The 72,089-nt window shown below is 31.0% G+C and overlaps 7 protein-coding genes and 1 non-coding gene across 8 annotated transcripts; 6 read left to right on the top strand and 2 right to left on the bottom strand.

The window, feature by feature from the left end:
* Positions 1–4,765: 4,765 nt before the first annotated feature.
* Positions 4,766–7,029, top strand: LOC105785813 (uncharacterized). Its single transcript, XM_012611982.2, has 2 exons — positions 4,766–5,787; positions 6,849–7,029. The coding sequence occupies exon 1, from the start codon at positions 4,923–4,925 to the stop codon at positions 5,745–5,747; it is 825 nt and encodes a 274-aa protein (XP_012467436.1). The 5' UTR covers positions 4,766–4,922; the 3' UTR covers positions 5,748–5,787; positions 6,849–7,029.
* Positions 7,030–10,792: 3,763 nt separating this feature from the next.
* On the top strand, positions 10,793–12,270 carry LOC105785824 (uncharacterized). Its single transcript, XM_012611991.2, has 3 exons — positions 10,793–11,334; positions 11,416–11,489; positions 11,847–12,270. The coding sequence occupies exons 1-3, from the start codon at positions 11,053–11,055 to the stop codon at positions 11,932–11,934; spliced, it is 444 nt and encodes a 147-aa protein (XP_012467445.1). The 5' UTR covers positions 10,793–11,052; the 3' UTR covers positions 11,935–12,270.
* Positions 12,271–18,863: 6,593 nt separating this feature from the next.
* Positions 18,864–20,942, top strand: LOC105785831 (uncharacterized). The gene has a single exon (XM_012612000.2). It carries the CDS (start codon positions 19,065–19,067, stop codon positions 20,718–20,720), a length of 1,656 nt encoding a protein of 551 aa, XP_012467454.1. The 5' UTR covers positions 18,864–19,064; the 3' UTR covers positions 20,721–20,942.
* A 22,967-nt stretch (positions 20,943–43,909) lies between these two features.
* LOC105785841 (probable serine/threonine-protein kinase At1g54610) lies at positions 43,910–48,081 on the top strand. The gene is made up of 7 exons (XM_012612008.2): positions 43,910–44,490; positions 44,584–44,868; positions 45,937–46,254; positions 46,478–46,705; positions 46,854–46,954; positions 47,045–47,168; positions 47,480–48,081. The coding sequence occupies exons 1-7, from the start codon at positions 44,119–44,121 to the stop codon at positions 47,819–47,821; spliced, it is 1,770 nt and encodes a 589-aa protein (XP_012467462.1). The 5' UTR covers positions 43,910–44,118; the 3' UTR covers positions 47,822–48,081.
* A 1,071-nt stretch (positions 48,082–49,152) lies between these two features.
* Positions 49,153–50,066, bottom strand: LOC105785865 (hypothetical protein). The gene is made up of 3 exons (XM_012612061.2): positions 49,711–50,066; positions 49,566–49,639; positions 49,153–49,418 (listed from the first exon to the last, which is right to left on the bottom strand). Exons 1-3 carry the CDS (start codon positions 50,012–50,014, stop codon positions 49,311–49,313), a joined length of 486 nt encoding a protein of 161 aa, XP_012467515.1. The 5' UTR covers positions 50,015–50,066; the 3' UTR covers positions 49,153–49,310.
* A 969-nt stretch (positions 50,067–51,035) lies between these two features.
* Positions 51,036–51,107, bottom strand: TRNAQ-UUG (transfer RNA glutamine (anticodon UUG)). The gene has a single exon. It is a non-coding gene; the product is annotated as a tRNA-Gln (tRNA).
* Positions 51,108–54,586: 3,479 nt separating this feature from the next.
* Positions 54,587–56,968, top strand: LOC105785857 (bidirectional sugar transporter SWEET14). Its single transcript, XM_012612049.2, has 4 exons — positions 54,587–54,781; positions 54,860–55,018; positions 55,109–55,228; positions 56,503–56,968. The coding sequence occupies exons 1-4, from the start codon at positions 54,653–54,655 to the stop codon at positions 56,755–56,757; spliced, it is 663 nt and encodes a 220-aa protein (XP_012467503.2). The 5' UTR covers positions 54,587–54,652; the 3' UTR covers positions 56,758–56,968.
* Positions 56,969–60,804: 3,836 nt separating this feature from the next.
* On the top strand, positions 60,805–62,626 carry LOC105785850 (bidirectional sugar transporter SWEET10). The gene is made up of 6 exons (XM_012612036.2): positions 60,805–60,978; positions 61,061–61,097; positions 61,188–61,398; positions 61,492–61,653; positions 61,746–61,865; positions 62,048–62,626. Exons 1-6 carry the CDS (start codon positions 60,936–60,938, stop codon positions 62,315–62,317), a joined length of 843 nt encoding a protein of 280 aa, XP_012467490.1. The 5' UTR covers positions 60,805–60,935; the 3' UTR covers positions 62,318–62,626.
* Positions 62,627–72,089: the final 9,463 nt, after the last annotated feature.

Below are 72,089 nucleotides of genomic sequence, written 5' to 3'. Positions count from 1 at the left end.
TGCAAATTATACCATCTCCTTATATTGTATTGGACTTACAGGAATACTACTGAGTGATATACTCATCATACGGTTTATTTTTTGTGTGGAGGATAAGTTCAAATCCACATGTCCGGTGTCCACTTCAGCATCACATCAAGTTTTCCCAAATCCTCAAAGTTTATGGCTCTTGTTCTAGTTAGTCTTGGCATGTACCTAATGAGTCTTTTTGTTTTGTAGTGTAATGATATCAACTAATGATGTAGGTATGTAAAGTCATTTTGGATATAACGTGAATATGTTGTGATATGCATGGATACAATGAGGATATTCAAGTTTTAATGTCTATATTTTATTAGTATGTAATGTATGATGCTTTGTCTATTAGTCAAATCTATAGAATAGATGTTTGGAAGGTGTTTTTGGTGTGTTTTGGACATGTTACTGTGCAAGCCCAAAATTGCTTGGGGCCCATTAACCCAAAAACAACGGCCCAATTGGGCCCAAAAATTTAAAAAATCAGGGAACCCTAGGGTTCCCTGCCTTGCCCAGTGCCGTACCCACTCCTCTGCTGCGCCTCCTGCCTCTGCCTAGTCCCAGCGCCGCACCTACCCTCTCCCGTCCCATCTCCTCCTCTGTCACCGCCACTGTTTCACTCACCTGCTCCACCTGCAAAAACAAAAGAGAACACGCAAGGGCAGAAAGCAAAAAAAGAGAGAGCAAAAAAATAGAAACAAAATATTGTGAAAATCGGCTATAAAGAGCCGAATACCAAGACTGTAAGGGGCTTCCTTTTTTTTTGGACAACAGTTTAATAAAAACAAACGCAAATCAAAGATTTAAAATAAAAGGTTGATTCCTGCGTTTCTATTTTTCCTGTTCTTGCATTCTTCTTATTTTATTTTATTTTTATTTATTATTTTTACTCATTTGTAACGAAAATAAAAAATAGACGAGGAGAAGAGGCCTTACCTGCGCCGTGCCGGACGGAGAGGAGACGAACGGTCTCCCTTCGTTTTTCTCGGGTACGGTGCTCATCTCATGGGATTCGGCCTCGAATCCATGTCCGAGAGACGACCGGCTCCAAAGGGGACCAAAAATGGCCCATTTTGTGCCTCCAACCACCGTGTGCGGTGGCCGACGGACGTCGGTCCGATGACCGGAGGCGGTCGGATTTGAGGATTTGAGAGAGAGCTCCAAAGCTCTCTGATTTTTTTTATTTTTTTAAAAGAATGATCTGAATCTGTTTTTTTTAAGGTTTTTTTGTATTTATACTAAATGCTAAACGGCGCCGTTTGAAACCCCGACCAGCGGTGACCCGACCCGAGGGAGGATCCGCTTTTCTAAAGGGGATAATTTCGCGTCTAGCCCTCCGACTCTGCAGCGCGCTTCAATTCGGCCCATCTTCACTATCTTCTTTTATTTTTTATTTTAGCCCCGTAATTTCATTTTTGTTACAATATGATCCATTTCAACGCTGCGTTTTGGGGCTTTTTGTTTATTTTCAGTTTTGGTCCCCCTCTTTCCGCGCGTGTCGCATTTTAGTCCCATTCGTCCTTTTTATTTTATTTCGAATTTGCCCAGCATATTTGTTTTTATTTTGATTTAGTCTCAATTTTTAGCAATTTTATTACCTTGCTCATTATTTTTATTATTTTTAGCATTATATTCATGCTATTATTATTAGTATTATTACCAATATTATTATTACTATACAATTGCTTACATATATACGTATATATATATATATATATATATTTCAACTTATTTGATATAAATACACAAACACTTTTTATATATCCATATATGTATATCTATATACTTTCCATTTTTTTTCTCACGAATACATGTATACACACACTCTTATATTTTAGACATTTCATTTTTTTATACATACACATATACATATATATACATCATTACACATATTTTTATATTTGATAATTTTAAAATATGTATACGTACATATATCTTTTACATTCTCATAATTTTATGTACACACATATATCATTTTACTTTTTATATTCGTATTCATTTAGTTATTTATTTCATTTCATTATTGACTTGAATGAATGCTTTAATTTTATTTGCTTGTATACATTGCTATTTCGTGTGTTATTGATTCATACTTTGTATTTATCTTTTTCGTTGCAATTGTTCGTATTATTTTGCACTATTGTATTCAATATCATCTTGTTATGAGTATTAACATCGTGTTTTATTATTTCATGTTAGATTAATTTATTTCAATGCATAAATTACAATTTTTGAATAAGCAAAATCTCGTGTTTAGATTTGAGAATGTCGTACCCTAACTTACTGGGTTTTGATTTTCACGATAAATCTAAATGCACGAATCTTTTTAAACTCAAATTTTAAATGATCTCGAGATTAAAAGATCGTGTCCTAACTTACTGGTCGCGATCTCTTTTTTAATCCAAGATAGTTAAATATCTTTCAAATAAGCATTTTTCATTCGCGTATCGGGAATTCGAGACATTGTGTCCTAACTTACTGGATATGATTCTCTTTCTCGAATAGCATGAAATATGTCCCATTTTCTCAGAAATTTTCAACATTTTAATATAATGATCGTATTTTTAAAATTCTTCAAAGTTTTCAATTTTTGACATTAAGACATTAAGTAACCAACTAGGTACCAATTCTGGACGTATCGAGGGTGCTAATCCTTCCTTGTGCGTAACCGACTCCCGAACCCGTTTTTCTGAATTTCGTGGACCAAACTCGTTGTTTTAATAAAATTAAACCGTTTATTAAAAACAACCACTTTTACGAGGTGACCCAATCACACATCATCAAAAAGGATTGGTGGCGACTCCCGTTTTTTTCCGTTTTCATCAAAAACCAAGTCGACCCCGTTTTCCATCCAAAAAATGGTGTCAACAGTTACATTTGTAGGAAAACTGTTCATTTGATCATTTTTTAGGTTGTTTTGTTGTTGGTTTTGATTGGCATGAAATGGCAGGATTTGAAATTGATTTTTTTGCAAAAACAGAATGACGTCGCGACGCGCAACATCATAAAGTTGTTGTCGAGACGACGCTAGACAGTTTGTCACATTGTGACAAGGAACCCCATCGTCGCAACATCAGTCCTGCAAGTTAAATTCTTTACATTTTGATCCCTATTCATTTTCGATTTGGTTTTTGAGTTTTCGTTAGCTTATATAAAACTTGATAACTATTAAATGCGTGTCATGCTTGGATTTAATGGTTTATTGCATTATACTGATAGTTTGTGAACATAGTTGCTTGAGCAACATATGTGATGCTTCGTAGCTCAGACTTGACGATCAGGTCGGGATTCGGGCGTTACATTTATCCTTTAGGATTTACTATAATCATCCCAACAAAATATATTGTTTACAATTTAGCCAGGTTCCAAGTAGATGGGCTTTGAGTCTTTTCCAAGTAATGGGTCAATCCTGTCGGGCTGAATGACCCCCAATGAACAAAAGGGAACATCAAAGTGTGCCTTGGTCGCGGGTTTCTTTGCGCAGCCCGTGACACTGGCACAAGCTATTGCTAATATTAGGATTTATGCTATTAATTTCGTCATGATTGCTTATATATTTTTTTTCCAAATTGATTGAATAAATGAAATTAACACACGTTCTTTTGATTAATTTTTATATGATTGTTCGCAATGGTTTTTATATAAAAAGTAAAATGCATAAGAAAATAATAGCTCATTGGTTATCTAAGGTTTAACTAATAGTAAGTTGATTATCTAGACAATTATAATGTGAGAAGATAACTATTATTAGTAAGTAATCTAAATTATCCATGGTATATAGAATCTTATAGAGAAAATGATTTAATTTTAAATAAAATTATTATGTGATCTATAAGTACAATTGGGAAAATGCCCATCTTGGCTATCGAAAGTAATTGGACTCTTAAAAATAAAAATATAGTTGTGATTGTTTGGACTAGATCCAAGATGAATTTATCCTAGGGCTATTTATGGTTTTATTCACTTATGACATTCATTGTGCAAGTTACCTTAATCCAATGTAAGTGAACCGTCATGTGTGTATAAATGATACATTTTGATATATTGAAAGCCTATGCTCTCATGGTAGTGGGTCAAAAGTTGGTATACTGAGCAAATGACTTGTGCATGACATGATCTCACTCATAGTAGTGGAATCATAACTCAAAAAAAAAAGAGTGACATCCTCACTGGTATTGTATGAATTATGAAAATGGAGCGTGACCATAGGTTATTTGTTTACGATGAATGACTAATCATTATTGCTTGTAAGTGATGATCATTTTCATTGCAAAAGATATAATGTTGATCATCAGATAAAATGGATCGGATTAGGTGACAAACTTAACCTAAAAGGGTCAATGATATCTTATGAGGTAACACACATATGACAATGTCATTGGATAAAGGTTTCATATATGTAGTTTTCATAATGGTATATAATTAAATAAATTTAATTATATATGTTTGAAGATCAAATTGATAAAATTTGTAAATGTAGATGTTTAAATTTATTGAATTATTTAGAATTAGGATCAACTTGATAGAATATATAAGTATTGATGAATAAATGTGTTATTATACGGTTAGAAAAGATCACATCATTACTTTCATTAACAATTAAATGAAGAGTGACTAAAATAAAAACAACCAAAAATATAAATAATCAAAAAAAATTATATTTAAGATATTAATAACTAAATTAAAAATTATCATAATTAAATAATAATAAAAATGCGTCCAAAAGGATCGAGGGCAAGGGAGAAGGAAAATAAAAAACAACACGGGGCTGACTCAGAGAGTCGTCTCCCTTTGTAGGAAATGAGAACACGTGCTACTCACCCAAACATCACTTCCACAGTGTCTCCCCACTTCACTTGTATTTCAGTTTCTCTTTCCCACCCATTGCCCCGCCAAACCCCCCACTTATGGCTGATATACAGCAATCCGATGACCAGCTAAACGGCGTCGTACCACCCTCCGTGGCCGTCGTTTCATCCGACACCGTTGGATCCAAACGCCAAAGACGTCCCAGCGTTCGATTAGGCGACATCGGTGGCGACCAATCCTATGATTCTCACACACGAAGACCCACCGCTTCCTCCGCCGTATCTGCCGCTTCTAAGCAATGGAAAAACCAACCCCACCATTCGTTAAACACCTCAGTCGGCGGTTTGAATTCTAAATCGTCAAAAACACGCACTGTTCCCAATCTCGCCGCCGCTGACACCACCAACAACGACACCTTCGATGACGAGAGAGAAGCTAAAGAAAACAATAATAATTTAGACGGCGTCACAATTGGTAGCTGGAGGGTTAAAGATATCAAGAAACGGGGACCCGCTATTAAACGGATCAGATCCAATTGGGTTCCTAAATTCGACAATTCTAGCGGCGGAAACGCTAATATCAACGGCGAAAACAACACGGAAGATAAATACAGTGGTGGTGAAGATAACGATGGTTTCGATATGGAGAATTCAGAGAGTCCCATTAAAGAACAGAGTCCAATTCATTGTTTGGATAATTTGGGTATCCACAGAAGGAGACCAGTGCATGAAGATGGGGTTCGAATATGGCTAAATAATTTGGGTTTAGGAAGGTACGCTCCACTTTTCGAGATCCATGAAGTTGATGATGAGGTTTTGCCATTGTTAACATTGGAAGATTTGAAAGATATGGGAATAAATGCAGTTGGTTCTAGAAGGAAAATGTTTTGTGCTATTCAGAAGCTTAGTAAAGGGTTTTCATAACGTTTTTGCAGTGATGGAGATATTTATCCGCCATTGCAATGTAAGTTTAAGCTTGTATTAGCTCTTTCTCTGTTTACATTAACATTTGGTGTAGTGAAGTAGGAGAATCATTAGGGTTTTTTTTGTAAAAGTATCATTGACGGAGTCTGATTGTATTTTGACGTTTTCACTCATAGCAAATTAATTCCTATACATTATATCAAAGAGTAAATTGTCCAATTCTATGGTAAAAAATTGGTCTTTGTGGCACCAATTTTTAACAATAAATATTGATGAAAATTTTACTAGAAGAGACTAATTTACTCTTTAATCAAATATACAGGAATTAATTTACTCATTTTTAAGAATAGAGCGGGTTTGTATGGTAGCTTTACTGGGTTTTTGGTTAGATTTTTAAGGTGCTCTTTTGTTAAGTTAATGCTAACTATTGTTGAGAATTTCGATAGAAAAAAAGAAAGTGAGATAAGATAATATTAGCTTATATTTTGGTTAAAGAAAAGTGCTTGACTAAAATTAAAGTATTTTCAAATCATATTCCTATTGTTTTCTCATTGAAAGGAATATATGTTTTACAATTAGATGCTATATTGTTAGTTCTTTAAGCTATGAGACTAGTTATTTGTGTTGTGAAGGCTAGACCATTTTAGGGAAGGCGCATTTGATGCACTTAACTAAAAGTATCAGGAGTTTCTTGTATTAAGAATTGAATTGCGTTTTGTGGCAAATTAATCCCTATATATTAGACCAAAGAATAAAATAATTATTTTGGTAAAAAATCCATTCATTTTTACTGTTTAAAGTTGGTCAATATACATCAGCATGTGGTACATGTGGCACGCCACATGCCTGTTGTTGATTATTTTGTCAATCACTTCAGTTTTTAACAGTACAAATGAATAAAAAATTTAACAGAAAAAACTAATTTACTCTTTGATCGTATGTAAAGGGATTAATTTGCCTTTTTTTTAGTAGAAGGAGCAAAATGTAATCTAATTCTTAGACAAGGATTTTCATGATACTTTTACCAAGTTGCTACTAGATAGAAATGCACCTTGTAGCCTTGACAACATGCATTGTGATTATTGTGACGTATTCATGCAGAAGGTTAATAGCTTTGGAATGAAGCAATGGCGCAATAAATGTTTCTTTGCTACGGTTGTTGAAGTTTCTATATTTGTTCCCTCTAGAAACAAATTTGTCAAATATATAGCTAATTTGGTTGACCTTTATTCAAGAGAAATCTATTTAATTGCTATTGAAAACTAGGAAAAGTTTAACACAACATATCATAATATCATGCCAAACACTAGGTGGAGCAGCTTCTTCCACCTAGGGTAGTTCATCTTCAATCCCAAGTCCCTTTGCCAAAGCCAGTTTTAGTGGATTTGTTTTAGGGGCATATGCATGAATGCATTTTTTTGTTTCTTATATGGATAAACTATACCTAAGGTCATTAAACTATTAGTATATTTATATTTTGATTACTCAACTTCAATAAGTTACAAAAATTATCATTGAACTATTCAAAAGTTTTTATTTTAGTTACTGGATTGTTAAGCTTTTTTTTAAATCCGGCTGGCGAACTCCAAGTGACAATTTGACGATCGATATTGTGGATCAGTACTCATTGACAAGTAGAAGAGCATGCCTTAGATCCGAGTCAATCTGACAGATAGAAAAGAAACGAAAGAAGAGCTTTCGATTGGTGTAGAAAGTGCAAACAAAGAAACAAAGAATGCCATATAATAACAATTTTAACAGTTTAATGACTTAAATTAAAACTTTCAAATAGTTTGGTGACCATTTTGTAACTTTTTGAAGCTAAGTGATGAAGACCTAAAGTTGCTAAATACTAATAGATTAGTAACTTTGGGTGTTATATATTACTTTTGGGATCTTTCATATCTTCTTTATAGCCAATTGTTCATACTGAATTGGGATGAGATGCAAAGATAAATGGTGCTAGCATTTTTGAAGAATACTATGTTATACAGATTCAAGGTTAAATGCCCATCATGTATAGTCCCATGATAATGCTGAAATATGTGCAGGACATGTGTATATTAAGAAACTATAAGAGTGTAGGTAGCATAAGTCGAAAACAGAAAACAACAATGAATATGGATTATATGCTGACAGGAAATTTGCCTATAGATTTTACATCTTGGTGAGGACTGTGTTAAAAACTGGTTCCTAGCTTGACTTGGCTTGGCATGACAAAGCAGTATAACTATGTTTTTACCCAATTACCAGTCGGAGCCAATGAGCGGAGTAGGTTTGGATTTCCGACCGAACAAAGGAGAGAGGAGGTTAAAAGGTCAACAATTGGATTGTTAAAATATTAGTCATATAAAAATATGAAAGGATGTAAAACTATTTAGTTTTATGGATTTTTTTTATATTTTTATTATAATTGTTATTTTCGTTTTTTTAGCCGATTTCTTTGATTTACACATTTTCATGGCTTAGTTGAGTTGAATGCGAAATACTGCTAGATATTGACTTGATTTGTTGGGCTATGTTAAGTTGGGAATTGATACATTTTATTAAAATATTGGGATTATATAATCTTATTAAAAATTAGGGTAAGCTAAGATTAATGTAAATTATTCAAAAGTTATCATTAAGTTAATAATGGATGTTAGTCGCTAGACGAGGGATAACTAAATTTACAATTTGGTAACTACTATTAGTAAGTTTACAATCTAGTCACTTAATTTTAAAAAAAAAGTAGTTATAAATTAGTCACCAAACTATTAATAAATTCAAAATTTTACACTTTAGTTATTCAAATTTTTAATTCATTACTCCCTAACTTGATAATCCAAATAGTATCAGTAATGGTTGAAGTCACTTTTAATCTCATGCTTCACCTCTACCCAATCCATTTCTCCTTAGGCTAGAATCATGAGAAAGAAAAATCACAATTAAGCTATTCACACCTTTACCTTGTACCAACAATTAAATATCATAACAACCACAATTAAAGTAAACAAATATATATAGCCAAAAAGAAAAAAAAAATTCCTATTTTTGCAAGCCCCAAAAAGGACCTATAGAAGCAAAAGGGTGAAATAAAATCAGAGAAAAAATAATTAAATATTTTTTTTAAAAAAAAAGAGATTCAAATGTACCAGATTTAGTCAGGAGTTAGTTGGTGAGTTCCAGGCGGCAAAGCTCAACTTAAAAGGTTAAGGAGAAAATCTCACTGAGAAGAGGAACATATAAAAATTAGGCGATCATCTGATGATGGTGGACGGAGATTGAAAAGCTTTCTTTGTTAGGGCTTCATGCCATTTCAAGGAAAATTAAACCATAAAGTTAGAGGAGAGAAAAAAGCTCTTGTTCAACGTGTTTCTTTATCGGGGAAAAAGACTCGACGATGATGAGGTCACTATTTAATAGAATACAAGAATGAAGTAGGTCCCTAAAACTTTAAATCTTTTGAGTAGTTCAATGATAATTTTGTATTTTTTAAAAAATTGAGTGACTAAAGCGTAAACTTACTAATAGTTGAGTGACTCTGGTTGTATGAAGAATAGTGGGTAAACTATCATCAAATATTCATTAATAACATAATAATCTAGTGATTTAAATGATAATTTCGAATAATTTATAAACTTACAAGTTGAATGATATGGAGTATAATTTATTTTAAAGATAACCAACTGATCAAATGCATCGCTATATTATATTTAATATCTAAAGTACTGATGATAGAAGGTAATCTACTTAGTTGCTCATTCCATTTATTTTGGCAATTTCATCACGCGCTTTCAATTTTAGTTATTAAAGCATTAATTAAATCCTTAACGACTAGCTATCTTCACCAAATCATGTTTACACTTTCTTCTTGAAGTCTTGATTTGGATGTCAAGATTAAAGTGAAAATGATAGAAACTAAAATATTTCATTAGAATTTTATCAAATTGTATTTGTTTACCCCATTCTCAAAACATTAAAATCAATTAAATAAGTTGTTGGAATTTTTATCTTTTCATAATATCAACCGATTTATTATTATAACATTAAAAACAATTAATTTAATCTCTTTTTTATAACAATCACATCAACATCTCTAACCAAAAAAGTTAAAAAGAGTGACAAATATTTTTAAATGAAAAAATAAAGACATTAATCGATATATGGAATTAGTTCCCCTTCCTTAATCGGTCTCCTAGGTCAGGGTTTAAGGACAATGCATATCTTATTCTCTCTCCTCTAAAACATAAATAGGGTAACCTACACTATTAGTCAACAGACTATGGTTAAGTTTTCGTTTTCGCCACTTAATTTAAAAAATATAATTTAATCACTTATGTTTTTGAAATAATCTTTTATACTATTAAGTATCTCTTTTTTAGTTTGCATAATAACAATAATAGTCCTCAATTTTTATATTTTCTATCAAATTGACCTTGATTTTGTATAAAATGATTTAAAAACTCAAAATTATTTAGAAAATAGAGAATTCTATTTAAAATTTCTAGAAAAATAAAATCTCAAAATATTGTTACGAACTAATATGTACGAAAAATAAAAAAAATCATTCAATAGAATCAATAACAAACCAAAAATCAAACAAAAAAAGTTAAATCATTAAATGCTTCTTCAGTGTTTTAAAACCAAATTTGTAATATCTTCAAATCAAGTTTTATACATTTGAAGAATATTCAAAACTAATATTAGAGAGGCTTGTGAAATCAACTCGATATTCATTTTTAACAAATAAAATAAAATATATCACAGAATTTTCTCTTAATCACTTTTTAAAAAAATGGACATTAAATATTTTAGTACAAAAATATATTGGGAGAAATTTTGGAAGGTTTAAAAACAATTTCTTCTTATTTTATCTAATTTTGTTAAAATATATATTTTTATTTTATATATAATATTTTTGAATAATATTATTATAGATTCTATTGTGTGTTTTCTTTTACACAATAGATAATACGCTTTAACATACTCGAATCCCTCTATTTATTGGCTACAATTATAATTAACATTAAATTGAGGGAAAATATAAAAATTGAGGATTGCAATTATACCCACTAAAGGAAGTGGAATTAATAACCCTAATTTTTATCATCATCTTCCGCCTACCATCGTCCCTCTTTGCTCTTTCATCTCTGCAAATCAGTTTTTTTTCCTTCTCTTCTCTTATCAGTTCTCACCCACCAACGTGTCCGCTAGTGTTTTCCGGATCTGACCCGTATCTCTTGTCGGATCGTATCGGCACAGGTACTGCACCCAAATTACCGAGTCCGGGGAACGAAGGTCACTGCCACTGTCCAATCCGAAAATGGCGTCGAGACTAGCGATGCTAAAACATTCCGCCGCCACCGACTACGGTTCTTTTTTAGGTCTGAGGAGATGGATTCATGCTTCAGCGCTCCCTCCACCCTTGGGAGCTCCAATCGGTCATCCCCCACCATCACAATCGTTGGTTTTCCCCGAGTCTGATCAAACCCCAGAAAGCAATAATAACAGCAACATTGGGTTTGGGTTTGGGTTCGGGTTCGGTTTCCCTAGTTTTCCCTTGGGAGGAGGATCCATGGAGCTCATGGCTGTCCCAAAGAAAAAGGTAAGGATGTTTTTTAAAATAAAAAGATGGTTTCGAATGGAAATGTTCATATTTTATAGGTTTTTTCCCTATGTTTTGTAGGTGAGTCGGCATAAGAGAGGCATAAGAAACGGACCAAAGGCTTTGAAACCGGTTCCGGTTATTATACGATGCAAGTAAGTGTTTTTTAATATATCAATTTGGAAATTGCTTGAATTAGTAATAAACGTAGTTTAGTTGTTGTACAAATGATTGATTAGCAGTAGATGTTCACCATGTTTATAAAATGTTCAAATAAATCCTTAATAGGAACAGGAATAGGAAAGCAGTGATTATTAGAGCATTGGGATCCAAATCCATAGGTATGCCGTATGCATGCATAATAATAGCTACGACTGGACAAAACTAAATGATAATGTAAGGCTGCACAAAGAGATGATGGAATTGGATATAGAACATGTGCCCTTCATGACCTTCCTTGAAAGCAAATAAAAAAATGGGTAATTACAATCCATTGATTGCCTTAATTGCAGGAGTTGCGGTCGTGTTAAGTTACCACACTTCTTCTGTTGCAGTGGAGATCGTGGGCACAACAATGAACGAGATGATTCATCCGGTTAAGTTGTTGTAGGTGGACTAAAAATAAGAAGCTTTTTCATTTATTATGAGAAAACATTGTTGGGATATCATGACAATGTTGCTGGGCAAGCGTAGACGGATTCAGTCATAGAAATAGGTTAGAAAGTTTTGTTTACAAATGAAGCCATCTAGAATGATGGCAAATAACCGCAAAAATGATGATCTGATCTTGCTAGTACATTTTTATGGAGTTACATAAGTGTGCACTTGTATGGAAAATCTTGGTTGGTTAAGATTGCTTTCGTGGTCTGTGTTTCTTGTATTTCTTAGCTGCAACTGGTTTCTATGCTAAAATGACAAGTTAATTTGCCTTTCTCATCTTTCTTTATCTTCATCTGAATCATTCCATCTGATCTTTCTGCAAATCAGCAACAAAGGGGTATTCCCAAAATTTAACTCACCAGCTTTAATTCTAGTTCAAATCAATGCTTGAGTACTCATTACTTACTGCCACTTGCTCTAGCACCACGGCCAGTGTGGCAGTTGATGCCGCAACATCGGAGGCAAGATGAGTCAAAGTCACTGGACCAACTATCCACTTTGATTCTGAAAGCAATAAGAGCGAGCATCCATCTGCTTGTTCAGGACCTCAGCCTTCTGCGTTACCTCGGCCACCTTATTGAACTCAATCAAGAAGCCTTCTAAAGTAAACCAATTCGTATTATGTGACAGCACATTTAAAAACAAGGGAGGTGGAGGATTTTGAGCTGCCGTTTCTTACAAAAACTCTTTTAAATGCATGTATTTTATAAATGGGTGGATTTGGGCATTCAATCCTGAACCCCATTGCTGCATCATCCACACTATATTAGTCCATGTTCGGATCCATCCGTTTCTCATGCGCTTGCCTTGCGGCTATTTGACAATTGAATCAAAGAACACCTCAACAACAATTTGCATAACAAAAGCTAGTTCTCATATGCACCAAAAAAGTTGTTAATACTGAAACCCGGTGCTTTGATCAGACTTTAAACAAACTTACCAATGCCCAAAGCAAAACATTTACAAGGTTAACATCTCATCATGTATGGAAATGCAGCTCTCAGCGGTGCCAATCTACTGTTCACTGCCATAGATCTCACTAGACGTGTGCATTTGTTGTTTGCGTTTAACAACAGGCAAACTTGTTTTCTAAACCAATTTTTCTTACATGGACATCATTTTGAGGTTAAATTGAATATAAGCTTTTGTGCTAATTTTTATACGCTATTCGTGCAAAAATGGTCTTCTCCACCCACCCGCCCCTCTTCTCTCTTGTTCCTTTTCCCTCCTCGTCTCCTCCAATCTTCTCCCCCTTTCTTTCCATTTTCCTACCCCTTCCTCCTCTTCTCCACCACTCATCTTTTACCTCATCCTTCACCACTCTCATTCTCTTTTTTCGAAAAGTGAACTGCTTAAAATAACAATGTGGCCAAAGGTTTTTTCTTTGGCTCCTCCCTTAATGAACTGTGTTTTATTAGGTTTAAGGTGACTCTTTTTTTCTTTACATTTGATAAAAAGTAATTTAAAACTTTAAGAGTGAGTTTCAAGTCAATAACGGTTACAATGCACCAGTTGGTGTTATCTATCCTTGTGGCTGGCTTCGACGCCCCGCACATGCCTTGTATCTCTGATGGTGGCATTCCGTCCAGTGTTTTATTCTTGACTTGACTTTTTGTCATGGGTTTATACTTTATACCACTTTCTTTCATTTCTTTTGTTTTCTTTGGGTTATATTTCCAATGTATGGAAGCTTTTTGCTCATTTCCTTTATATCAATTAAAATAATTGTAAGTTTATGTTTTAGTCACTAAACTTTAAAAAATTACAACATGGTCATTAAATTATTTGAATGCTTTTATTAAGTTGTTAAAATCAATGTTGTATCAAAATCTCTTCTTCCCCTTCTCTTTTTCGAACCAAAAGTCAAACAATTTTCTTCTCTGATCTTCTACATTAACCGTCAAATTAACTTGGATCTAAGATATGTTCTTCTACTCGTTAATGGGTACTAATCCATCGTTCCAAATGTTGAATCATTACTTAGAACGCTAGCCAGACTTTAAAGAAAAACTTAATAGCCTAGTGACTTAAATAAAAACTTTTGAGTAATTCAGTGATCATTTTATAACTTTTTTTAGTGACTAAAATGTAAAGTTACTAATAGCTTAATAACCTTTGGTGTAGTTTATCCTTTTATTTATAATGTTTACAAATCAATGTGAGTGATGTTGAAAATATATAAAATAGAGATTTTGATTTTAATTTTAGATTTTCTTTTTTATTATTTTGAAATTTTTTGAAAATTATTTATATTCTTTTAAAAAATTAGATGCTTTTAATTTTTAAATATATTTTTAAGTTTTAGAAATTATAATTATAATTATAAAATGAATATCAAATGCATAATATTTTTTAATATAAAATGAATATTCTAAGCAGATAAAAGGTTAGTGACATCATGAAATTAAGTCTCTAACTATAAAATTCAATGCTAAAAACATTACTTTAATTAGCAAAATTCATTCTCGTAACTACAAAACTAAGAAACCAGTAATTAATGAAAAGGTCGATTATTGTTCTTCCATAACTATCCATATCCTTTATCATTAAAGGTTAAATCACCATTTAAGTCCCGAATTTAATATTTTTTTTTCATGTTGGGGCTTCAATTTCTTTTTCCAAGTTAGACATTAAACTTGACAATTATTTCTACATTGGAGTCTAAACTAGGCAATTATTTCCATATTTGAGCTTCAACTTTTTTTTTTGCCTAAGTCTTTAAACTTGGCAGTTGTTCCCGTATTTGGCATCAACTTGACAATTGTTCCAATATCGGGGCCTGAGCTTTAGGATTTTTAAGGACTAACTTGAACAAAAAAAGTTCAATTCATAACGTGAAATAATTGCTAAACTTAGGGTCTAACTTGAACCAAAAAAAAATTTAGACCTCAATATGAGAAAAGTTGTCAAGTTCAACCCAAAAAGTGATTTAACCCATCATTAAACAATAAAAATTGGATTATTCCAATTTGATATTGATAATTATAGTTTTTTTTAAAGAATAAATATTTAATACATTGAAATAAAATATTTTAATTTTACACCAACAAGTGTTGGATGCAACAGTAATGTATATTGCGTTTTCAGTGAGAGACGTAAGTTCGAACCTTAAAGACAACATTGTTGAGAGAGACAAGTAACAACCACAAATTCAGAACATAAACCATAAAATATATCAAAAAAATATTTTTTAAAAATTGAAACATTGACATGTTTTTTTTTTTACTTTGAAAATGTATCTAAACTAATAAATATATACACTCTTTTCCTAAAATTAAAATATATGTACGGAATAATTTTTAAAAAAATCAATAAATCATTTTAAAAGGTTAAATTTTGTTATTAGTCCTTGTACTTTACAAAAGTTGTAGATATAATATTTTACCTTAATTTGGTTTTTAATCTTTATACTTTTCAAAATTTAAATTCCAATCCTCACCAAAGATTAAATCTCAAATTCATTGAATTTTGATATTTTCGAAATTTGATCGACAAACATTATCATCTATGTAATGCCATGTTAGCTTGTTATTTTCGCTTATTACTCACTAAAAATCCAGTTAATTGATTGACGATTATCATTTGCATCAAAATTGAATTTTCAAATTTTGAAAAAAATATAGACTTAGAATGATCCAATTGAAGAATATGGGCTAAATCTACAATTATATGCATAGCATTGGACTAGTAATTGAAATTAAACGAACAAATTTAACTGGTGTTGTTTGGGTTAAGACTAAAATTTCAAAATTCGAAAGTACAAAGACTAAAATTGATTAAATTATAAGAAATAAGACTAAATTCGTAAATTTTGTAAAGTACAGAGACTAATGGAATAATTTAACCTTTAAGAAATGAAGTAATTATTGGAAAGGAGGGATTCGCTGGATCCCACCTCATTCTAAGCTTATAACTTTGTATCACAGCCCTATTTTATTGCTCTGACTCTGACTGTTTTTCTCTGTTTTCGGCTCAGTTTCCGATCATCGCACAATCGTCACCCTTTTATTACCTCCGTTTTATAGCGCGTGTGTCACACTCCAGCTTACGTCCTTGATTTTGCCTATCTATATTAATTAGGGTAAATTGCACTTATGGTCATTTTACTACTTGGTCACTCAACTTCAAAAAGTTACAAAATTTGTCATGAATTGTTCAATTTTTTTCATTTAAATCAATGAGTTGTTAAAATCGTTGTTGTATGACCTTCTTTGTTAGTAACGCTTGCACCAATCGAATGATCTATTTCCCTTTATCTTTTACAATTCAGTTTTTTTAATGGAATAACTTTGAATATCATGAACTTGCAAACCAAAATCTAAACAATTTTCTTATTTGATCTTTAACACTAACTGTCAAATCGACTTGGATATAAAGTATGTTCTTCTATTCGTCAATTGATATTGATCCATTATACCGATTGTCGAATCATCGCTTGTAACTTGCTAGTTAGACTTTTTTAAAAGAAAAACTTAATAGCCCAATGACTTAAATAAAAAGGACTTTCAAATAGTTCAGTGACTTAAATGAAAATTTTTGAACAGTTCAATGATCGTTTTGTAACATTTTGAAGTTAAATGACTAAAACTTAAAGTTACTAATAGTTTAATGACCTTAGCTATAGTTTACCCAAATGGTTAATAAAGTTTATTATAAATTAAATATAAAGTTTGATGCACTTTATTGTTAGGGTAAACTATACAAATGGTAACCTAACTATTCCGCATTCTTATATTTTGGAACTCAACTTTAAAAATTTTCAATTTAGGCATTAATATTTGAATTGTTCTTATTTTGGTCACCCATCGTTAAATTGATAACAAAAGTTTTTTCTAACTATTATAATAACACATTTAGTCCTCAATACTTGCTTGTTCTATCCTTTTGATCTTAATTCTAAATAATTTAATAAATTTAACCCATCACATTTACAAATACTATCAATTTTATTCTCAAACTTTCTAATCAAAGCTTTCAGCTTTTAAAACAGAGGCATTCCACATCTATAAATTTGAACCCTCCAAAAAAAATTCTCTTAACTAATGAGCCATTTTCCGAGCCAATTAGGTACCAATAAGTTTAACTTGAAACTTTATTTCATATTTTTTATTAGTTTTCTTCTAAATAATAATATTTTATAACCCTTTTTGATAGAATGTTGGCTAAAGAAAATGGAAAATAAAACCTTAAAAAAAACACTTTAGGTTTACTCTTATTGTTAAAAGTATGATATTTCCTTTTAAGGTGCGTAGAAATAATTCTCGAAGTTGGTCCTTAAAATTGGAAATTAAATCTAGAGTTAAAAACATGGATTTGAAAATCCAATTTATTCAATCAATAACGTATAAGAAAAAATTATGAACATGTATTTTTCACAAGAAAAAAATGAAAATTAATTGAATTTTCTTTTGTTACATTGATAGTGATTGTTTTAATTTTATAAACCGATTAATAGATTATTATGTGTTCTATTTGTTTTTGTGAAAAACAACTAAACTAAATATGCATAGAAATATTGTAACTATCGTTTTATTCTATGACTTCTCCTAATGACTGTCCTGAATCCTCATTTGGTTCTTTGGTTGGGTCCATCTGTGATTAGTGTTGTACTGTTTTGTCACATATACAATAAGCAATTTGTATCACTAATAATTTGATTTAGTGTTAAATCATTTACCAAATTAATTAAAAACTAAAATTATGATAGTCAAAGTGAAAAAATATTTTTTACAAATATTAAATTATTTATATAATTTTATTATACATACTATATTTTTAAAATTTGTATTTTTATATTATTTTTAATGGTGTTTAGTTAATTTCTAACACTAACTTCTTAAAAATATAAACAAAAGGGTTATGTATCGAATTGGATAATTCCAAGCATAAATAAAACAGAAATAGATGTGGAATGCCTCTATTTTAAAAGATGAAAGCTTTGGTTTGAAAGTTTGAAGATAAAATTGATATAACTTGTAAATGTGAAGGGTCAAATTTATTGAATTATTTAGAATTAGTATCAAGTTGATATAATAAGTAAGTATTGAGAACTAAATGTGTTATTACACCGGTTAGAAAAAGGGTTTTTCGTTATCAAATTAACGGCGAGTGACTAAAACAATAACAAATTCAAACGTTAGTGCCTAAATTGAATATTTTTAAAGTTGGGTGACTAAAATAGGAATACAGACATAGTTAGGTGACCATTTGTATAGTTTACCCTTAATATTATATAATGTTTTACTTATTTTATAATCATTTTCGATCCACGGAATATGCAAAATAAATAAAAAATATTAATATTTATTTGTAAAATAGCTTTATATATAAATTAATATTTTATTCGAGTTGATAGTATGCATTAATTTAATTAATTATTAATATTTTTTGAAATTTCACTATAATATCATGCTAAAATTAAAATTAAAAATATTTAAATTTATCAAGAATGTGGTTGCGGAGTAAATTATGTTTCTCTTTGTGATCGTATCATCAACAAAAAACATAAGATATTTATCTGAAGTAACACATTTAAAAGACTTGAGAGTGTTATCTTTATGTTGGCAGCAAATTTTGTAGAATCACGATCCAAGCATGAGGCTTGCAATTTGAAAATATTTCTCTTTTGATGTATTTAGAGAGAGTTTATCTATTGTTTAAGTGCTTAGTTAATAGCTTTTTTGTAAGAGCAATTATTTGGAGGAACTCGAACAGAAGTTATTATAATTTAATTATAAATTTGGGTTTGTCTTTTATAAATATGAGTTGGTTTAAATAAAATCAACTGGCGGTGAAATTCACGCGCCTGAATTGCGTGTCATACTCAACAACGTTTCACATCTCCCGAACTATATCTCCAGGCCAAGCCAGTTCACTTGCTGGCTACTACTGCTCCATCGTTTCCCAATCACTCTTTTCTCTCTCTAGGCCCCTTTACACTCTAAACCCTAAATTCTCTCTCTTTTCTCCTCGCTTTTCCTTTTTCGTTCTTTTCACTGCACAAACTTTCTATTCTTCCAAACAGGAAAAAGAAAAAAAAGCGAGGGAAGAAAAAACTGGGTTTAGCCGCCATGAAAGAACCAGAAAACGACGACCCAATTTCCGCTTCGAAGCTTCTTTTGGTTTCTCTTTTGGACCAAATTCAAAACATCAGCAATTTCAAAGGCAAATGGGGTTTGATCAAATCAAAGCTTTTGGGTCTCCAGAGTCAACTCGTTGACCTCTCTGATTTCCCTTCTTCGTTATCTAATCCCCTTGCCGTCGACCTCATTCATTCCGTTTTTCTCACCTTGAACGACGCTGTTTCGCTTTCTCGGAAGTGTCAAAACGATGGTTTGACCGAGGGAAAGTTGAAGACCCAGAGTGACCTCGACGCCGTTTTAGCGAAATTAAACCGGCATGTTATGGATAGTGAGATTTTGATTCGGAGTGGAGTGCTTCAAGACGGTGCCGTATCGAGTTCTTCTTCGAAGAAAGAAGCAGTACGAGTTGAGTCGAGGAATTTGATCACTCGGTTACAAATTGGGACAAACGAGTCGAAGAACTCAGCCATGGATTCTCTTCTGGGTTTGCTTCAAGAAGATGATAAAAACGTGATGATAGCTGTAGCACAGGGTGTGGTTCCAGTGCTAGTACGGTTACTTGATTCAAGCTCTTTAGAGATGAAGGAAAAGACGGTGGCCGCCATTTCGAGGGTATCAATGGTGGAATCGAGCAAACATGTGTTAATCGCTGAAGGGTTATTGCTTTTGAATCATCTCCTTCGAGTTCTTGAATCAGGAAGTGGTTTCTCAAAGGAAAAATCCTGTATAGCTTTACAAGCTTTAACTTTCTCTAAAGAAAATGCAAGAGCAATTGGTTCTAGAGGTGGGATTTCATCTCTTTTAGAGATTTGTCAAGTTGGTACACCTGGTTCACAAGCTTTTGCTGCTGGGGTTTTGAAAAACTTGGCTTCTTTTAATGAAATTAAAGAGAATTTCATTGAAGAAAACGCCATTTTTGTTTTAATTGGACTTGTTTCTTCAGGGACTGTTTTAGCACAAGAAAACTCAATTGGGTGTTTATGTAACTTGGTTTCTAATGATTCTAAGTTAAAGCTTTTGATTGTTAAGGAAAATGGGATTGATTGTTTGAAGAATTTCTTGGATTCATCTCCAAATCCAAAAAGTCTTGAAGTTGCTATTGAATTCATTAGGCATTTAGCTTCTTTTCCCCCTATTGCAGAAGCTTTAGTTGCTGATGGTTTCATTGCCCGTCTTGTATCTGCTTTGAACTGTGGGGGTTTAAATGTAAGAATTGCAGCAGCTAAAGCTGTTTACGAGCTCGGGTTTTCCTTGAAAACAAGGAAAGAAATGGGTGAATGTGGATGCATTGCACCATTAATTAAAATGCTAGATGGCAAAGCTGTTGAAGAAAAAGAAGCTGGTGCAATGGCATTGTCGAAGCTCGTCTTATACGTCGGTAACAGAAAGGTTTTCCACAAAGATGAAAGGGGGATAGTAAATGTTGTTCAATTATTAGATCCTTTGATACAAAATCTAGATAAAAAATACCCTGTTTCGATCTTGTCCGAGCTCCTACATTCTAAGAAATGCAGGAAGCAAATGATTGCTGCTGGTGCTTGTGTGCATTTGCAGAAACTTGTTGAAGTGAACATTGATGGAGCTAAGAAGCTTTTGGAGAGTCTTGGTAAGGGTAAGATTTGGGGTGTTTTTGCCAGGCCATAGCAAATGGAAGGGATTATCTTCAAAGTGGGGCTCATTGAACTGTATGTATATCATAAATTCATAGTTGTGTTTTTTTTCCCCTTTTGTTCATATTGGTTGTTTATTTGCTTTAGAGCTGGTCTATATGTTTAGTGTAATTGTTCATGGAGAAACAACTTTGTTTGTAGTTTGTAGACAAAATCTTTAGTTTTGGTGACATAATTAGTCTGGTTTTCAGTTTTATTTCCCAAATTTCAATGATTACATAGCCATATGATCTTATTTTCTTAAAGGGAACATGCATATTAGGTTCTTGTTTTCATTGCTAGGCATATACCTTGAATGCCTCTGCTAATGCAGGTCAACGTTCAGATCATTTTAGCTTTGCTTGTTGGATTTTTCAGTTTGGGTTATTGATTTCGTGTCATTTCGGGTTCAAGTTGGGCAGGTTCCAGAAGTTAACTCTCTATGATCAAAATCTAAGCATTAGGTATGCAATGAACCATTTGGGGTTATTTAAGCTGTTCCTATAACACCTCCCTAAAGTAGCAAAGATTATAATAATGATAACATTGATTATTTTGGTAGTTAGTTAAACAATGATGATGATGATATATATGATTGTGTGTTTGAAGTTGAAGAATCTGGTTGGCTGCTTCTGGTCCAAGTTTAGTTACTGTCATTGTTCTCCAACCACCACAAACTTGTATACTATTTCCTTGCCTAAACAGGCAATCACTTCATCTTTCCAGCTCTTCTTAACCACCCCGGAGGGTCCCATAAGGATATTTCTTTTTTGGTATGATCAAGATATTCTTTGGGTCTGTTTTACCGTCCATGAAACCTTAAATCCTATCAGGGTTCATAACTGCCCTTCCTAACAATGTCACCTTCAGGTTTGAACTTGAGTTCTCTCACAGGGAGTGCCATGTGCTTTAGTAGTTAGTACTACATCCAACACTTATTGGCAGGGGTAAAGGCAAAGGGGCAGGTAGTTGCCTAACCCCCCCCCCCCCCCCAAAAAAAAAAAAATGGTAGATTTGCCAGTTAGGCTTAAAATTTTATGAAACATAGTATAATGGTAAATTTGCACTGACTTTCCAAAAAACTATGTTTCATTTTTGGTCCCCTACAGCAATTTTCTGCCTTCACCCTTGCGTGTTGGTAGGGTCAGGATAAGGATATTACTCCATCATTAAGGATCTTGCTCATTAATTTCCTCTGTAAAAACTAGCTTAGCCTATTAAATTATTTATGGAAATAGATACTTTTGGTTAGTTCTATAACATCTATGGTATGGGATGTCTGGTAGTTGATGTACCTATATATTTGTGGGACTAAACCATGTGCATTTGTTCTTGGTGCCATGTGCATTTGTTGTTTGCGTTTAACAGCAGGTAAGGACCTACCTAAACTTGTTTTATAGATTGACTTACTGCATGTATTTGTTGCATTATATTTATTTGGGGAAAAAAAAAAAGGTATATATCCATGTGTTCTGTTTAGTTGATTCATGCAATTCTAGCCTCCTTTAAGTTTGGTTTCCGGAAACTTTCTCAAACCTACTTGTTTGAAACTTCCTTACCTATTACATAGGTGTATTCAAATGGTCGGTTTGGTTAATATTCGAACCGAATTATCATTAGCTAAATTAGTCAGAAATTTTAAAAGCTCTAATAGTTAGCCGAATTGAATTTTTTTAGAAGCCTATTAACCCGACTGGAATAATTTTGGTTTATTCAGGCTATTAATCGAATTAACCAAAAAATTTACATTTCTTTTGTTTATATTATTTTTCAAATAATTTTAGTTTTCATAATACTTTTTTAAGCCCATTATAAAAAATATATATATAAATCAATTAATTTTTATATTTTGAGTTTATATAATGTATTGGACTTATCTAATATTTTGGGCCTATAATATATTATTAATTTAGATTAATCAATTAATATAGTTAATTATTCGATTTCGAGCCGAATTAATCGATAACTGAAATTTCAAAAAACCTTTAATCGACCTTGACTGAATTAGATTTGATGGTCAATTGATTAATCGAATTAATTCGGTTAAAATTGAAAATGCACCCTTACTATTACAAGTGTTTATGGGCTAGGTTGAGTTTGAATCAAATCCATTATTTGTAAGTGTTATGACTAGGTTAAGTTATGATGGAACTCATTATGATATCAATACCATACATAAGATCTTAAGTAAGGTAGTCAATATTGTATTAGTAGGATTACGTGTCTATGGGCCAGGTTGAGTTTGGATCAAACTCATTATTTACAAGTGTTTATGGCCTAAATTGAGTTATAATTGAATCCATTTGATATCAACACCATAAATAAGATTTTAAGCAAGATAGCCAGTACTAGTAAGCGTATTGCTTCTGTTTTGGTATTGATATCTATTACTGACATGTTTTGGTGTATCGTTTTAGATTTATCAATATTTTTAACATATATATATTTATAATTTACTTTTTAGTTTTTGATAAATTATATGTGCTTGTGAACATTTTCATATACATGTATTTATAGTTTAATTATTATTTTGGTAAAATTAAATTAAATTATATATACATGTGAATATATCTTAATTATATCTATATAAATGTATTTATATGTAAACATAATTTTTTTGTATTATGTAAATATAAGTTTTAAAGTTATTAATTATACTCAATAATTTAATTTAATTACTAGTTGATTTTAAATGTAATTATAGAAATTGTAAAATGGTTAAGATAAAAGTTCTAATGGTTGGTTTAAAATATCAAAATTTTATATCAATCGATATAGGTTGGTATGTACCAATATTAACTGAAAGAAGTTGAAACTCATTAGAATGATTGTAATTTTGATTGGAACGAAACATAGATTATTTAAAATTGGAGCGATATGTACCAACCGATATAATACTAATTACCATGATTTTAAGCGTTGTAGATATGAGTCTCAAGTTTTGTCCATATCCATTCATACTTATAAATAATTAATTGAAATTTGTTTAGACTCGTCTATAAATATTTTAAAAATTATGTTGTTTTTATATGGGATAAATATCAAAACTAGATATAACTTTAGTCCAATGTACAATGTCATCTATTAACTTTGATTTTGTGCAATTGTATATATGAAATTTTGATTTAATTTAATTTTCACATTTAATAACACTTTCGATATATTATCATTTTTTATGTATAGCATATACCAATAATCGTATCAATCCAATATGAAAATAATAAATTTATTTATTTATTTTTAAAATGTGTAAAATTGAAACCAAAATTAAAGTTTCATATATACATATGAACAACAATAAAATTTTTATGTGCAAATTTGATAATTAACCTTTTAATGATTAATTTTTATTTGATATAAATTAAATAATTTAAGAAACATAACAGTTGAAGTTTAAGACAAGCCCTGTATCATATCATGAAGTTCATTTTAGTTCCTTTATTTTGATCCTTGTATGTTTGAAAAGTTGGCATTTTACTCCTTGCACCTTAATTTTGCTAATTGTTTTTTTATTTTATTTGTTCTTTTAGATAATTGTTACACTTAAATTATTTGTACTTTTGTCCACATCGCCACCATAAGCGACATCAGCCATTTGTTTTCGAGACCAGTAAGTTTTTTATTTTGATTTAATGTCGTGTTAGCCATCATTAAACCATGTCATTTCATTAACAACAAAGTTAACGTGCATGGATTAAAATGTTAACTTTTCAACTACAAGAGTTAACTTGTTCCTTTTAATAATAAATAAACTAAGGCTCCGTTTGTTTCACTGAAAATGGTTTTCAGAAAATGATTTTTGGAAAATGATTTACTTTTTTGGAAAAGCTAATATTTTTTTGTTTTTGGATGAATTTGTGTAAAATATTTTCTGTTGTTTGGCTGATTTCTTGAAAATATTTCATAAAAGTTGTTTTCAATGAAACAAACATACATTTGAGATTTTATTATCTTTTCATTGTTTAATTGAGTTTATTTCATAAAGCTTATTTATATTTTAATTAATCTTAATTTACTTAATTAAGCTTAATTGTAAATTTCGAATATAAATTTATGTTTAATTAAGTTGAAAGTGGTAAATATTTATTTTGAATATTATTTGGATGAGTAAGTTGAAAAATTATTTAATTTGATAAAATTGAAGTAAGGATCAAATAGTAAAATTTGTAAATTTTAAATTCTAAGGGTTTGAGTAGAAAAATCTGAAACATTGATGTAGTAATTAAATTATATGATTATGAAATATGAAAATTTGGAAAGTTGAGCATAAAATAGTTAAAGTTTAAAATTGTAGGGTTAAATTGTAAAGATTTCAAAACTTTAGTTTTGGACTAATTTAAATTATTTGAGAATTTACAATTTTGAAAAATAGAATATGAAAGTTTAACTGTTCAAAAATCAGGGACTAATTTTTGGAAAATTTGTCAATTTTAGTTGTAAGGACTAAATTATAAAATTTGGAAATTTTTGAAAAGGGACTGTTCTGCAAAACTATACAAAACAAGGTTTAGGACTGAACTGTAGAATAAGAGAATCTGTTTTTGAGGAATTAAATTGTAGACTAGTAAAAATTTGAATTTCATGGGCTAAATTGTAAAAGTTATAGAATTAAAATATAATGGATTATTTTCTTTGATAGTGAAGAGAGCTTCCCTTCATTGCTTTGAAAGCTTTCCCTTCCCTTTTTGTTTCCTCGACAACAAAGACTGTGAATAGAGCCTTATCAGTTTGGGAAATGTCTTACGGAAAAAGATTTGGTAAGAAATTTTCCTTAAAAAAAGTCTTAATTTTACCCTTTTTTTAGAGAATGATTTTATTTGGTAATTCATTTTTCACCAAACAAACACAGTAAAACAATGATATAGTACATGAAAATTTTTTTAGGGGACCAAAATTAAATATAAATTTTACAATCGTAAAATTACAATTTAATTACTACATCAATGTTTGATTTTACTACTCAAACCCTTAGAATTTAAAATTTACAAATTTTACTATTTGATCCTTATTTCAAACCCCGTGTGCCTAAAGAACTTTAGCATTAAGCTCTTCATTCCTACTATAGGATTCTAGCATTTAATGCATAATTTAGTAATTAAAGTTTAATTTTTTAATGTGGTATATATGCTATTTTATGGTTCAAGTCCTTAACAAAAGTTATAAATTTTGATACCTAAAGACAACAATGTTAATTTTTTAATGTTTAATTTTAGTTTTAGGGTTAATTATATCAAATTATACAACTTTTGTCTAAGTGCTAGATTGAATCAAAAAATAATACATACCCAATGTTGAAAATATATGAATGGGGACTTCAAAGAAAGGAAGCAATAAACAAGCAATGGTGACAAATGAAGAGCCCATAACTGATGGGGATTGGAAGCGTGCTTCAGCTGCTCAAACTTAGAGATAAGCAAAAGATGGTTTATGGATTAAAGCCATGTGAAAGAGAATAGCACCATCACTGATAAAAGGTGCTCAAGTCTCAACCAACTCTTTGCTTTTATGTTTAACTCACCTTCTGTTCCACCAATTTAAATTATTATCCAATTGATTAACCCTAAAAATATTATATTATACTTTCATACTAAATTGTAGGGGATTTAGTGTATAAGAGTTTTTGAGAGAGGAGAGAAGTTTCTCTACAATCAATAGTATTTATAGGAGAGTCACGGTTCTCGATTTATCCTCACTTGAGGAAAGCGTATCCGTTAATAGCGGGAGGATCCAACCATATGGTTAAGGATAGGCAGTCCCTTATGTGGTCGTGAGAGGTACACGAGTCATCAGTCATTGAGCCACTACTCGAACGGTATAAGATGGAGGGTCACTCAGAAGTGCCTCCTCGGTTGGTTCTCATGTCGCCACGTGTCTCAATCGGGTAGGGATATAACAAAGTTATATTTTTATGAGGTTGTTTTTATCTATTTTATACAATAACTTAATAATAAAATTTAAACTCAAAACAACATACATACTAAACATTTCACTCTACTATTGTAACCAAAGTATCAATTGATTTTTATATGCATTTTTAATAAATATATACATATTTCATTCACCCGACTCATGGGTGTGTCATAAATATTTTAAAATATAAAAATTAATTGTCATTAATTGCTCACTTTTAAACAAGTTCAATTGATTCTAATTTAATCGATGATACCCAACCTATTTCTAGATCAATTGGTGGATCCTTCAGAGTTAAAACACTCTTTTAGCCTAATGTGTTCCACTTTAATTAGCCGATGGAAGAGTGTGGGCTGAATCCTACTCTTGCTGGCATTTTTTAGACTTAAATGGGCGCCTTTAAGCCCATTGAAAAGCCCTTCAAACCTTGAGACCTACTCCAATTATTCCATACAACTTCCTAAATACTCATAATCCAAAATGGTTTACATATCAAATTTAACATTTAAATCATTCATTAATGAATTTTTACAAGTAATAGTTTATTTCTTTCTAAACTTTAAGAAATGGTTGGTAATTAAGTTCGACACTTTTTTTCTAATATGGTATATGTGTTATTTTTTGGGTTCAATTTGATACTTGTAATTGTAAAAGTTTTATTTTTTGGTACCAAAGATAACAATATTAACTTTTTATTATTTAATTCGAGTTTTGATGAAATTTAACTGCTAATATTATTAAGTTTGAATTTTTTATGGTTTTGTTAATAGAATAAATTCAATGTTAATTGTGAATTTTTAAATTTTGTATTTAATTTGTCAAATATAATCCGAAGAATGTAATTCAATGCAAACTTTAGTGTTGATTTTATGAAAGTTAATTCATAATATTATTAGTTAATTAATTATTTTCATCAAATTAATTCTAAAACCTGAGCTAAACACTAAAATGTTAATACCAAATTACAAATACCAAAATATATAATTTTATCAAATATAAGTACTAGATTTAACCAAAAAAAAAACACAAATATCACATTTAAAAAAAGTGTTAAACTCAAATATCAAATTATAGATCAAACCTTAAACAATTTTTAATAGAAGAAGATACTTTTACCTGCAATATTCAAACAATAAACCTACGAGTATATGAGTGTATCTATGTGTATATATATTCCAAAACATTTTGTTTAATCTTGTTTAAACTTGGTAATTGATTCTACATTGGGTTTAAACTTTTGGTATAATTATTTATTTGGTTCTTTAATTTTACGAAAAATGTTATTTTAGTTCTCTATTTAATTTTGTCTCTTTTAACTCTTGAACTCGTATTTTTGTCAAATCATCCAAAAATAGATAGAAAAGTTAATGTTTGTTAATTTTGTTAATGTGGCGTTCACATGCATGCCATGTTAGCAATTATTTTTATATATTTTCAATAATTTTAATTTTAGAATATTTTTTATATATTTTTAAAATTTTAAAATTTGAATAATTAATTAATTACTGACATGGCATCCACATGACAATCCATGTGTATGTTTCATCAACAAAGTTAACAGACATTAACTTTTCCGTCCATTTTGAGGTTATTTGATAAAAAGTGCAAGTTCAAGAGCTAAAAAGGTGAAAAATTAAATGGAGGGCTAAAATAAATTTTTTTATAAAGTTGTAGGGTCAAATAAGTCATTATGCCTAAACTTTTTTTAGCCCAAATTAGTCCTTAAACTTGATAATTTTCCCATATTGGGGCTTGAGTTTTTCCTGGGACCAACTTTTTTAAGGAAATGCCAAGAACGAACATAGACAAAAAAGGTTTAAACCCCCAACGTAGTAATAATTGCCAAGTAGTGCATTAACCCTACTTAAAATTTTCAAGTGAAATTATCTTATTAAAGAATTGTTAAAATATGTTGTTAGTCCCTATACTTTGATAAGATTTGAGATTTAGTCTATGTACTTCAAAAGTTAGAAAGTAAGTCCTCCAATTGTTTTGAATTGAAAATTTCAGTCTAATAATTATAATCATATGCATTTTCTATCAAAACTTGTCAAATTGATATGTTGATTAAGTTGCTCTCATGTGATGTGTCATATGATTGATGAAAAATAAACATATTAAGTGATAAATTTTAATAGAAATCAATAACGGCAATAATGATTGGACTAAAATTTTTAAATTAAAAATAAAAAATTAAATTTTATATTTTAAAATGCAAAGACTAAATCTCAAATTCTATAAAATTACAAACACAAATAGCATATTTTAACGTTAAAAGAATTTATATCCTTTTAAACACATGTTGAGTGGAAAGAAAAGTTTGAACTTATTGTACTGTTTATTACTACTATAAAGGGAAAGACAAAGTAGTCAAATGGAAAGCTCAATGGGTTTATTTTTCTCGTAGGGAATAGTGGAACAAGTTTACAAAGATATGCATTGCGTCAGCATTATCAAAGCATTTCGTTTTAACGATTATATCTATTATTAGAATTAAATGATCTGAATTTTTATTTAAATAAAATACAGTGATACAATAAAATAAAAGTAAAATTTATATAAAATTATGCTTCTTTTATTTTATTTTAAAATAAAGTTTTTTAAACATTATTAAACTCCATCTATTTGATATTGATTAGAATAAAGCGTTTCAATCTTACGACACTCCTATTAGAATATGGTTTTACAAGCCTATAAATAAACCTAGTCTAACTCCTCTTGTAATCATTCGAATTCGACATAGTGAATTTTCTTCTCCTCTGCCCGTGATTTTTTCCCGAAAGGGTTTCCACGTAAAAATCTATATGTTCTTTATTTTTCTTTCTCTTTTCTTTACGATATATTGTCATTACCGACATTCTATTTTTTTATAAATTGGTATCAGAGCTTCCGATCAATTACGGTAATAGCATCTTTGAACTATGAAATTCCGTTGTTGGATTGCAACACTAGATTCGCGTTGTGGCAGATAAAGATGTTGGATCGCCGGCACCCCTACAGAGCAGCGAAAAAATTTAAAAATCGGCGATCCTAACCACGGATCCATGTGTGAGGAACGAATCGGGGTGAAAAAGGTTACGAAATTACCTAATGTTTATTCTGAGTAGACAACAACTTCTCAACAACGTGTAGTCTGATCTACAGTCGAACCAAGCCGCAATCTATCGAGACTCCGACCTCTACATAATCCACCCAGTTGACTACGAACGGAAGAAATCCCCAAAACAGTTTTGAAAGTGGTTTTTCTTTGACGGCTGCTAGACCCAAAACCAAGAAAAACAGGATTCTTATACATCCTTTTATTTTAGGGTTTTTAGGAATTAAATAAATATAATAATATTTTAAACCGAAAATTATAATTACATTAATTATAATATAATTTCGGTAAACCATATATTTATTTGAATTCATATGCTAACCTACAACAACCTTGTACATAATGTGTTGGAAATTTGATTACCGATTTAAATTAATTTAATTCAAGCGACACCCAAAAACAATACCAACTATGGTTTATTCCGTTCATTTCAACTATAGGGTGTGACCCTGTAGGTTCTTATAACGTTAGCAGTAATACTAGAACGATTCCAATGTTACAAACAATGAGTGACATCTAGCAATGCATCATTGCTACCTAAGTCACAAGAGATCATGATTCGACATAACCTTTTTAGGATTAACCTTTTATGCAATAATCCTTAAGTCATTTATCTCTGGATTGGACACATGTCATGGAATAGTCACATTTGTATAGTTCATTCCATGTTCCTTGATATCTTAAGCAAACTACGATATACAAATAAGTATGACATCTCATATCAACTTATTTGATCATGTCCATGCATTTCTAGTCTCACTTAATCAAGTGGCCTAAGATATTACTCCCATTATGTAGGAGGGACTTATTCTATATCGACCAACCATATCCCTCTACATCGATTGTGGTATATCCAACATTAGCCTTTATAGAACAACCAGTTACGGTGTACGTTTGACTGTATCAAAATATACTACTCACGATGTTGGGATTATGATGATCTCAAGTCTGAGGATCATATACATATTAATCACTATGAGTAATGTTGTGACAATTACATATTAATCCAAGAAACATACTCATAATGAGTCAGTCCAATATGTTGTTCTCTAACACACATATTCATGCATCGATTCTGACATTCCATATCAATGACAACTCTTTATCATCAATCAACTACATGTTAGTCTTAATGCATTATCGTTGTCCTATCCAACAATAATACTTGACTAAGGATCTTTTAAGAATAATCATATTATTCTTAGGATATTATTATAAAACAGTTTATTTATACACACAGAAAAGAAACTGAAATAATAATGGTAACGCCTTATATTAATAAACATGATAAATCAAGTATGTTATTACAACCATCTCATGATTGATCTTTGGGCATACTCTAACAAAAGATGCAAGCAATTCTTGCATAGATGAAATTAGAAGAAGCCCTGTTAGTAGTAGGTAAGATGCCTTCGACATTACGGAGGAAGAGAAGAAGCGCAAGGATCGAAAGACGTTAATACAGTTACATCTACATTTGTCTAACGAAATTTTGCAAGATGTGATGAAAGAGAATACCGCCGCTGGATTATGCAAGAGGATGGAACAAATATGTATGTCAAAAACTCTAACCAGCAAACTACATATGAAACAGCGTCTTTATGCTCATCGTTTGGAGGAAGGTGCGTCTGTGCACGAACATTTAACAGTGTTTAAAGAAATTCTCTCAAACTTGGAGGCCATAGAGGTTCAGTATGATAAGGAAGATCTAGGGTTGATTCTACTTTATCCGTTGCCCCCGTCTTATTCAACATTTAGAAACACGATTTTATATAGTTGCGAGTCTTTCACAGTTGATGAGGTTTATGATTCTTTCACCTCGTATGATAAGATGAAACATTTTGTGGTTAAAACTAACTCTTAGGGAGAGGGTCTCATTGTTCGTGAGAGACAAGATCAGAATGCTAATGATAATCGTGGAAGGACACAAGAACGGAATCCTCACGGTAAATCTAAAGGTAGATCGAAGTCTTCAAATAGAGGTAAAACTTGTAACTTCTGCAAGAAGAAAGAGCACATTAAATCTGAGTGCTATAAGCTATAGAACAAGATCAAAAGGGAGGCTGCGAATCAAAAGGGAAAACAACCATAAAATTTCGGTAAAGTTGATATTGTAGAAGACTACAGTGAAGGTGAACTTCTAGCCACTTCTGTCAACAATTCTAAAGTGAGCGAAGAGTGTATCATTGATTCGGGTTGCACTTTCCACACGAGTCCCAATCGGGATTGGTTTACAACTTACAAAACAGTGTCTGAAGGTGTTGTTTTGATGAGAAATAATGCTTCGTGTAAAATCGCAAGTGTTGGAATAATTAAAGTTAAGATATTTGATGGAGTTGTCAAAACACTTAGTGACATACGACATGTTCCAAAATTGAAGAGAAATTTAATTTCGTTGAGTACTCTTAATTTAAAAGGGTACAAATACACAGCTGAAAGTGGAGTTTTAAATATTTCCAAAGGCTCTCTCATTGTGATGAAAAAGTAGAGAAAGACTACCAAGTTATATGTTCTGCAGGGTTCTACTGTTACTGGTGATATAACTGTCGTTTCCTCCTCCTTGTCAGATGATGATATTACTAAACTTTGGCATATGCGCCTAAGGCATATGAGTGAGAATGACATGACAGAATTGAGCAAAAGAGGACTTCTTGATGGGCAAGGAATTTACAAACTGAAGTTCTGTGAGTATTGTGTTTTTAGGAAGCAAAAGAGAGTTCGTTTCACCAGAGGAATCCATAGCACGAAGTGAACGTTGGAGTATATTTATTCAGATCTGTGGGAGCCATCTAGAGTGCCTTTGAGAGGTGGGGCTAATTATATGCTAACTTTTATTAATTATATTTTCAGAAAAGTTTGAGCTTTCTTTTTGAAGCAGAAAAGCGATGTGTTTTCCGCATTTAAGTCTTGAAAAACTATGATTGAAAAACAGACGAGAAAACAAATAAAATACCTCCACACAGACAATGACTTAGAGTTTTGTTCTGATGAGTTTAACAAATTTTGCAAGTCAGAAGGGATAACGAGACACTTGACGGTTCGTCATACTCCACAGTAAAACGGCGTTGCAGAACAAATGAACAGAACGATCATGGAGAATGTTCGATGTATGTTGTCAAATGCCAACTTACCAAAGTCGTTTTGCGCCGAAGCAGCCTCTACTGCATTTTTTTATCAATCGATCTCTATCTATTGCCATTGAGAAAAAGACTCCACAAGAGGTATGGTCTGGTAATCTTGCTGACTATTCTGATTTAAAGATCATTAAGTGTCCTACGTATTCTCATGTTGGTAATGGAAAATTGGAACCGAGATCTATTAAATGTGTTTTTCTTGGTTATAAAGCTGGTGTAAAAGGGTATAAGTTATGGTGTCCTGAAAATAGAAAAGTTGTGATTAGCAGAGATGTTGTTTTTGATGAAAGTGCTATGCTACCTAACTTATCTCTTAAAAACTCTTCCAATAAAGAAAATCAAAAGCAGGTGGAGCATCAGATTAATCCAAAATTTACAACAGAGTCGACTCCTACAGCTAGTACAAAAATTCAAAATAGAGTTCTGGTATGAAATAATATGAATTCAAGATGATTTACTATGAGAATACTTGGAATACAAAGATTTGATATGTACATGTTCATTGGATACTTGGAGTGAAAAATACATGTATGTGGAAATGGAATATTAATGAGCTCATTCATATTTCTTGATACTTATGTGAATTGCATAATTAACATGTTTGATGAGGATGTATGTGTGTTTAGGTTATTGATTAAATTGATTAAATGTACCTTGTAAGTTTACTTTAAATAAACCTAAATGGTAAGTAAACTTCCCTGTTATACGAACTTACTAAGCATTAAATGTAACAGCCTAATTTTCAGTGGTGTCGGAAACAGTGATTCGAGATCACTAAATCCGACCAATGAGTTAAAATTTAACAAACTAATAACTATGGGTCAAGTGTGAATTTAGAAGAATTTTTTAATTAGTGAATTTTGTGATTTATTGAATTTTGTGATTTAAAAAGAATTTAATAGGTAAATTGGGTCTAAAATGAGGTATCGAGACCTCGAGTTCATAAACCAAGCCATAAATATTTTTATAAATATTTATGGAGTGTCATGAGTTAGTATAAAAGTTTTGTTAGAAAATTTTAATGTTTGGATAGTCAATTAATTAAAAAAGACTAAATTGAAAATAGTGCAAAATTTGTTAAATTGTGATTAAATAGCTTAAGTGACTAATAAGGAGGGATTTAAAAGGCAATTAGTCCCAAATTATATGGGCTGGACGGTTGGGCAAGAAAAATCACCAAGAAAGTAAGGAGAAACAAGGGCAAAATTGGAAATTTTACAAATTAAATATATAAAACAAAGATAAAAGTGAAAAATCTAGAGATCTCTTCATAATTTATCAGAAAAAACGCCATAGGAGGTCTGAAACAAGCTGGTTTCTCATATTTTTATACCATGTGAGTTCAATTCTTGCTTTTTCCTTGAAACTTTTATGTTTTGTGACTTTTACAACTAGGTCCAACAATTGAATTCATTAGTTTTTGATTCCATGGGTGATTTTTTAAGTTCCCATGAATAAGATACTTACGAGGTACTACTAATGTTTGCTTACAGTTTTGAAGAACTAGAGATGGAGTCATTGAGTATGTTGATATTGATTTTGCTGGAGACCTTGATAGAAAAAGATCTCTCACAGGTTATGTCTTTACAATTGGAGGCTGTGCAATCAGTTGGAAAACCACTTTGCAAACTACAGTCACTTTGCCCACCACTGAAGTTGAATACATGGCTATTACTGAGGCTTGTAAAGAAGCTATTTGGTTGAAGGGACTTTTTAGTGAACGCAATGAAGACCTTCAAATCAGTATAGTATTTTGTGACAATTAGAGTGTCATCTTCCTTACAAAAGATCAAATGTTTCATGAGAGAACAAAACACATTGATGTTCGGTATCGTTTTGTTCGTGATATTATTGCTCGTGGTGATATTGTTGTAAGCAAAATTAGTACTCATGAAAATCTTGCATATATAATGACTAAGTCACTTCCTATAACCAAGTTTGAGCATTGCTCAGACTTGGTTGGTGTTCATTGTTGAAGTTAAACCCTTAAGGGGTTTTATGGAAGAGGAGGAGAACTTGTTCGTTGAGAGTTCGCGATGAAGAACTTGTTCATTGAGAATTCGTGTCAAGATAGAGATTGATAGAATTAAGTGACCCGAATCCTTATTTAAATAAAATACAGTGGTAAAATAAAATAAAAGTAAAATCCATATAAAACTACATTTCTTTTATTTTATTTTAGAATAAGGTTTTTTAAACCATATCAAACTCCAACTATTTGATATTGATTAGAATAAGGTGTTTTAATCTTACTACACTCCTATTAGAATATGGTTTTACAAGCCTATAAATAGACCTAGTCTACTCCTCTTGTAATCATTCGAATTCGAAATAGTGAATTTTCTTTTCCTCTGCCCGTGATTTTTTCCCGAAAGGGTTTCCACGTAAATACTTTTGTGTTCTTTATTTTTCTTTCTCTTTTCTTTGCGATATATTGTCATTACCGACATTCTATTTTTTTACATATATTCATGGGAATGAAAAATAATTTGTAATTAGGTGTTTATTTATTCAAAAATTATTTACAATAAAATAATTAATCATTATGCGATGATGGATATTTTGATTTCAAATTGAGTAAATTGAATAATAATTAAAGTCTGTTTGGATAGCATAGAGTAATCTAATAAAACTTGTTGATACAATTTACAATAAGGAGGAGTACAAATGAGAGAGGGTGGATTATCGTATAATTAAAAAAAGGATTTGGGTGTAATTATCGTATAATTACTCCAATTCTCATCATCTTCTAAGAATTGGAAAGTGTAACTGAGTGTTTCAATTATACTAAATTCAATGGGATTTGCCAATTACAATGATTACTCAAATATGACACCCTTGTGTAATTACAAGTAATTACATCAAAATCTAATTATTAAATAGTTTTTCAAACACTACCTTAATGGTAATTTAGTTAATTAATTTATTTGATAATTTACTTAATTAGTGGCTATAAATAGCTATAGGTGCTGTCTATTGTAACATGTAGTAAACGGTAAAAGTATCGTGGAGGACTTTGTATTAGGAGTTATATTACATTTTGCCTATTTTATTCAAGAAATAGGTAAATAAGTCATTGTACATAAGATCAAAGAGCAAACTGGTCCCACTGTTAAAAATTTTATCTATTTTTATTGTTAAAAATTGATCCGTGTGTGTCAGAGTAAGGTACACGTGGCATGCCACGTATAATTGTTTGGTTATTCTGTCAGCCATGCTGGTTTTTAACAATATAGATGAATGTTTAATATAAATGACCAATTTGCTATTTAATCTAATATACAATAACTAATTTACTTATTTTATAGTAGAGATAAAATGTAACCCGGCTCTTAAGACAAAAATTTTAATGATAATTTTAGCATAGCAAACTGTATTTACTGGATCAAAATCTATTGATGCAAGGATTGTTAAAGTAATCTGCGAAACAATATTTTTAGTTTGGAAAGTGAAAACTGTCCTACAAAATAATCGTAAAATTATTGCAGGTCGATAATGCAAGTAATTTTTGTTTATATGCAAAGGGAAAGGATATTGAAACAAAGAACAGTGGCACCAAACAGAGAAAATGGTGTAAGAAAGTGAGATTTACAATGGGAAAAATGGTCCCCCATAAAATGCTGTAGTGTCTGAAATGTGAATGCCCCATTTGACATGGATGTGGGCTACGGACCAGACATTTAAGACTTCAATAATTTAATGTAAACTCCCATCAATAATTTTGGACAACCCTAGAAAGCTCAGAAACCAGACACCAATGATACTGACCATATTTTAGAATAAATCGATCCTTTTCATTATTAGTGAAAGACGTTTTTGAGTTCATAATTCTGTAGGTTTTTTTCTTTAGTAGTTGTGTAAATCAAACATATTTGTCAATTTGGATGTAAACTTGAAAATTTGATTAATTAACTCCAACTTAATTTAATTCAATTTAATTATAGGAAGTCAACAATTTGAATTCATCTAATTTGAATCAAAATTCGAACTAACCTGAATTCAACTCAAATTTAAAATAACATGAAATCTAAAAATGACCTAACTTCATAATAACCCAAACAAAAAGAAAAACCTAAACCTTAAACATAAATGACGAACTTCAAAGAAAGAAAGAAAAGAGAAGGTTACAATGTGCTGTTAGTACAAAATTTTACATTCTGCCTTTATACTTCAAAACTTAAAATTCAATCTCTACTTTTTCAATTTAAAAATCATATCGTTAGTTTCTGTTAAACTTTTTAATTTAATATGTTTATTTTCTATCAATGCCGCATCATATAAGGACACTCTAATCAAAATTACAAATTAACAAATATTGATAGAAAATAGTTACGATTTTAAGACTAGACTGAGATTTTTAAATAAAAAGTAAGAGAGCTTAATTTTTACTTTTAAGTATAATGATTAAATCTCAAATTTATGAAAGTATAGGAGCTAACAACATATTGTAACTAAAAAACCTTTGCCAACTTCATCCTGCCTATAGCCGAAAAGAATCTAATGGATTCATATTATTTTATTGGGTTTGGCTTTTATCCATTACTTTTGTGTCTATTTTATTCTATTATAATTAATGGCGAGAAAAACTTAATTTGATTCAAATATTTTCTAATTTCATATTAATCGAATTAAGTTATTCGGTTTTGAATAAAATCAAATGAGTAATTTAGGTTTTGAGTTTTAGTTGAGTTGAATTTCGCAACTCGAATAATTTGAACAATTAGAATAACCAATTGATGTAAATATCTCTTGTGTCCTTGATAGTTTTGAAAATGTGTAAATTGGTCTCTCTAAAAATTACAAAAATTTCAATATATTTAAAATAATTTTTCCAAAATTTTATAAAATATATATATTCAAAAATTAAAAATTATTAAAAGTTACTAAAATCTTTAAAAATATGAAAACGCTAAATGATATTTAAAAATTCAAAATGATAAATTTTACAACTTAAACAAGTAAATTATCAAATGAGGTTCATCCTACTAAGTAACTTGTTTTTTCCCTCTTATTTTGTTTTGAAAGAGATTTCAAATATACATGATATTAATGTTTTTAACTTGAAATTTAATCATATTGTCAACAAGATTGATGACCGGTTTAATTTGTTTAACTTAACTCAAAATTTATTCGACTTGACTCAAATCTCATTTACTTGACTCTATTCAGAAAAATTTCAAATTGAGTTAAAATGATAAAATAAAACTCGTCAACTCAAGTAATTTAATATTTTTCACTTTATTTGATTAGATACTTACCCCTAAATACATAGGGGCATAGACAGATGGTAGGTGACGGCCTTGGTCCCTCTAATGGTAAAATTTCCTTATAACCCCTTCAAAATTTAAAAAACTACAAATTAATATAATAAATTTACATTTTAACTTTAATAATAAATTTATGATTCATCTACTTCTCTTAAAACAATTTTTTGATTTTTCCCAATTTACATCTTTAATCATCATTTAAAAGTATAACTTTGCATCTGTTACTTACATGAAAAGTCAATGTCGAAGCAGGTAGCAATATTTCTACGCATTTCTCACAATATCGCCAACCAAAGTGAGGATTAGTCAAAAGCTATATAACTCCATTTACTGGCTCAAATTCTTTGAAATTGAACACTATTCCTCATATTTTTCAACGGCAACAAAAGTCAATCAGTCTTTATTTTGGCTTGTAATTTTCTTCACTTTCAATGGTAGGGGTGGCCGAATAACCTTTCAATTCATATATACCAATTAGTTTCTCTATTATTAAATGGACTAGTTTAATCTCTATACTATTGAAAAGAATTAAATAAAGTTAAATTAAAATAGAGTTAACGTTTACTGTATAAAAACAGTCATTTATTGTTTAGTTTTATATTTTAAAAACCTAATGTTTCCGTCCTTCTATGTTTAATTTTACCGCTAATGAAAACGTGATATTAAATTAATTTAAAAATCCAAACAGTAGTGGTAGGAAATTGTTTTTCTTTTACCCTCCAAGTTCTTTTTATAATGGTTGTGTTTAAATTATTTGTAGTTAGCCACAAATTTAGGGTAAAAGCAAAATTAATTTTTTATTATCTTTAAAATTGTTGTTTAGCTTTTTAATCTGATTTAATATTTAATTTATTGTCAAGTCATCACCGTTAAGCTAGACATTACCTATCCAAACTTGAAGGTCTACCTAGAATTTGGGAGATTTTGAGCAAAAAAATAAGGTCTGTTTAAAATATGGGTTGAACTCCACCTTGAACATTCAAGGCTCGAGTCTAACTTGATCCGTTTTGTATGTTTAAAAAGTGTTAATATCATGTTTAATACCGTGAACTCAATTTAACTGTCCCATCAGCACCTCTACATCAAAAACTAAAATGTAAAAAAACAAGTTGTTTGAAATGGAACACTACAGAGTACACATATATATAAGGAAAAATATTTATATGTTAACATATGGCAATGAAAGTCAATCTGTCTTGATTGTGCCTTGTAATTTTCTTCATATTTTCAATGGTATAAGTCGCCAGATTACCTTTCAGTTCATATATACCAACTATTAAAATTAATACTAGTAATTGACATTAAAAACATACATATAGACTTCTAAATAGTATAACATGGAATGTTTAAATGTCTACCTTATTCGTTACTTAGAATTGATACATTATTCGGAATAGTGATTAGAGTTTTGTCTAGCATTTAAATAATATAGGTTTAAATTTCGTCATCCTTTTCTCCCTCAATGTTGTAATTATTTAAACTTAATATAAATAATAATTTATATTTCCTCAAATCATTCAAAAGCCTTTTATGTTTATATATTTTGTGTAAATATTAATAGAATGTATAAATATTGAGTACTAAATTTGTTAAATCAAGACTCAATTTATCGAATGTGTAAATGTTGCGGGCTAAATTTTTTAAACCAAGACCAATTTAACAGAACGTGTACACTTTGAAAGTTAAATTTGTTATTAAAAAAAACATTAACATTCTGATTAGTTGCCTTTACTTGCTCATTTTTGAAAATGTCAATGACTAAAATTCATTGAATTTTCTAGAGGGACCAAAAAGATATTTTTTTCCTGCATAAATCAACAGAACAAGCATACCAATTATTATAAGCTCTTGACTTCTATGGAGTGGTGGTCAAAATTCTTAACAGACATCCATTTTACACGAGTACAAATTATATTACCTCCATCCCTACTTCAATATTGTATAAAAAAACATGTGAATTATTAGAAGTGCAAATTAAGTGCTCTACGACCAGAGATCTCATCATGGGCAACAACAAATGGTCAAGTCAGATTTAAACACATGTTTAGAGAGACGAAAAGGGTCATAGACAGAAGTGAAGTTGAAATTTTTTTTAGAAGATTAAGATTAAGTTATATAATTTTTATGGGAGTTAAAATATAATTTAACAATTTATTGACATATATCTTTATAATTTAATAGTGTTTTTCATTTTTGAGAGTCAAACTATAATTTTAACATATATTCACTTAAAATTTTATAAATTTTAAAAAAGAGTAAAATTAAAAATTTTCATTTTAAGGGCTTGCATGGCAAAAATTGTGAAATCCTATGATTTCCATCTTCATAAAATTGAGCAACCGCCTATGAATATCTACAATTTGCTACTAGATGATCTTAGTAGTGTTGTGCACAACGTTGCTTGTGATGTTTAATCTTTAGGTTTTTCCGAGTTTGACCCTCCCGTTTACACTAAAAAAAAGTGCAAGCCAAGAAAAAGAGAGGGCATGAGAGGCAACAAAGGGGATGAAAAACGTTGATAAGAAAATGATGGAAAATTCAAAGTTGAAAATGACAGAAAGGGTATAAAAGGAAGTATACGTTGTTAATGTGGGAGGGTAAAGTGAGTAAAAATACAGATAAGTGAAAGTTCAGCTCATTTAATTACTTTTCTATGACTTAATCTGGGCAAAGATTTAGGTGAGCTAAAACGTATTATCTCTCTATTTATAAGTTGAGACGGGGCTATGGATAGTTTTTGGTATTATAAAAAAATATATGATTGTTTACTACTTACTACTTAGTAACTAAATACGGCCATGAAAATTGATTGTTGTTGATACTAATTAATTTGTGTGAATTTTTTGAGACTATAACATTCTTAACTTTTATTATATTACTGCTTTCCAACCTTGTCATTATTATTATGCTTAAGTGTATAGTTGCATGAGTATGCGGATTATTATGATGTAGAAATGGTTTATCAGGTCGGTATTATTATTTAATAAAAATTATAAATTTAAAATTTTATAACTTTTTATAAAGTTTGTTTATATCTTTTCATGATTTTTAATAATTTTAAATTTTAAATGGGCTTAATTGATTACTTTTAAATGGTTATTAAAGTCTTTTGACCCTTTAACCTTGTTAATTTCAAAATTTTCTACTTTACTTCCAATAAAAAGAGAGGCCAAATTAGATAAATGTATAAAGGTTGAGGGTAATTTTATTATTAAACCTTATATATAAACGCTAAAACAAATATTTAAGGTTACAATTTTAATAAAATAGTTATTTTTCACTCATCTAATATATAAAGATTAATTTATCTATTTTTCTATATAAAAATTAAAATATAATCCAAAATATAATATAAGAGAGGTTGTGGTACTGTATTAACCCTATAGAAAAATAATAAATATATCACATATATTAATTAAATTAAGTGATGTTAAAATTTTATAAAAAAATAAAGAAAAATGTGATGAAGATCCGATCCCAGTCATGAATTTGGAAATATTGAAGGGACGTAATAAAAACAAATGGTGGGAGTGGTGCCATGGCATCCCATGACCATGGCTGACACTGTGACTTTCATTGTCTCACAATAAATGCAAATCATACCATCTTTAATGTGTTTCAGTGTGGTAGGTCTGCTCATTTTTTCACTTTATCACACTACTACTACATTACACATTATTATTTACTTTTTTATCCTTCTAATTTTCATGTTCATTTTCTTGGAAAATGTGAATATAATTTTTTAATGAGTATCAAACATGGAGGCGAGTCACTCATTTATTAATAAATTTATATTTGATCAATCAATTTTAAAAAAGATATAGATTTATCAAATGTGGAGGCGAGTCACTCATTTGTTAATAAAGTTGCATCTTTCTTCCTTAACATGATAATTCGAATAGTATCAATATCTCAAGTTTCAAAATTTAGCAAAGCCGCTATCAACCCCGTACTCTTTTTTTAACCAACTTAGCAACCTTTCACTTTTAACCTGTTTATCATTGTCCATTTGATCAAAACCATAACCTAAGAAAATATACAATGACCTATTCGCACACCCTTACCTCGAATCAACAACCAAATATTACTACAATCACAATTAAAGAAAATAAATATACAGATAAAAAGCAAATAAAAAAAAAGGAAAAAAGCCTCTTGTTTCAATGATCCCCAAGCTTAAAAAACAAAGGGACAAAATAAAACCAATGAAAGGAATAAAAATATAAAAAAAATGAGACTCAAACATATTATATTCATCCATGAGTTAGCCAGAGAGTTTCAGGCGACAGAGGTTTAATCTTAAAGGCCAAGGAGAATGTCTTACTAAGAAGAGGAATATATTAAAGTCAAGTGGTCATTCGATGACGAAGGACAAAGATTAAAGTTTATTAGAGCTTCAAGTTTAAATCAATGAAGTTTAAAGCCATTTCAAGGAAAATTAAACTATAAAGTCGAAATAGGAAGGAAAAAGTTTTGGTTCAATGAATGTTTTTGTTGGAGGAGCTCAGATGGTGATGAGATTACTGGAATACACATGTGAAGGAAGTCCCTAAAACTTTCGAATAGTCTAGCGGCTAATTTATAACTTTTTTTTTTGAAATTGAGTGATTAAAGTGTAAACTTACTAGTAGTTGAGTGACCTTAATTATAGTTTACCTTATGATGAATAGTGAGTTCATGGCCACATCTAACTTCCATTACAAAGTTAACAAGCCAAACACCAACTCGTAATTCTAGAAAAGTTCAGTGATCAAATTATTATTTTTTAAAATGAAGTATCCAAAATGTAAATTTACTAATAGTTCGGTGACATTGACTATTATTTACCCTAATTAATTATTTTTAATAGTTCTACAATTATAATTCTACCTTAAAAATTGAATCTTGTTAATATGAATTTAAACTCAATTTAACTTAATTTAATTATAAAAATTTAACCATCCAAACTAAATTCTTAAAATTAACTCCAACACGAAGACAAATGGAGCTCTAAACGAGTCAAACCTAAAATGACTAAAATTATAAAATGATTGGGAACCTATAAACAACAAACTCAAAAAATACTTTAAATTGAAATTATAAAAAAAAAAGTTAACTTGAATATTAATATTTGGTTTATTGATCACGGGTGTTCATCCCATTATCCACATCGTGGGTTTGAGTCGCGAAGATTAGGAAAAAGTAACATAGATGTATTTGTATTAAGAGTCAGATTGCATTTGGTCTCATCTATTAAAAAAATATGTAAATTAGTCATTGTGCATTTGATCAGAAAGTAAATTGGTCTTTTTGTTAAAAATTACATAAATTTATGTTGTTAAAAACTAGTATTGGACGTCAGCATGAGGTACACATAACATACTACGTATTACTGTCTGATTATTCTATTAGCCACATCAATTTTAATAATAAAATGGATGAAATGTTAACAAAAACTAACTTGTTTTTTAATATAATGTATAAATTTAATTTGTGTATTTTTAAGTACGGAAAGGCTATAATACTTTTATGGAAAGAACTATATAATAATAATTTGGTATGAATTAATCCAAAAGTTTAATTGGAAATTTTTTTTTTGAAAGAATAATAATTTATTAGTTAATAAAATTATTGAATTATTTTACTTTAGTTTACGTGGTCTGTTTTGACTTCCCAAAGTCATGATGTCACTCTCTTTTACCATTGCATGGCAATTACGTAGTTTTTCAAAAGTCAGTGCCCTATCTTATCTTACAAATCTCACTTGCTTCAGTGTCTCAGTTAAGCTAAGGCTAAATCTAAAGCTATCTTTGCCGTTCTTCGCGCGGTCTCCTCTTTCCTTCTTCATTTTTTTCCTCTGTAAAATTCCCCTCAAGGTTTCAAAAAAAAAAAAAACGTCGCCGTTTTAGAAGTTTCGGGCTTTCGTTTTTGCCACAAAACCGCTAGTGGTTTTCCTGTTAATCGGAATACATTATTATTATCTCTAATGCATTTGTTTTGAGAAGAATGGGTTGTGTCTTCGGGAAGCAATCACGCCCACCGTCTTCAGATCGACGGCGGCGGAGCAAAACCGTAGCTTCACCACGTCATCCACGTACTCGTCGTCGCCGGAGCCGTGGTGAACCATCCACTGAAATCTCAGTCGTTAATGCTGTGGACCCAGTTGTGGATGTTGAAGAGAAGGAGAGACCGAAGCAACCGAAGCAAAAAGCTAGACATACTGGTGATTTCTCGGTGAGCATTCCGGCACCTGAGAGACGACGGACACCATCAGACCTTAACCAACAAGGGTGGCCGTCGTGGTTGATGGCTGTAGCTGGTGAAGCCATCCGTGATTGGACCCCAAGACGTGCCAATACATTTGAAAAGCTTGACAAGGTATCTTTTGAACTTAATTTAAAAAGCTTCCTTTCATTATAATCATTTTAACAATTTGGGTTTTTCTTTTTTTCCTTTTTTTTGAATTGAAAGATTGGACAAGGGACTTACAGCAATGTGTACAAAGCTAGGGATCTATTAACAGGGAAAATAGTGGCTTTAAAGAAGGTTAGATTTGATAATTTAGAACCAGAGAGTGTAAAGTTCATGGCAAGAGAGATACTTGTATTAAGGAAACTTAATCATCCAAATGTAATTAAGCTTGAAGGCTTAGTTACTTCAAGAATGTCATCTAGTCTTTACTTGATATTTGAATACATGGAGCATGATCTTGCTGGCCTTGCTGCTTGCCATGGAATCAAGTTCACTGAGCCTCAGGTACCCATTCTTTCATAAATTGGGTTGTTAGTTTTTGCTGATTATAGCTTGATTTTACTGTTAAATATTGATTACTTGGTTTGGGTTCTTTCCCTATTTTGCTTGTCTAATTGAGAATTTTATGAATAGATATGGGTAAAAGTGCCATGGAGGCCCGCCATTTAGAAATTGGTCATTCCTATTAAAAATTTCATCCATTTCTACTTTTAAAAACTAGCTCGCTAACGGAATAATTAGACAGTTCCACCTACCTAAACCAGTTTTTAACAATAGATATAGATGGAAATTTTAATAGAAAGATTAGTTTGCTTTTTGATCTAATGTACAAGGATTAATTTGTCTATTTTTTGAGTAGATGGGGTAAAATGCAATCCAACTCCTAGTACAAGAGCCTTCATGGTACTTTTACTTATATATGGGCTTTTGATGTTACTCTCAAGTATTTTAGCTTACTACTTGGGTCCCATACCTAGTGGTTTTGACATTCAGTTTTGTCTGTAGAGCTTTTTTAGATGTTTTTGTTTTTATACCCTTTTTGAGAGTGTATGCAAATTCATGGAAATTTCGTGCTTCACTTCAATTTTTGCAGTTGGATTTACAGTTCTTTTGAATTATACCTTTTGTTTTGACAGTTTCTAGATGGAATGAATGAGAAATGACAAGATGGGTAAAGAAAAGATCCTACTTTTCAAAAGTTAATCGATTCCTAATATAGGGTTTTTAAGATATTTACGACAATGATTCACATCGTACAAGGTTACAACTGTCTTTGATGTTACTCCAACATGGTGATTTGCCACATTTTTGAAGCTGAATTCCTTGGTTTGTAATAGTTGGTTGTTTGCTTTAGAAGGCTGGTCCATTGCTGAAATTAGATAATTGTTGCACAATGTGGAAAAAGTGCCGAGAAATGGCGTTAGTTTGTGATTAGAAATAGTTAAATGCTGGTTATGGCTTGTGATATCGTGCACTTGCAATTGTTATTACTCGGTTAATGAGGTTTTACATTGCTGAAGAAGTGAAATATTTAGAAGATTGATTTGTTTTGATGTTTCTTCTCTTGGGCAGGTAAAGTGTTATATGAAGCAGTTACTTTCCGGGTTAGAGCATTGCCACAACCAAGGTGTTTTGCATCGTGATATCAAGGGTTCTAATCTTCTTATTGACAATGAAGGGATTTTAAAAATTGCTGATTTCGGGCTGGCTACCTTTTATGATCCTGAGCAGAAGAAACCCTTGACTAGTCGAGTAGTTACTCTTTGGTATCGTCCACCTGAACTACTTCTTGGGGCAACTTATTACGGTGTTGGGGTTGACCTCTGGAGTGCTGGGTGCATTTTGGCTGAGCTAATTTCTGGGAAGCCGATAATGCCAGGAAGGACAGAGGTATAAAATTTCTCTCTTTTATTGATCTGCTCATACTTAGTGTATGGTATATTAATGCATATGGTCATTATTGGCCCGTATGGGTTTGAGTTTTAGATGCTTAAAACACATTATGCTCAACCTTGGAACTATTGTTGGTGATGGCTTTGGACATTGGTCAAGGCTTAATAAGCCAATCCCGAATGATCTTGGCAATTGACATCATATTTTTTCGCTTGCTTAGGTTGAACAACTGCATAAGATATTCAAGTTATGTGGATCCCCTTCCGAGCAATATTGGAAGAAATCCAAATTGCCAAATGCAACGCTCTTTAAGCCACAGCAGCCATACAAACGCTGTATAGCTGAAACTTTCAAGGATTTTCCGTCTTCGTCTTTACCTCTTATTGAAACTCTTCTTTCAATAGACCCTGAAGAACGAAGTACTGCCACTGCAGCTCTTAACAGTGAAGTGAGTTGTATCAGCTTTGTTAATGCATCTCTCGGGAAAAACCAATATTCATGTTTTACCTATGATCCTTATTTATATATATTTCAAAATAGCTTTATCGATTTATGTTGAGCATTCCATGTTTAATTATTTCATTTCCTGTCTGCAGTTCTTTACCACTGAACCATATGCTTGTGAGCCGTCAAGTTTACCGAAGTATCCCCCGAGCAAAGAAATGGATGTAAAATTGAGAGACGAACAAGCCAGAAGGTTAGCCAGCTTTCTTTTTTTTTCCACTTTTTGTTTTCGTTTTGTAGTTTGGCTATATTCTGGTAGCTGACATGCATTTTTCCCGCATAGGCAAAGAGGTCTAGCCAGCAAGGTTAATGCAGTTGATGGTGCTAGGAAAGTTAAAGTTAGTGAACGTGCTAATCGAGCAGTTCCTGCCCCCGAAGCAAATGCAGAGATTCAAGCAAACTTAGATGTAAGTGAGACACTTTTCTCTTCATATTCTTTTACTAATGCTTTTACCATTTTATGTTCATTTCACTTGATTTTGAGAATTTCTCATGAACGAAGTTTCTGAGCTGCTGCATATTAATTTCCATCTAAATTGTTCCAATTACAAATATTAGCTTTAAGTGCTTGGCTTTGTTAGTTAAGGCTGAATTTTGAAATACTTTTCTTGAGTATTATGTTTGTTTGATCACATTTTTAGACCATTTCGGCCACGGTTCGGTCACTTTTGGGTTTAATGCCGATACTTGTTTGTTTGATTGGTTTTTTTTTTTCCAGAAATGGAGAGTAATGACACAAACAAATGCAAAAAGCAAGAGTGAGAAATTCCCACCTCCCCATCAAGATGGAGCTGTTGGGCATCCATTAGATGCTTTACATAAAGGGCCTCTATCTTTTTCCGCAACTGACACTACTTTCGGCTCATCAATTTTCAACTCTAAGTCATCCGAATCTGCTAAAAATCCTGGACCTGTCGTCGGTTCTTCGAGAAGAAAGAAAACCAATAAAGACCCCCAAAGGGCTCCGTCTAGAAAGTTCATCCGCGGTTTCAAACCATCCTTGATAGGCCTATCAATGGATTTCCTGTTCCGAGGTAAGTCTGAGGTGATTCGTAGCTAGAATTAGAATAGTTTTCCAAATTCATAAACCTTTTTTTTAAGGGACTTAAAATGCGGTTTTCCCATTTATTCTGCCCCCCTCTATTTTGTATCTGATCATATAAATATCTGGTGTATAATCCATGCCAAGATCCCACATTATTTGGTGTATAATCTGCCTATGCAATCCCACTTTTTGTTGTACAGTTCTTTTGGATGACAATGCAAAATGTTCAATATTTTCATCAGCTTTGAATAAAAATCTAAGATTAATTGCTTCAAGTTTTAGGGTTAGCTTTACACAATGTTATTCAATTACACATTATTATTAATCTTTTAATGTATTTTATAATTAGACAATTATAAAAGAAAATCAGAGGAGGATTTTTTACATTGGTATAAAACTTAAACTAATTTACTCCGATTAATATTTTTAAAATTTAACCATTAATATATATTTATTTAATTATTTGAAAGATTTTTTATATAAAACATAGAGGTAAAAATCTAAAATTAATTGCTTCAAGTTTTAAAAGGAGGATTTTTTACTTAAATTACGAAAGTTTTTTTTATATAAAACAAAAATTTGACATGTATAATTACATTAATGAAATATAACATAAAATATTAGTATGTAAAATTATTCTGCACTGCAAGTAGATTCATCATTTGATTATACAAATTATTACAACTTTTATATTGTTTTATTTAATTAACCAGAATATTAATTACATTCACAATGTTTTGTATAATTAAAAGGAAGAGATTTATTTACATCGATGTAAATTTAAGTTATTATTTCGTAATTTCTTATACAACTAATTTTTAACCATCCAACTGTGATATTTCATGTTCCATTAACATGACCATGCATATTAAGTGTTTTTTACGTAGATTTATTTTCAACTTTCATCATAGTTTTTTCAAAATCTACCAATTCGTTGTTAGTGTTAATATTGAAATTGTAAAATTCAAAAATTATAAAGATTAAATTTGAACAAATTAGAGTAGATAAACCAAATGATTGAGTTACATTAATGAAACCTCTTGGTGGATTTCACCAAAATTGTGTGGTGTTGGTGCTTTGCTTCCTCGGTTTAGACCAAGGATTTCTTGGCTTCCCCCTTAAAAGAGCATGGTTAAGTTCAATGTTGATGGTTTGACAGGTTGTGGAGGAGTGTTAAGGGATATTGCTAATATGTTCTCAAGATCACTCAGAGTGTTAGGCTTGAATGAGACGGAACTTGATATTGTTTGTTTCTTTTCAATGGCTTTGTAAGTGTTTCTAGTTGTGGAGTTTAATTTCGATAACTATAAAAATATAATTGTATATATAAAATTTAATCCACATAATAAATAATTATGAGATTTATTCCTAAGAGCGGTGGAATATAGTTAAAATAAAAAGAGAAGAGAGAAAGAAAGAAATAAGCTCTCTTTTCTCCTTTAATGTTAGCATAATCATCTAACTTTGCTGAATGAAAAATCTCGATGACTACCATAACATACAATTAGCAACATGGTTTAATATGAATCAAGTTTTTCACATATTTCCCCCAAGGCACTAGCCACCACATTTTCGTCCCTTTTGATTCATTTTTCAGCTTCGTTGGCGATTCCTGAAATAAGAAAACCTTCAACTATGTCAACCTCATTTTCATTTTCATTAGAAGTATTCATGCACGACACTTAGAATTCCCTAAAATTTATCTTGTTGAAGCTTATGAACAGGCCTAACGATGTTGGTGTTTGGGATATCAAATTACCTCACTGGATGTCTGGGATTCGTCCGTCCCATCGGATTTGCTAAACGACTCTTTCTTCTTAAGATCATTTTTGCCTACAACAATAAAAATGGTTGTTGTTGAAAAATTCAGAATTCAAGATTGAAAACATGAAAAATGTACTTACAATTACAATTATCATCATTCTTCTTATCCTTGACCAAAGGTGTAATGTAAAATCTGAAGCTTGGTGAGCTTGGACAATTAAGAGGGCCATCTACACTGCCAAACTCAAAACTCTGACTTCTTCTTTCTCTGTTGTTGCTATCATTTGTTTGTACAGTGGAAAGCTTTTGACTTCCATTTGATTCATTACTATTATCATTTTGGGAAATAAGATCTTCACCGGAGTCAGCAACAGCCCTTTTTCTGCTTCTCCGAATCTCCTCCACCCTATGGCAGAGGAGCGGAGGCAGTTTAGGCAAAAGCATGTCTATTTTTTATTTTTTTTTGGTGGTTTTCTTTTGTCTCAATTTTCTTTAAAAGATTAAATGAAACAACAAAAATAGGGTTGAGAGAGATGGGGATAGCAAGCCGAATGGATGGTTTTTCCGAGGTCCAATTTTGGGTTTACAATAGCTTCGACAAACACCATCAGATATTTAACTTGCATACTATTCATGGAAACATACACGTATTCTATGCCTATATAAAAGATGGGAAGTTTTTAAGACCCAGTCAAATTAATCTTGGAAATTTTTAATTTTTAATTGCAGTTTAATTTCACTTACAAAATCATAAAAACTTTTAAAATTTCTTTTCAATACTATAAAGACTAAATTGATAAACCAATTTGATCAAACCCCCTGTAATAAAACCTTAAGACAAGTGTTCTACATGCCCTCAAAACCATCATTATTGTTTCAATTTCTTATTTAGTTTTTCTAACAACTCAGACCATGCGAATAGCAAATGTGGGATTTTGATTGAAAAGTAAAAAAGTTTCACAACCTAGGTTGGGTATAGAGTATAGTTAAAAATAATATATATGGTAAATTTATAACTTTATTTGTGGAGTTTAAAAAATATACTGTTAGTGTATCAAATACAACAAATACTCACCAAGAAAGGTTTAATGACCCTTAAAAACATAAAAAGCTAGGTTAAAATAAGCCATAAGTCACTGTACTTTTAGAAATTTGAAATTCAGTCCTATTCTTTTATCTTTAAGAATTTAGTCCTCTACCTTTTAGCTTTTAAAATGTAGGTCTATTTGTTAATACTATTTTTATTTTTGTTCAATTTGTTGGTGTGACATTTTAAAATAAAAAAGTCACTTAGTAGATCTAACTAAAAAATGATATTGCAATGAACTTAAATTTTGATAAAATAATTCTAACAGTGTTAATGATTGTATTTGAATTTTGATATGTAAGGGACTAAATTCTTAAAAATAAAAGTATAAGAACTAAATTTCAAATTATATTTTAACAGAAAAAAAAGAAAAACAAGAGGTCCCACCGGGAGTCGAACCCAGGTCGCTGGATTCAAAGTCCAGAGTGCTAACCACTACACCATGGAACCATGTTGGGCACACGGCTCAAAGTAAAGAGTTTTATTAAGGATAATGATTAATTAGAGAAATTTATATAAGGGTCCTAAAAGTAAAAATAGAAAAAAAAGATAGGTGACGTAGATTGAAGCAAACCTTAAAATGTTGGGCAATAATCAATCCTTAAATTGCAATTAATATATCTACCTAATACAAGTTTGAATCATTCCAAAATTTCTTTTATGGCTTCTCAAATCATGAATTTAATTAGTTTAACAATAATTAAGTAAGCCCTGATTAATGGCAAACTTAGTAGCATCATACGTATAGATTATTACACGCTTCTCATATAGATGAAAGTTATTATGTATTTAGTATAGGGTTCGATTCTCACTTTATGTATGGAGCTGCTTTAAAATTCGTGGTTAACATTTGCCCCTTAATGGGCCTACATAATGTGGATGATTAATTATTGAGCCCATTCCGGTAGATATCTTGAGAAATCAAAAAAGTAAAAAAATTATATAAAAATTATTTAAAAAAAAATGATAATGTTAAAAATTGAATTGTTCAAATTTAAATCCAAATATATATAGGTTTTTATTAATTTTATGTAGAAATATAAAAAGGTAATTTTTCTCACAATAGTATAACTTTTTAAAGAAAACATGGTTCTTTAATTATTTTCTAATTAAGTTGGAATCCAATCAGGGGCAGAGGGAGGAGGCTGATAGCTGTTGCTCAGATCTATTGTCCTTAGTGTAGTGATTTTGTTTACATATACTGGTATTTTGTCTTCAATTGTTTTTGTACACAAAGCAAAATGGAAGCAAATATTGACTCACTGATTATCTAATGTTTAACTAATACTAAGCGGAATTATGTGGTCAGATCGTAATATAGAAAGACAACTTATACTAGTAGATAATCTAAACAAGTCCTTAGCTAATCAAAATTGGGTAAATTGGTTGAAAAACTAATATGTCATCTATTAAGTCTAATTAGGGAGATACCTTGTCTTGGGTATTAGAGCAGATGACTTCCAGAAAATAGAGACATAGATGTGATTGACTGGACTGACAATACATCGGATAGGACCCAAGTAAAATAGGTCCTAGATCTGTTTATGAATCTATTCACTGTAACGTTCATAGTGTGGCATATACACATTAATCTTAAGTGGATTAATGACTATGTACGTGTGACTCGTAAACTTTAATGTAAATGAATGCCTAAGTTCAAGTAGTTAAGGAACCGAAAGTTGGTACATTGGATATACGATTTCTACAGTATGTAGCATCATTCCACAAAAGTGAAATTCATAACCCAATAAAGGATCTTAGGTACAAAAGTGATGAGTCTAATTGGTAAGTATTAGAGGTTGTGATCGTTTGTTGTACATGTTGCTAAGATAGTGGATTATCTCTTTTAGTAAGACCTTGCGGATGTAAGAAAACCGAACTATATAAATATATTTCGTGTTCATTATATTTTTACCTTGTTCATACTTAATGACTGAAGGAGTTGGTAATAGTTACCAACACTGTTTTTGGCACTGCTCTTATTTTACTTGCAAATATCTATTTTGAAACTAACAACATATTATAAAACACTTCAAGCATCAAAACGTTTTCAACATCAAAAGAAAAGAAACTGTGCTATATATCATTAATTTCCTCCTCTAATTGTAACTACAATAGGTTAATTAGCTGTGTTTCTTGTAGATCTTCTTTGGCTTAGGCTGTATTCTATTTGGTTCTTACAACATTCTCTGAATTCAATATCCCTTTTGTTGCATATCATATGTATATATAGGATAAAACATTAATTGTCTGAAATATCGACATTATTGAGGAACACCATCTTCTTTTATTGACCAACAATGCTCAATATATTACCAATTATTGTCCAAATCATATTCCTCAATAGTGTTATATCCCTCAAGTACACATAAGAAACTAACCACAAGTTACTTCTCAATTTGGATAGATAGTTGTTTCACATATGATCTATCAGATAAAGATATTACGGATCTTAACTTTCAAAATACTCAAATCCCAGTCACCTTTATTTAATATTTTGATATGTTGAATGTGGTAACTTTTTAACTTGGCCCTTAAACTGTTTTCTTTTTCACGTTAGTTCCAAATCTTGATAAATTTTCTCAAATTGATCCCTAAATTTGGAATCCGTTCATGAGTGATGACATGGTGTTATGAGATTGTGCCATGCCATCACTTGAATTTTTTTTAAAAAATCATATAAAATTTAAAAAATAAAAATATTTAAAAATATAAATAAATTATAATTTAAAAATTCAAGGAGTGCCACATCATCATCTTGAACAAAATCCAAATTCAAGGATCAAATTGGAAAAAATTTGCCAAATTCTGAGACTAATGAAAACAAAAAGTAAAATAAAAATAAAGACCAAGATAAAAAAAAAATACCAAGTTCAAAGACTAAATGTTACTTTTAACCCTTAAAAAATACTACAAATGAATAACTTTGTATCAAAACTTAAATCAATATAATGAATGTTAAGGTTGTCTTGGTAGTGCCATTTAACTTAACAAATCTCAATTTTGATTTAGTGCGTTATACATATGAAATTTTGATTGTGGTTCAAACTTATATATGAAGCTTTAATTTTAATTCAATCATGCACGTTCAAAGATATAACTAAATTAATTTATTTCTTTATTTGTGTATGCAATATATAAACATAAAAAGATGTTATACCAATAATTATATTAATAAGTTGTAAGAATTGAATCAAATCAAATCAAAATTTCATGTATAAGATTACGCAAAATCAAAGTTCATGTTTAAAAGTGCACATTAAACCAAAGTGCATGCATAGTTTTAAAATTTATCCTATGAATTAAAAAATAACATCAATTTATAAAAAAAAATCAAATTTACAATATTTTGAATCTTTGATAAAATATTTCAAAAAAACTTCAAAGCTGAAAAGCCATATTCAACAAAACATGCAACTGATGTTTTCTATTAATCGTAAAAGTTGTGGTGTTTATTGTAAAATAAAAAAAGCACCCATCTTTAGTCTCTATTAATATATCACACCAAATGTGTTAGAATTTGGATAAGAAGAAACTAGTATTGGGTCTTTACCTGACTTACAATTAACCTCTTTCTACATATTATTTCTATACATTATATACCCTTCAAACATCAAAGAGAAAGTCTTGTAGCTCAAAAACGAAAATGGCTCATCACCATCCATGGATATTCATCTCTGGCATTCTAGGTATAATTCCATTTCCATTTCCATATATATACATACATATACATTCATATAATTAACATCTTGTTCATTTCTGAAAATCCCAACAAATATAGGTAACATTCTCTCTTTCATGGTGTACCTTGCTCCTTTGTAAGTGTTTCTTCTTTTCTTTTCTTTTCTTTTTCTGTGTATACATACACATATATAACATGGGATTTGATGTATAGATATATTGAGAATTGCAGGCCAACATTTGTTCGGGTTTATAAAAAGAAATCAACAGAAGGGTTCGAATCACTACCTTACGTGGTTGCCCTAGTGAGTGCGATGCTATGGATCTATTACGCCACTTTAAAACCCAATGCTTTCCTTTTAATGACCATAAACTCCATTGGTTGTGTTGTGGAAACCATTTACATCATCGTCTTCATCGTTTATGCTCCCAAGAAAGCTCGGGTATACTACTAATAATACTGTAATATACATATATGTATATACACACAAAAATAACGAGCTTATATAAGGTTTTGGCAGATATTGACATTGAAGTTGCTTCTGGTATTCAATATGGGAGCTCTTGTTTTGGTTCTTATCACACATTTCTTTTCAAAAGGGAGAAGTCGAATCCATGTTATTGGATGGTCATGTGTGGTGACATCGGCTGCTGTTTTTGCAGCTCCTTTGAGTATAATGGTTAGATATAATTATTATTGTTTAATCAATAATTTTAATTTGATTTGTCTTGTTTTAATTATTAATTAATGGTGTTTAATTTTTTGATAGAGGTCGGTCATTCACACCAAAAGTGTGGAGTTCATGCCATTCACTTTATCATTTTTCCTCACCTGCAGCGCCATCTTGTGGTTGGTTTACGGACTACTTCTTAAGGACTTCTATATATCTGTAAGTATTTTCAAATCCATATATATATATATATATATATATATAAGTTGAAGATGCATTAATATTTTAAAAAACTAGGTTATATTTTAATTTGGTATTAATATAATTATGCTTAGATTTTGTTGAGGGAATCGATCTCTTCGGAGAAGTTTTCGAAGTGTTGTTTGTTGGGCAACTAACTAGACCTCGATAATGATTAGTAGTTGTGTCGGAGTTTTGTCTCCCATCTCTATTAAAAGCCAACTTTCCATGAGGGACTTGGTTTGCAAATGGTGAACGCCATAAGGAATTCGGCCATACGTGGGTGTATAGACACCCACCAAGAGAACGTAAGCGTCTCGACCTTAGTGGGGTTTGAATTCTTGACTTATGACATATAGGTCACCAATTAGGGAATATTAGGGACGAAGCCAAAACAATTTTTTGGGGACAAAATTAAATTGTAATTTTTACTATAGTAAAAATGTAACTTTTTAAAGGATTAAATCAAAATTTTATCATTTTAGAGGATTAAAGTGTAATTTTATTTTATTAATTTAAAATTTTTAAAAATTCAGGAATAATCCCCAAAATTCGCTGACAAATATGATATCACTTGAGAGACTTTTGTTTTAAGGAGTAGTCTCCCTCACCCTTAACAAATCTAATTCACCAATGCAATTAAATAAATAAATAATTTAGAATTTTAAAAAGAAATTGATACCCAAAATTTTCCTGTCATTTAAAAGGTGAAATTGGGACTATCAAAATAATTATTTTCACTATTTTTATTTAAAAAGATAAACATTAGTTCACTAATCAATTTTTAACAGTATTAATGATTTAACTAAGGCATAACAATAATCATAATTTGATGGAAAAATAGAGTTTTAAATTTCATATCTATACCTTGACTTGTGAAATGAAAATATATAAGTTAAAATACGCACTTTTCAAATATTGAAAATTTAGTCTTTTAAATTTTAGATTTCAAAATTTAAGTTTAACTGTTAATATCTTTTTGTTAAATTGGCTGTTGTTACATTTTGAAAATAGTCTTATAATTAACTTGAATTTAACCAAACAAGTTAACAATATTAATATTTAGACCTAAATTTTAAAATCTGAAAAGTGCAGGGAGTATAGCGATGGAATAAAAATGATTTATCTATTATATTTTCTCTATTCATCAAATGCATGAAATGTCAACCCCTTCATTCACGCATTTCTAATTTCCTATTGTTGTAGTTTCACCTAATTTTTATCTGATTTCTTTATTGGTTTAATAATCTCAGCTCCCAAACATTGTGGGAGTTGTTCTAGGAACAATCCAAATGCTACTGTATGTAGTCTACAAAAAGTTCAATAACAACATTGCCAAAGACCATGAAAGGAAGCAACCGTCGCCGATTGTGAACGGAAAGAACATCAATCATATCAAAGCTTCAAATATCCACAGTTCGTCCCCGCAAGTTTCCGGTGACATCGAAGTCGGTAGAGATGAAAATTTGTATGGCCCTCAGTTAGAACATAGTGATGATGGAGTTTGAATTTGCCTTAATTTTACATTGTTACCCATTATAAACAACTTTTAAAGATATTAATATGTAAGTAGAGCCAAATTAAGGCAGGAGCAACCATTGAAATGATTGGACTCCTGGTTTTTTTTCTTTGCCATTGGAAAGAAAATTAAAGATTGGAGGATGCTTGGACTCTGTAACATCTCCCAACTGCAATTGATAGTTATATTTACAATTATTCCTTAGCCCAATACATGCATAAGTGCTTTTGGGTTTATTCTCCTCAAATGGATCTAATGGATAAAAAGTAGCTATTAATTTAGCTTTAGCTCTGATGATATTTTTGGTATTATAATAATAAGAAGAAAATGGTGAAGTGTGTTTTTTTTTTGGGTTTAAATGTTGGGAAGTAATTTATAAAAAAGAGACGGAAGCCAAAATTTGAGATAGTGATCTCAAATTCAAATCCAAATTTATTCAATTACCACCAAAATTCCTTTACAAATTTGACAAGACAATAGTAGCCAGGGTTGACCTAATGATTATTATTATTAAAGCATAAACACGTATTAAATTAAATGGTTAACTCAATTCTATTTATTTAACTAGACTAATAACAATAAATCTAAAAGAAATTTGATACATAATGTATGACTCAAATTTGAGATTTTAAATTTTTAAAATCTCAATCTTGTCATTGAATAAAGTCTCATCTTTAATTTTTTATATGATAGATTCGTGAAAAAAATTCAAGTACATTTTAGTTCAAATATAAATAGAAAATTTAAGATAACGTACATCGCTAAGTGTTAGCGATCAATTTCTGAAATGGATAAGAGTAAAAATAAGAGCTAAGCTGGGAATCTAATTTTGGATTAATTCAACAGTTTAGTATGAAGGATTTGGGTGAAGCTATCTATGTCATTAGAATTCGAACCTTAATGCTTTATCGCAAGATTCATACATAGATAATATATTGGAATGTTTTTCTATGGCCGATTCAAAGAAAGGTACACAATCTTTTGTATCGAGTTTCCATCTTTCTTTGGATGATTGTCTTAAGACAACAGAAGAAAGAGAGTATATCAGAACGATTCCTCATGCTTTAGCTGTAGGAAGTCTCATGTATGTTATGTTATGCACAAAACATTAGCAATCAATTAAGCATATACTCAAGTCGATATCAGACGAGTCTTGGTCCAAAACTTTAGCAATCAATTAAGCATATACTCAAGTATTTACTGAAAATAGAAGATTGTATGCTTTTATATTCTAGAGAGGATTTAACTCCATTGGATATAAGGATTCCGACTTTCAAATGTGCCGAGATTTAAGGAAATCGACATTGGGTTGTGTATTTATCTAGGAAGTGGGGCTATAATGTGGAAAAGTGTCAAGTAGAGTTGTACTACTAACTCCACTATGGTGGCTGAATATGTGGTTGATTTTGAGGCAACAAAAAGTAGTCTAGCTTCAAAAGTTCCTCACAGATCTCGAAGTCATTCTTGTTATGGAGAAAACTATCACATCGTATAACAGTGTGACAATAGCTAACACCAAGGAAATTGGAAATCATAAATGGGAAAAAAACATTGATAAAAATATCATATTATAGGAGAAGTGTTGACAAATAAAATAATGGATGTAGTCGAAGTCGCATTTGAGAACAACCTTGTGGGTCTATTTATCAAGAATTTGGTGGTTAGGAGTTTTGAGAAACATGTAGAATGTATGTGTATGTAAAATATGAGTTATCTGCTTCACTAGGGCAAGTGAGAGACTGTTGGGATCTAGTGCCCTTAGTGTAGTTATTTCGTCATATATGCTTGTAAATTTTTGACCAGATTAGTTAAATAAAATTTCATAATTTATGTTATTATCTTTTGTATTTGTCCTCAATGATTTTTGCACGCAAAGAAAAATGTGTGAGCAAATATTGGTTCACCGATTATGCAATGTTTAACAAATATTATGTTGTATTATGTGGTCGGATCATAATTCGAGAAGACAACTTATATTAGTAAGTAACATAAATGGTTCGTAGTCTGAAGAATAAAAAATGAGCAAATTGATTCAAAAGACTATTATGCCATCTATCAAGTCCAATTAGGGAGATACATTGTCTTAGATATCAGAGCGGATGACTTCTAGAAAGATAGAGACATAGGTGCAATTGTTTGGATTGATGATACATTAGACAAGACCCAAGTTGAATATATCTTAGATTTGTTTATGGATTTATTCACTTGTGACGTTCATAGTGTAATCCTAGGTAAGTAACTGACTATGTGTATGTAGCCCGTATACTTTGATGTGTTGAAAGCCTGAGTTCAATTTGTAATAGACCCGAAAATTGATATGTTGAATATACGATTTATGTATGACATAATTTTACTTACAATAGTGGAATTCATAGCCCAATAAGGGAAAATGATATCTTCTCGTCGGCATTGCATAGTTGATAGAAAAATAATGTGGCCATAGGTCATTATTCTAGGCCAAATGATTTAATTACTATGTGTTAGTAATTGGCCATTTATGCAGGAAGATACAATTATAAGCAATCTAAATTGTATCAACAAGCCATCGAGGATGCTTCCACAAATTATAGTACCACGAATAAACTACCAATGAGCTAGTCTCAAAAATCAAATATTAACAATTTGCCTATTCAGATTTAACAAAATTCCGAAGGCGATTCAAATAGCATTGAGTTCTACTAAGTTTGAATCATAATTTTCCAAAGGCCTATTGTACCTTGTTAGAACGGTCCTTGCCACCCTCACTTTGTCAATCACAACCTTACCAGTTACAACTTTGCTAGAGGGCAACATTTCGCCAACTATGGACCTTTTGCTGATGTACATATACACGAAACGTAGAGTACCACTTATATATGTTGCCAAAGAATAGTGTTAGTTCATTCTTTGTGTAGATCACATGTAGAATCTCGCTTGGTTCATGACAATCCTATTCTACCTATCTAGAAGGCTATCATATTAAGTGATTAACCATGAGGATTATTGTCGAACACATGTCAAAAACTAGAGCCAAGGGATGATTACCCTAGCCTACAAATAATCATCCTTGTGCTTAGGAAGAAGGTTGTTCCACTCTCCACTTTTAATGCCTTATACATCATTCTCTTACTCCTCTAGTGACTCTTAACTTTAAATTGTTGTGTAAACTATTATATTCACCTTCTTCCTTTTTTGTTCCTCAACAATATTATTCTAAATAATAACATAAATTTTCAGACCATTTCATTTCTAACCTAACCTAAACTAATGAAATTGTGAAATTGTGACCCAACCTAACCATGAAAACGAGGAATGAATTATGAGTAAGTACTTTAGGACTCCCCATCCAAGATATGAGACCCAATCAAGTATGAGTTGCAAACCTTAAACCACTTGGTGGACGACACATCATAAAGAACTATAGTGGGACCAATCCATTGGTGATTTGTTTAGTTACTTGGAATGCCTATTTATCCTAGGGAAGTTAATTACAAAAGCAATTAGCATATCTCTAAACGTAAAAGATCCCACTTGAAGCCATAAAAAGGACAACAGAACCCAACTTATTTATTTTTATATTTTATAAATTTTCTATAAATTTAAGGATGGCACTCCATAAAAAGTTTTTAAATGTATATTCAAGGGACTTTACTTTTAATGACCACGTATAAAAATATATAATCAATAAAAGCGAAGCAAGGGGGAGATAGGCCTTGACCCTCATGGTTAGATGGTATAATATCATTTTTAGCCCTTGTTAAATTAACAATCTAAATTGATCCCTTTATCCCCTTAAATTTATATTTTTGGTCCCTTTAAAAAATAATAATTCAATCTAAGTCAGTTTAACATAGATTCTTTCACTTTGACCCCTCAAAAATTTTAAATTTTAACTCAACCCTCAAAACATTCTTTTTCAATGATTAGCCACTTTTTTTCACATTTTTCTTATTGTAAACTTGACATCACTTTTTTGTATTTCATACTTCACCCCACACGTCGGCACCTTCCTTTCCATCCCTATAAATATGGACGTCCTAGAGGTTGCTTCATAGCAACTGAGAGAGAGATCATTGGAATCAGCCTCAGTTGACAAATATTCACTATCTCTTTCACGGAGAGAGAGAGAGACTGAGAGAAAAAAGAGAGGGTATTCTTTACATAATATTCATCTAATACAAATAAAAGATGGCTCTTCACCTTTCTTGGGTTTTCGTTTTCGGCATCCTCGGTACATACATATATATATATTCATATTCCCTTCTTCTTTGCATATTATAATTTTCTCTAACTTCATGTTTTCTTGTTTTTAGGCAACGTTGTTTCATTCATGGTCTCCCTTTCTCCCTTGTAAGTCTCTTTGTTTTTGGTATTATTTCATGAATTTTCTCTATATAAATTATGCCTTGTTAATGGAGATGGTGATGTAATTTTTTGCAGGCCAACATTTTATCAAATCTACAAGAAGAAAACATCAGAAGGGTTCCAATCATTACCCTATGTGGTATCATTGTTCAGTGCGATGCTTTGGATTTACTATGCACTTCTTAAGAAGGATGCTATGCTACTAATTACCATCAACACTTTCTGCTGTTTCATTCAATCTTTTTACATTGTCACTTACTTTTACTATGGTAGAAAGAAGGAAAAGGTAAATTCTAAAAAAAAGCCCTATATATTTCTGCGTGTTTCATGAAGTTCATCATGAATCTAATTCAATTCCCAAATGGTGGAAAATTTTCAGCTCGAAACTGTGAAGCTTATGCTCCTATTCAATGTTTTCGGGTTCGGACTTGTCTTTTTCTCCACTTACTTCCTTCATAACCCAATGACCCGTCTCCATATTCTCGGATACATTTGCATGGGGTTCTCTTTGAGTGTGTTCGCGGCACCACTTGCTATCGTGGTGAGTATCATTGTCTCAACTTTGAAATTGAATATCACTTCCGGTCTGAATAGGATTATATTTAAACCGTAAATTCTTTGTTTTTCTTGCAGAGAAAAGTCATAAAGACAAAGAGTGTTGAGTTCATGCCGTTTACTTTATCAGTGTTCCTTACCCTAGGAGCAGTGATGTGGTTCTTCTATGGCCTTTTGTTGAAGGATATGAACATTGCGGTACATTACTTCATTCATGCAATAACCTTTTTCAATTGGTTAATTTGCTTGGAACTCCTTATGCTATAACATTATGAGCAAATTGGTCCCTCTACTATAAAAGTGAATAGTTTAGTCTTTACCTTTTTTTAATTACCATATCAATAATAATTAAACTTCATTTTTTTTTTTTGAAAATTCAGGTACCAAACGTACTAGGGTTTATCTTTGGGATCCTTCAAATGATACTTTATGCAATCTACAAGAACCACCCAAAGAAAATGGTGGTGGAAGATCCAAAGCTTCAACTACCAGACCAGCACATAGTTGATGTCATTAAACTCGAGTCGGTCGTGTCTTCGGATGTAAACACAACGGCTCCTCAACCGTACGAAAATAGAGGAGGAGCAAGAGGAGGTGTTGAAGCTCAAAATACGAAGGAAAAAGCTTCAGATGCTTCCCAAAAAGTTTAAAAGGTTCAATGAAAGGGAAAAAAAAGGGTTCTACAAGTGGACGATGATCGCTCGAGTGATGCCAATAAAAAAAAGTTATAGCAATGTATAATAAAATTACGTTTAGTTTTTGTTTTCATGGCAAATAAGGTCAAAAGCCATGCAAAATAAAAGGAAAAAAAGTAAATTAAAATAATGTGTTGTGGAATTTCTATCCCCCTCATTGTAATCTTTTTCTCTCCATCTCTCTCTTGTCTATCAATCAATAATGAGTGTATAATGTTTTTTGTTTTTATTACGTTAATGTTTAATATATATATATTATAATTATCATGATGAGCAAGTACTTTGGATAGGGTTACTTTTAGAAAGTTTATGAAAATAAAGTGTTGAAAATATTAGTACCACTTTATATATCATATCAAAGTTGATTATAAATTAGATCAAGTTATTCGAATGCATATTAATATAACTTAGCTGGTAATTTAGATGAAACTTATTTGAATTTAAAATAAATGTGTATATTATAATGAGAATTAGGTAACATTATATGCTATAAAGCTGTTGCCTTAAGCATTTTTATCAATTAATGATGTTGCTTTTGAATATATCATTTGAGTGTAGTTTTATTAGAGTCGAGAGTGGTATTCAAGTAAAGAATTCTACTTCTACTTCTTCCAACCACTTATTAATTGAATATATATAATTATTTCATTGTATATACAAGGAGTCGGTCATTCAAAATTTGTAGAATTTTCTTTTGATAGCCACTTAAATTTTTAAAATTTCTTTTGGTACATATATATACTAAATAAAATTAAATTGACATCCTTAATATACATCTCTATATTTATCACATAAATTTATACATCATGACAAAAAATTAAGGGTTAATATATTTGGAGATATCTAAACTTGGTAACTTATACTTGGTACTTAAACTTTTTCTTCGACCTAACTAGTATCTAAATTTGGAAACTGTAAGCCAACTTGGTACTTTTTTTAGGTACCTGAATAACATTGTTAGAATTTGTTGACTTGACACTGATAACCAATAGTATGGTGACATGTTACTAGCCTAACATTTTGACACGTGGAAAAAAGTTAAAATATTTATAAAATATTTATAAAAATATTCTATGTGTCAAAATGTGAGGCTGTCACGTGTCACAATGCTTGGTCATCAATGCCATGTCAACATATTCTAGCAGTGTTAGTCAGATACCTAAAAAAAGTACTAAGTTGGTTTACGTTTTCCAAGTTCAAGAACCAATTAGGTAAAAAACAACTTTAAAGTACCAAGTAGGTATAAGTTGCTAAGTTCAAGTACCTTCGTACATATTAACCCAAAATTTAAAATATGTTGTGTTGGTTCGCAATCTAAAGTGTGCTTGGTATTGTGCTTTAGAGAGTTGGCATATCTTGTTCGACACCTTCCAAATAGTATATGCTAATCAACATGGAAACTTATGCTAATCAAGAAGTAAGATTGTACTTGAAGAGTTCTAGTTTAAGTATGACTCTTAAAGATCAAGTTAAGGTTGGGAGGAGACTTAGATCAGCTAATGACATATGCAACATGTCCTTAAAAGAGTCCTTAGTTAAAAAGGAAACATGTGCATCAAAGTTTGAAGAATCCTAGTTAACATTGTTGCCTTTCGTGTAAGTTACATTCTTGAAGAGTCCTATTCCATCAAGACTTCCTTGACTAATGAGAGAATGATTCATTTTTTTAAAGGAAAATCAAGACTTTAATAAAAGAAATAAGAAACACAAACAAAAACAATAAGGAAAGGACCACTAAATCCCAACCCAACAGGCTGGCCCTATACACCCGATCCTAATGTCCTTAATCATCATTAGCATAGTCTACATGAACATTTAATGAGAGATAAAAAAAAGTAGAAACAAAAATAACATCCCATTCAATGTGGTTTGCATATAATAAGGTTGCCTTAGCAAACGAATGAGTCATCTTATTTGCATTCCTACCAGTCCAACAGAAGGGAAAATGTTAAAATTGCCTATTTTGCATTAATCAGTCATGAACCAACATGCAAAATTCCAAAACATTAATTGAGAGACATAATAAAGTATTCACCACCATCAAACAGTCTGATTCAAAAAGCACATTATCCATATGTATCAATTTTAACCATGAATGGGGCTCACATATAACAAAGGCTTTTGCTACGCAAGGGCTAATTAGCACATTCTCAAACCTGAACAAACACCTTACCATATGACCATGGCAATCTCGGATAATGGTTGCAAAGCCAACAACACTTGCAAGTTCAAATCGAGGGGCATCAACATTGCATTTAAAATAGCCCATGGGAGAAGGCAATCGTTAACCATCATTCTTGACTATACTCAAGTCAGCCTCCTACCTTTTGCATGAAACACCAGCAGTTGTTGTTGAAGGATACTGACGAGAAACAATAGAAGTTGGATACACAACACTATAAATGTGATTCAATTGAGGAAATTATTCTATTCATTACGAGAGAAACCTTAGATTGCTTTGTTGTTCACTTTTGAGGGATTTTTTTATCATTTTTTTAGGGGGAGACTTCATACGAAATGTTCCTAGGTGAAGCTACAACTATATGAGAATTAGGATATATTATGCTTACATTATTGATTGTGTTTTGATATTTATTAGTGTAATTCTTCTTTAAGTAAGGCCTCGTAGATGTACTTTAAGTCCAAACTGCGTTAACAGCTTCCTGTTATAGGCTGTATAAGCATTGATGTTGCTAGAGCAGCTCAAGAAAATCTTTTCATCACTTTTGGCATTGAACTTCCTTTTATATAACACCCAATATCATAAAATGTAACAATTGTTCCCCAAAACATGAAAGTATTTGACAATAAGCTTCATTCCTCACCACATCTCATTCGAAAGTCATCCTTTTTTTTGTCCCTATAGGACTCTATTGATTACATGAACTACAATGTTAATTGCTTTAACCTAGAATTTATGAAAAACATTCTTATTGTTGAGCATTACTCGAGCCATATCTTTCATTGTTTGATTTTTTCTCTCTACCACACCGTTCTGCTTAGGTGTTTTGGAAGCAAAAAACTTACCTTTGTTTCCTTCATAATCACAATAAATAGATAATTCTTCATTATCAAATTCTCTACCATTATTGCTTTTAATAAGGTGTGATTTTTCCAATCAATTGGTCTTTTTTTTCTGATTCTAATGATTTTCTAATTAGTTGGCCTTTTTTGTTCATCAATTTGTTGCTTAGCTTCTGAATTCAACAGAAGTTTCAAAATTTTCCTTCAATAACCTTCAATAACCTGACCTAGGTGTACCTCAAATAATCATTAGCAACACCAATACACAGTAGTTCATATGAAGCAATTCTAAGAGACTAGTAGTCTAGATAACTAGTTGCAATTAAGGATGTGACTTTGTATGTTGTTTTCCTTTGATGCAGTGTAACACCCTATACTCGACCTAATCCACTGGTTCATGTACTGAATGTCACAACCCACGTGTAACTTAACTAAAGTCCTTGACTATCCTATTTAAATGTTTTAATTTCCACATTTTAAAAAAATTAACTTCAGCCATAACCCACTTCAAACAAACTTTAGAACTCTTAGAAATTCACTATATTGGTAATCTCTGGCATTATTCGCCATTCTGATTTAAGTTTACAACACTAATACATCTAATTTAATTCTCGAGATGTAGCCTATAAGGAGAGCCACTCTATACACATGAACGACAATCAAGCCCCTCCCACAAATTAACGATGTCTAGTTTGGTCACTCCACTCAATTCTCAAGTTAAAACTTTATCCTGCGAATAAGCAGTAAATTTGTAAGGTCAAATGAGCGTAGTAAGAATTTGCAAGACAACATTCTAGTAGAAATTCAAAAACTTTAAGGAACAAAGTTTTAAGTAGAGATTTCAACTTCCTAATCATCCTTGGCATTCCACAGATTTCATCGACGAGGTTAATGACTCCCCTTTTTCCCGCAGCTTATTGTTGGCAGACCTATTCTCTATCTAAGACATAAGTGTGTTATTTTATGGTAACAGTCCTCTAGTGATAAAGGCCTAATTCCGCCTGATCTCAACTTCCCTTACTACCTAAAAAGCATATCTTCCTCTTTTACTCACAACCTTGGATGTGAATTCCATTGCCTACCATCAGTTGTCTTCCATTTACTTCCTTAGATTTCATATCCTTACCTTTAACTATTCTTGACGGATTGTCCGTCCTATGTTATCCCCTAGCAGACGCTTCTCTTGTTAGCTCCACGTGGTCTATCCGGTGTTATTTAATTTTAATCAAACATCCTTCCTCTTTATAGGTTTCTGATAAACTCTACCAGTTAGACTATTACGCTATCATTGTTCCCAAGTGAACCCCGACGGACTTACCCGCCTAGGTTGTCTTTTACCCGTGGACCCCTTAGGCTTAGGTTTCGCTCTATCTTCCTATTTTCACCCTCGACTTGGGTTTACTCGCCAAAACTTACAGACTCATATATTCTTACTCGTCTTTCTTTTCTCCTTAATTTGGAAAATTCTTAGACTATCCCATTTACCCGTGTTCTTAGATAAGTCGTACTCGTCCTTTTGTATTACTCTCTAAGTAGATCATACTCAATCTTTCTCTTACCTTATACTGTCATCTTCCTAGCGTAACTGTCACATCCCAAAATTGGGCCTAGAATAAATAGGAATAAAATTGAGTTCTTAATTTCTAAAAAATAATTGGTTTCATAGTTAATCCATTGATTTTCTTTTTAATATATCTAAGACCTCCCTTCCCTGGTTCTTTCCTTTCAGAAACAAAAATTTCATTAAGTTTCTCTATTAGAGTTGTGTGACCCAAATTCCTGTTAAAAATTAAATATAAGTGGCAAGATAGGAGGGTCTACAAGGGCGAAGGCCGAGGTTTAACCTTAGTGCATTGCTTTATTTATTTGATGTTGATTCTGATACAGGCTGCACAAGTGAAATCCGTATAGATGTTTACTTCCTCTATTTGATGTTGATTAGAATAATGTGTTTTAACCTTGCCGCATTACTTCTATTTGACTTTGATTGTAATAAGGTTTTAAACCTATAAATTGATGTAATCATCTCTCCTCTTGTATCATTCGACATAGTGAATTTTCTTCTCATTTGCCTTGGTTTTTTCCCGACAGAGTTTTCATGTAAAATTCTATGTGTTCTATTTTTTTCTTTTCTTTGCAATACATTGCCATAATCTACGTTAAATTTCTCACATTCTCATTGGTTGTATTGAACTTCTTCATCATGGACTATGCGGAAGAAAGCTCCTTCAAGGTTGCATCTTTGACAACCATTTGCTTAATGACTTTTTTTATTTTCCAGTTTCAGAAAAGAAATTTCATCAATATGATTTGCATTAATTGTGCATAGATACTCCATTTTTTTCCAACACTATCTTGTAAGTTACTAAGAAATCTTTATTGGGTTCTATATCAGGATCAATGTCAGCTTCTGAATCAATTATGACTACATTACTGACAGAAGTGGTGAAAACAACATAGTTGCTGACATGCTCCTCACCCTCATCTGAATTGTTAGAAGAGTCTTCATCACTCCATGTAACAAAAAGGTATTTCTTTTTCTTCTTGAATGTATTTTCACACTCTTATTGAATGTGTCCAAAGTCATAATATTTATGACATTATATACCTTTCTTCTTCTCTTTGATAGATTTATCATTGATCACAACACCTTTGTTTTTTGTTTTTGGATTTTTTTTGCAACATCAAACTTCTTGTACCTTCTAAGCATCTTCTTAAATGATTTTTGAAGTTCTAAGTAAGAAAACCCATTTGCTTTTAGAGTTCGTCAATAGTAGTGTTACTAGCAATTCTAACTGTGGTTGCAACTTGAAGTGTTATGTTTTTCTCACCTTTTAATTTGTTCTTCCTGGATTTATTATGGTTCATTTCAAATGCTTGTAATGACCTTATAAGTTTATTAATGCACATTCTATCTTTAATTTTAGCCTCTCCAATTGATGTCACTTTTATGGCAAATCTTTCAAGTAGTGATCTAAGGACTTTTCTTACCAACTTTGAGTTTGAGTATTCATTACATGTGCTAAGTCCTGATTTGACAAGACACATAGCTTGGCAAAAAAACTTACCAAAAGTTTCACTTTCCTACATTTTGAGTGTCTCAATTTTGGTGGTCAACATTTGCAACTTCAATTTTTTTACTGTGTTGGTTCCTTCATAGTTATTTCAAGAATTTCCCAAGCTTCTTTAGCTATTATATAGTTGGAGATCCTCTTGAATTCTTGACCATCAACTCTACAGAAAATGACATTCAAGGGCTTGGAATTTGCATTAGTCAACTTCTCTTCCTCACTAGTCCAATTAAGTTTAGGCTTAGAAGTTTTAACTCCAGAGACATCAGTTTTAAGAGGTTCCCATCCAGTGAGAACTGTGCGTCAAGCCTTTTCATCTATTAACTTTATAAAAGCCTTCATCATTGTCTTCTAGTATGTGTAATTGGATCAATCCAACATAGGGGGTCGTGAAATTGAAGAGCCTTCCATTGTGAGAAAAAAATCAACACTAGAATCACCACTTATTGCGTCAAGTGTTAAGTTTTGATATCAATTTAAAGAAACAATTGTTTTTGCGAGTTGATATGAAAGCAAATACACGAGCAGTTAAAACTGAGACAACTAACAAGTGAAGAAAAGCAACACCAAAAGTTTGGTTATGCAATTCGGTTTCGACCTACGCCTATAGGGATTAGCTAATCTAATATTTTCAAACATGTAAGTGGTGATTTAAGTTTACCACTCATCATGTAGCATCTTCATATTCATATTAAAATCTAGATCACCTTCCACTATATTTCTCCTTGAATAATTAACTAAAAAATCAAGTTATCCACTTTGTGTTGTACTTATAAAATACCCCACAACATGATTTCCAATAGAATAATAGTGCTAAAATACAAATAAATTATAGTACCAATTCTGACCAAAGTAGCTACAATAGAACTGCAATTATCCTAATAATAATTGACCCCATTCAATGCTAAAATCCACCTCTATCCATCGCCATTAGAAAGTTGTCTAGTGCTTTATATTATATTAAAAAGAATAAATGAGAAAAAAAACATTGCAACTTTTTAAAATTTTACCCCATATACTTGATAATAAACCTTTACATGTAAATGATTAAATAATAAGCAAGGTAAACAAGTTAGCCAACACACATGAAAAAATCAAATACAAAAATATCAAAAGTCAGAACCGATCGCGGCAATGTCCCCTAAATCACCTTTTATCTCTTTCTTTTGTTCACCGATTTTAGTAACACAATTTACAGGATATTTGATGCGTGCATAAACTTCTCATCCCTAAATAATAACATCATACTTTTTCATAATAAAACATTCAATAGTAAAAATCTTATAAATAAGTGTTAAAATCTTAAATCTTAAATGCAACCGTTGTTAATATTTATTTATAATAGTCTTAATTAATGTTTAATTACATTTAAATAAATTTATTAGTATTTATTTACATGTCCTCCACAATTTTTGCTTAATTTAATGACGATGTGCCATGCTATTATTTATTGATGGTGCATAAGACAGTGCATCAAATATTATTGTGTTTATTAATATCACAAAGTTGTTTACTTAGATAATAAAATTATGGTTAAAAGATGCCTATAATCCCTGTATTTTTGAAAATTAGGAATTTAGTCCTTGTACCTATATTTCCGGAATTTAGTCCATTTACTTTTCGATTTCAAAATTTAGGATTCAATTGTTAATAGTGTTAAAAATATTTTTTTCTGTTAAATTTAGGTTAATTACAATATTTTTTAATTGCATGGCTACCAAGCGAGTAGTTTTTTATTTCAAAATGTCACAAGAACAAATTTAGCAAGAAAAATTAACAATGTTAGCAGTTGGACCTAAATTTTGAAATCTAAAAAGTAGAGTGACTAAATTCCTAGAAATACAAGTACAATGACTAAATTCTTAATTTTAAAAAGTACAAGGACTATAAGAAAATTTTAACCTAAAATTAAATCAAATTTATAATAATATTAAGAATATTATCATTTAATTGATTTCATACATAATTCTTTTTAAAAGTTCTAAAGTGCCAATAAAAATAGTTTAGAAATCCTTTTGGAGCACTATGAAATTTGAGAAACCACAAAAGAAAGGTTAAAGTACGTTATTGGTCCTTGTACTTCTAGAGAAATTGAGATATAATCCCTATACTTCAAAATTATTGATTCAATTTAAAATTTTAGTCCAATTTTAAAATTTAAGTTTTTAAATATAAAGGACCAAATCTCAAAATGGTCAAAGTATAGATACTAACAACATATTCTAACCTAAAAGAAACTTGTATGAAAATGGTAATTAAGAAAACTTGTAATCATATATTCTCCTTTCTTAGTTTTAATCTTATTACCATCCTTTTTCCTTATATATAACTTTATTTGCGTTTAACTACATAAATAAAATATATTTCAAATGTAGTACGTTTTGATGTTAAATTTCTTTTTTATAAATAAAAAGCTAATAATACATCTATGTTTAAACCCTAAAAGTAATTAATTTGGAGTTGTGCTAATTGGGTTTTCCATATCTAACCTTAAGAAGCTTGGGGAAATACCAATGTGTGTGCCGACCACTAGGGTCCAAAAATAAAATGGTAATAACAACAATTTTGGGGGCTAAAATAGGAAAAGTGAAGAGCAAAGAATAGAAAAGTAGGATGACAATTTGGTGATTGAATCTATTTAGCACTTTTAGTATTGGCTCTTCCATATATTGAATGAATACATCACAAAATTAGCTAGAGAAAGTGTTCTTTAATATGGTCCACAAAACAAGACAATTGTTGCATTGTCAATGCTTCCCAGCATCTTGTATATTTTCCTTATTGAATTCCTGTTCTTCTGCACTTCTAATAACCCCAAATTTATCTTTAATCTCAAAACTACAATAAAAATATCAGTTATGCTAAATTGCAATAAACCAAACATCTCACTCTAAACTTTTCAAATAATTAATTTCGATGTTTAATTTAGCACCTACGATTTTTTGGCTCAATCTGACACCTAAATCTGGCTTCAATGTTCACTTTAATACCTAAAGTTTTTTTTTTTAATTTGATACTTGAGTTAATTGTTTTTTGTCCCAGTTAAGTACATGTGTTTGGCTTCAACGATAATTTAGTATCTAAACTTTTTTTTCAATTAAGTACTTATATTTTTAACTTAGAGCACGCATTTCAAAGATTAAGAAAACTCAAATAACAAGTTAAATATTAAAAGTGAAGCTCAACTCTTATTTATTAACCTGATCTTTTAACTCTTAGTATCACATAATTCTGTTTCCGTATATAATTATATACACTCAATTTTAATGTTCAACTACGATAGAATTTGAAGTTCAAATAAAATACTCTATAATTTAGACATGATACGAATAAAACAACATTAACCCCACATACGTAACTTCCATGATAAAATTTGAGGATAATATAAATTTTGGTCCTTGAGTTTAGTAATTAGGTTTATTTTGGTATTTATATTTTTTAAATCTATTTTGATACCTAAATTTGACAACTACATTTATTTTGATCATTGGACTTGAAAAATATGAAAGTTTGACGATGTGACATTAAGACATGCCACATCATCATTTGAAAATTAAAAATTTATATAAATTTTCAGGTGATGATGTGGTATAATGCTACACCAACATTAGTTAATTAATTAATTAATTAAA

This window comes from Gossypium raimondii, chromosome 7 (genome assembly GCF_025698545.1).
Source record: "Gossypium raimondii isolate GPD5lz chromosome 7, ASM2569854v1, whole genome shotgun sequence".
Taxonomy (NCBI): Eukaryota; Viridiplantae; Streptophyta; class Magnoliopsida; order Malvales; family Malvaceae; genus Gossypium; species Gossypium raimondii.
The sequence above is the reverse complement of the archived record's forward strand: the minus strand, read 5'-3'. Positions and strand labels throughout refer to the sequence as shown.

Bases quoted from the DNA above. Each gene is read 5' to 3' on its own strand.
- LOC105785857 (XM_012612049.2), top strand. From the start codon at position 54,653: ATGCTATGGATCTATTACGCCACTTTAAAACCCAATGCTTTCCTTTTA. The intron at 54,782-54,859 runs GTATACTACTAA...AGGTTTTGGCAG, and splicing joins ATGCTCCCAAGAAAGCTCGG to ATATTGACATTGAAGTTGCT. The intron at 55,019-55,108 runs GTTAGATATAAT...ATTTTTTGATAG, and splicing joins CAGCTCCTTTGAGTATAATG to AGGTCGGTCATTCACACCAA.
- LOC105785813 (XM_012611982.2), top strand. From the start codon at position 4,923: ATGGCTGATATACAGCAATCCGATGACCAGCTAAACGGCGTCGTACCA.
- LOC105785841 (XM_012612008.2), top strand. From the start codon at position 44,119: ATGGGTTGTGTCTTCGGGAAGCAATCACGCCCACCGTCTTCAGATCGA. The intron at 44,491-44,583 runs GTATCTTTTGAA...TTGAATTGAAAG, and splicing joins CATTTGAAAAGCTTGACAAG to ATTGGACAAGGGACTTACAG. The intron at 46,255-46,477 runs GTATAAAATTTC...TCGCTTGCTTAG, and splicing joins TAATGCCAGGAAGGACAGAG to GTTGAACAACTGCATAAGAT.
- LOC105785850 (XM_012612036.2), top strand. From the start codon at position 60,936: ATGGCTCTTCACCTTTCTTGGGTTTTCGTTTTCGGCATCCTCG. The intron at 60,979-61,060 runs GTACATACATAT...TCTTGTTTTTAG, and splicing joins TTTCGTTTTCGGCATCCTCG to GCAACGTTGTTTCATTCATG. The intron at 61,866-62,047 runs GTACATTACTTC...TTGAAAATTCAG, and splicing joins TGAAGGATATGAACATTGCG to GTACCAAACGTACTAGGGTT.
- LOC105785831 (XM_012612000.2), top strand. From the start codon at position 19,065: ATGAAAGAACCAGAAAACGACGACCCAATTTCCGCTTCGAAGCTTCTT.
- LOC105785824 (XM_012611991.2), top strand. From the start codon at position 11,053: ATGGCGTCGAGACTAGCGATGCTAAAACATTCCGCCGCCACCGACTAC. The intron at 11,335-11,415 runs GTAAGGATGTTT...TATGTTTTGTAG, and splicing joins TGGCTGTCCCAAAGAAAAAG to GTGAGTCGGCATAAGAGAGG. The intron at 11,490-11,846 runs GTAAGTGTTTTT...CCTTAATTGCAG, and splicing joins CCGGTTATTATACGATGCAA to GAGTTGCGGTCGTGTTAAGT.
- LOC105785865 (XM_012612061.2), bottom strand. From the start codon at position 50,014: ATGCTTTTGCCTAAACTGCCTCCGCTCCTCTGCCATAGGGTGGAGGAG. The intron at 49,640-49,710 runs GTAAGTACATTT...TTATTGTTGTAG, and splicing joins GAATGATGATAATTGTAATT to GCAAAAATGATCTTAAGAAG. The intron at 49,419-49,565 runs GTAATTTGATAT...TTCTTATTTCAG, and splicing joins AATCCCAGACATCCAGTGAG to GAATCGCCAACGAAGCTGAA.